General features: G+C 40.7%; 4 protein-coding genes across 4 annotated transcripts; 3 read left to right on the forward strand and 1 right to left on the reverse strand.

Moving 5' to 3' along the window:
• Positions 1–4,857: 4,857 nt before the first annotated feature.
• On the forward strand, positions 4,858–16,977 carry zmynd8 (zinc finger, MYND-type containing 8). Its single transcript, XM_018680026.2, is given in 21 exon segments — positions 4,858–6,878; positions 7,127–7,278; positions 9,822–10,043; positions 10,241–10,354; positions 11,081–11,173; positions 11,270–11,357; positions 11,687–11,742; positions 11,906–11,983; positions 12,097–12,212; positions 12,308–12,807; positions 12,892–12,938; positions 12,940–13,027; positions 13,191–13,346; positions 13,571–13,941; positions 13,943–14,105; positions 14,239–14,769; positions 14,962–15,158; positions 15,455–15,535; positions 15,644–15,722; positions 15,828–16,067; positions 16,255–16,977. Coding segments are annotated over 21 exon segments (3,657 nt in total). The 5' UTR covers positions 4,858–6,769; the 3' UTR covers positions 16,431–16,977.
• Positions 16,978–17,625: 648 nt separating this feature from the next.
• dido1 (death inducer-obliterator 1) lies at positions 17,626–37,902 on the forward strand. The gene is given in 19 exon segments (XM_018680027.2): positions 17,626–17,774; positions 19,374–19,467; positions 20,502–20,620; positions 20,910–22,011; positions 22,275–22,683; positions 23,318–23,680; positions 25,796–26,015; positions 28,994–29,546; positions 29,654–29,813; positions 29,959–30,075; positions 30,250–30,408; positions 30,728–30,890; positions 31,013–31,517; positions 31,750–31,772; positions 31,875–31,897; positions 32,030–32,119; positions 32,229–32,424; positions 33,801–36,520; positions 36,522–37,902. Coding segments are annotated over 17 exon segments (7,683 nt in total). The 5' UTR covers positions 17,626–17,774; positions 19,374–19,467; positions 20,502–20,538; the 3' UTR covers positions 37,320–37,902.
• Positions 37,903–38,195: 293 nt separating this feature from the next.
• Positions 38,196–41,270, reverse strand: LOC108885613 (opioid growth factor receptor-like). Its single transcript, XM_018680028.2, is given in 9 exon segments — positions 38,196–39,279; positions 39,281–39,377; positions 39,484–39,632; positions 39,719–39,785; positions 39,865–39,943; positions 40,131–40,185; positions 40,261–40,302; positions 40,398–40,460; positions 40,759–41,270. Coding segments are annotated over 9 exon segments (1,290 nt in total). The 5' UTR covers positions 41,236–41,270; the 3' UTR covers positions 38,196–39,018.
• A 4,669-nt stretch (positions 41,271–45,939) lies between these two features.
• On the forward strand, positions 45,940–49,176 carry LOC108885677 (potassium channel subfamily K member 15-like). The gene is made up of 2 exons (XM_018680119.1): positions 45,940–46,222; positions 48,227–49,176. Exons 1-2 carry the CDS (start codon positions 45,940–45,942, stop codon positions 49,174–49,176), a joined length of 1,233 nt encoding a protein of 410 aa, XP_018535635.1.
• The last annotated feature ends 22,913 nt before the right edge of the window (positions 49,177–72,089 follow it).

Below are 72,089 nucleotides of genomic sequence, written 5' to 3' on the forward strand. Positions count from 1 at the left end.
AGTTGGAACACCCTCACAGTAATGCCCAATAACCACACATTTTGTCAGTTAATCTTTTGTTAAAGCCTTGTTTCAAAATGTAGTTTTAAGACATTGATTATGTTTTGTTGACATTGCACTAACATTGGTTACAATACTGATTTCATGTGGTATTGAAGCATAGGATTACTGATTTTGCAAGTATGATTAAGATGCACTTTACTACATATTGATTCTCTATTATTTATTTATACTCACTAAGTTTGAGAACCTTTGGGCTGATGTGCAGCATGCTGTTATGAAGTTTTCCCACAAGATGGTCGCTGCTGTCTTTCTTCCTGTTGATGGAGAGGCCAACTGAACAGTGCAGACACATGCTTTTAAGCAGCCAAGTCTAAATTACAAAAAGCTGAATGCTATTAGTATAGTGGTAGCTTACTGGCAGGTTAACAAAAAGTGTACATGTGTGTTTAAAATGTTTAGTAAGTTCAGTAAAAACTAATTGATTGTCTTATCAATTGCTAGTGTGATTTAAATTATTTTTAATATAATGCTTCCTTGCATTGTATATAAAAACAATTACTAGCTTAGTGGTCAGAGAATGGTCAGACTAGTTAGAGCCAACAGTAAGGCTGTTGTATTTCATATAACCACTCTTTACAACTGTGGTGAGCAGAAAAGTATCTCAGAAGGGACAAAACATCAAACCTTAAGGCAGATTGGCTACAGCAGAAGATCATGTCAGGTGTCACTACTGTTAGCTAAGAACAGAAATCTGCAGCGCACATAGGCTCACTAAAACTGGATGGTTGAAGACTGGAAAAACGTTGCCTGGTTTTATGAATCTTGAATTCTGCTGAGGCACACAGATCGTAGGGTCAGAATTTGGCGTCAACAGCATTAATCTATGGACCCAACCTGCTTTGTGTCGGCAGTCTCGGCTGGTGGTTGTGATGTAATGGTGTGGGGAGTGTTTTCTTGGCACTCTTGGGCCCCTTGATACAGCTAGATAGCCTATCTGACAATTGTTGCAGGCCATGTTCTTCCCTCTATGGCCACAATTTAACTAATGGCTACTGCCAGAATGATAATGCAGCATGTCACAGAACCAAAGTCATCTCAAACTGATTTCATGAACATGACAATGGCTTCAGTGTACTTCAGTGGCCTCCCCAATCACCAGATCTGAATCCACTTGAACACCTTTGGAATGTGGTAGAACAGGAGATTGGCAGCATGAATGTTTCAAAATGGACCAGAGTCTCAAAGGAATGTTTCCAACACCTTGTGGTGTCCATGCCATGAAGAACTAAGGTTGTTGTGAAAACTAAGGAAGGTCCTACAGGGTATTACTACTTGGTGAGTGTATGTGCATATGCGAAGTTAGTAACTAAAGCCACAAATCTATTTATGATACTTTAAAATTTGTCAGAAAAAAAAACTTGTTGGTCCAAATAAGACATAATTTTTCTTTAATAGCTCATTTTTAACAAAATGCTGCAAGTAAATAAAAATGAAATTAGGCGAAAACATAACAGTAAATGCAGGCAATGTGAGATATAAGACATTTTCATGTAAATAATTAAATATTGTGAAAATGTTGGATCTTGCCCCATGATGAAATGATGCAACAGAAACAAAAAGTCATTGTTTCTTTAACGTGTAATCGTGGCCTATCTGGATCCACATTGTTAACATGTGATCACACCAGTTCAAAGGCCAGAGTCAGGTAACTCACATGACTGTAATTTAGTCTGCTTATTTAGCATTGTTGTTAAACCTTTAGAGGTAAAAGAAACAGTGTATTTCATTTAGTGGCTGATAACTCACTCCTTCTCTTTAGATAGCAGTTTTTAAAAAAAAATCTTTCTCACAACAGTTAGTTTGACTTCAGGGTGGAAACAAGTGAGACAAATTCCTCCTTGAGCATACCACCTCATGTCTGTTCTTAATGTGCATGTCTGCTGACTACCCTTCACAGCTACACCAAAGTCCTCCTCCATAGCACATTTGTGAAACAAAAACAGCTTTATGCAGTATTTTTGGTAGCTGATAGGTGTGCAGTGGCTGATTATTTTGATCTGGGCCTAGCTCTTCTTGCTCTGAGTACTGCGTTTCAGCTTGCCTGTGCTAAACAAAAGACAAGCAGCCAGGAAATGCACTAGCCAATCAGCGGCTGCCTTACATTCTGTCAGCGCGCATGGCCAGTCAAAGTATGCCTTATATCAGAGCAGTGAGTCGGACAGCTTGGAGAGCCGTGGCTATGCTCTGAGCAGGGTGAGGGCTGACAGGGCTGTCCTCCATGTTTTAATAAGCATTGACATATCACACAGAGTTTTTAGCCATGCATCCACAGAGGTAAGCCTTATTTTCATTCTTTCACATATTCTGCTCTGTTGATAAGGCACCAGCCACTGTGTGTAATCCGTGCCTGAGTAATAATACATGTTTGTCTGACAGACTGGGGGAGGGGGAAGAGTATTTGTCACCCCACAGCATAGAAGTGGAGCCTGGGAAGAGAGCATAGCATGATACAGTACAACAGGCTGCCTCTGCTAACTGGGTGGCTGTCTGGACACGTACAGCAGGGGGCCATAGGTCAAGTGTAAGGTCAGTGTATATTCATGGAACACTGACTTAGAAAACATGCTTTCTTTTGTCAAGATTAAAAGAGAAGTGAGTTTTTGTGGCTTCCCCTGGCCTGTGCTGTCAAGATGGCAGGCCTGGTGAAGGATCTAGGCGAGATGGAAGAGACAGGGAGCAGTGCAGAGGGGAGTCCCCACAGGAATTAACAGATGGTAAACTGACAGCACAGCAAGTTTAATTTAGGCCTCAAACTGGCATGAGAGCAAGGCAGCAGGGCACTGTTGGTAATTGTTTGCCCGACTAACACGGCAATGAAGAACAGGCTATAAACTGTCCAGTTGCCTGATTTTTATACACTTCACACAAAAACTAGTTCACCACACCAAATGCCCCTTTTACTTGGTGAATTAAAAAAACAACAACATGCTTTTTACTGGCCTAATCCTGTAAGCTGCTCTCCAGTTTTCTAAAATACCAATTATCTACAGACCAAATATGCTGGAGCAGCTTATTTATCACAGGGTTGGAGGAATTGCCTGAGCCTAATGGTGTGCACTGCCTCCCAGTGTTGTTCTCTGCTGCCGAGTGTCAGCCATTTTAGAGAGCTTCCCCTTTCTGTCCCTCTGCTCCAAGCACACTGGGTATTTGTATGTGAGAGAGAAGGAAAGAAGAAGGGAAGGACTTCCTCTGAAAAGGCTCTGCATAGAAACCTCATCTCATCAGAGAGGCTTGAAAACCTGTTTGAAGTCGATAAGGTTTGACTGAATTCTGTTTATATATAATGATGTTGGTGCTGGTTCTCTGTATGCATGAATCAGATAAAAATCATTCAATTTAGTTTGATTGTATCTATTTCTGATAATTTATCAATATTGTTATTTTACTCTTGAACATTTGATATAGTTCATGTGGAATATGTGGTTCGTGTTTTGTCATTATTAGTGGATAATGTCTGTCAAAGGCTTTTTAAAAATATATCCAGGGGAACTATGGCCTGGATATAATGGCACACGTAATGTTGCTTGACCAGGGTTCAGGAGCTGTCTGCACTGACTGAAACAGCAAATCCCCCCCTCAGTGTTTTGTGAATGGTGCTTGGTAATGCGTTTAATCCCCTCATTCCACTATGGTGTGAGGAGTGGTGTAGGCACACTTAAATCTGCATTACACCAACACACAGCCCATTTAGTGTGGTGTCTGCCTTTAAAATATCCACCAGCTGAACTTCTTGGACTTGTCCAGATAATGTAGTCGGCCTTGACATTTTGGCCTGGATTTGTTGTTAAGGAGTGGTTTATACTTGAGCGGTACTGTATCTGCACCAGTGTATATAATTGTGTGCATTGTTTGTATTCACGCTTTAAAGTTTTGTATTGATGAAATAAAATGCATATAGTTGGTCAAACAGAAATTACATCAGAAAGGTGGAAAAATGTGTAGATTTGCTCTTAGCTGTTTATTATTCTTTTTTTCCCCCAGCTTGCTGTTGCTCACACTCAAATCTCTAGGCACATATTGATTATGAGGCAGGTTATGCATGAAGAAGAATTGGAGAGAGAGAGAGGGAGAGGGTTATGTCTCCCACACTGTCTGGGAGGCCTGTGACATTTTCAGTCCTGTTTTTGTGTCCAGTATTAGGGCCCATACTGCATATCAACATGCTGGGGCACATAATAAGCTGCATGTGGTTCTCTGCAGCAGATTTGACTGGTGCTGTGTGTATGTGTTGTGTGTACGGTGCACACAGTGGTCAGAGAGAGAGAGAGAGAGAGAGAGAGAGAGAGAGAGAGAGTCTTCAAAATGGATGCCATACACATACACTGGCAGAGAGCACAGCGAGGGAGGGAATCTGATCCTCTCGCTGTCAAGCCTGTACAGCTGCATCTTACATGTCTGACAAAAGGCACACAGCCAGTATATGTCTGCATGGGGTTTTAAGGAAGTGAGGGACTTGGTTTTCAGGAGGTTTTTAGCAACAGTGAGGAGCAGTCCTCTCTGCATTGCAGCACTGTGGCTGAGGAGAGCGGGGAGAAGAGAGCCTGTGTGGCACACTGAGGCTGAGCACCCAATCAGACACCTCCGTGTGGTGCTTGAGCCAATCGGCAGTCTGCAGCCGAGGTTAAAGATTGACAATTGCAGGAGAGAGCAGCAGGGAGAGAAGGCCTTCTGGGAAACCTGGACCCATCTTTTACCTCATCCCCCAACGCCCTCAATAATTGAAAAAGATTAAAGAATAGGCTGAAGAATCTGTATGTGAGTAAGGAAAAAGGTATGCTGTTGATTTCCTACATTGAAGCATGGCTGTAATAGCAATGGTGGGTGTGGAAGGGGATGTTTTAGTAGGTTACAATAGGCTGTATTGTGTGCTCTGTGGTCTTTGATTTGAAAATGTTTTTGTCAGGATGGGCAGCATTGATTTTTCCTCCTCGTCCCTGTCTTTCTCTTTGCTGTATTTCCTGGCCAGGACAGGACAGGATGTTGCTGGGGTAGATTGTCTGAGGCTGTCCAGACAGGTTAGATGAGGAGGCCAGTAAAGCCATTTCACTGCACTACTGCCTGTGTCTGCAGATTTGCTATGTTTCTGGCTGTCATTTCATCCTTATTTAGTGAAGGAGGAGGAGGGATGTGGGGGTTGGTGATGAAAACCACTGAAATGGAAGCAGTATTTTTGTTTTCAGTGAATGGCTGTCTTTTTTTTCCTCCATACAATTCAGCTGATGCTTTGCTCAGGAGTAAGTCAGATTAAAATTGACAAATTGAAGCCACCTGAACAGTCAGGCCGGTGCATCTGCTGTGGCGTCAGAGAAAATGGCAACAGTAATAGGAACGACAGCAGGGTGCCTGCAAACCAAGGTGAATCATGTTGAACTGATACTGAGAAAAACCTGTTGGGCAGATTTTAAATAAAGGATGGTTAGCTTGCATTTTCTCAGCAGAACTGAGGCTGTGCACGACATGTTGTCTATTATTAGGTCACTTCATCAATGAATATTACTTGAGTGTTTTAAAACAGCAGGATAGTGTCTATGTACTTGCTTTTCACTTGTTGGATGTCAGGAGGTTCAGACACTGTAGATTGTACTGTTCTGTGTTTTTGTGTTTACTATTTATAGACCTGTGGCCAGTGGAGAAAGGTGCTTGTTATTTATAATTGGACAGCACTACATATTAAGCTGACATTGCTCCAGTATTGCTTAACTTTTACTTTAATTGAATATAGATATTTTTTTCATTTAGAAGCTGTGCATGTGTTGTCTGTTGATATATGGTCTGTGTGATGTAATTGCTCCATTATCAGTGTGTTCAGTCATGACCTGTCTCAAAAGTTGCAAGACAATACATTTTGTTAAAAAGTCTACACTGTACCTGAATCTTAAACAATGGCTGTTCGTTTTCATAGAGCATAGTCCTACATTCATTTATTTTGTATTAATTCTTTTGATGTGCTCATTGAAATCATACATTTCAACACAGTGGCAAACAGATGTTTCTGTCAACTGCACACTGTTGGAATCAGAATTTACAAATACATTCAGTTTTTCACCATCCTAGACAGGAGGAAATATTTCATGGAATGAATGGTTGGGGAAAAACAAAACAACCATGCACAGACACAATTAAGCAATATGTGACTGGTGATAATTTCCTGTCTTAATCATTCATCACATTCTTAGCCTTTAAGACTGTTGTTAGCACAGCGCTTCGGTAGAAATGGGAATTTGAAGATGTGTTTTAATACAATTTTTTTTACAGAAGAGTTATTATGTTTGTGTTCCCAGCTGGGCACCAATCAGAATTCTATTAGTGACAAGAGAGAGCCTGTTTGCAAAACTGGCCTGTCTTGTGTAGAACAACATCATTGTAGTAGGATTAGGGGAATGTGTTAAGAGGTAGGTGAGACTGTTTAATATCAAACTTCTGCAGGAGTATATCACAAACAAATCATTGAAATACTCACTGTTGCATAGACTGTGTATAGTGCATGTCTTTTTGTGGGTGGCTGTTTTCTGCCTTCATCAGACAGAGTAGCATAGAGAGCATAGTACAAACGAGGGGCCAACATTTTAAACCCTTTGGCCACACAGTTGTCCCAACTGTTGTACTTCTAAAGAACATGTTGTTCTAAGAAACAATTTCAAATGACTTAAAAACTAAATGATAATAGCATAAATGATAGATATGAGGAGATCTTCATCTGTAGGGTATGTCTGACTGGAAAACTTTTGAGGATGATCTTTTCTGCATCAGTGTGGCAGAAGAAGAGGGAAAAGAGACTGCAGCAGAAGGAATGGAGATCTCGACACGATCCAAAGGTAACATGCTGTACAAGTTTGTTTTAAGATAGGTTGCCAAAGCACTATTTATATGCTTATGAAATAGCAGTGATTTGTTAAGTGGTTTTGTTCTGGTTATTTTAGTTCTATATTATGTAGTATGCCACCATGCTTACCCAGCTTTGTGAATACTGGAAAACATTTGTGTTTCTGGTATTTGTTTCTGCTTTGAGGAGGCTAGGAGTGTGCTCTCTGTGGTTTGTGTAATTTCTGACTTTTGTCTACAGTTTCAGACACAGGGTCAGCAGAGCGTACGGCCCAAAAACGAAAGATGCCGAGTCCCACTCACTCATCCAATGGTCATTCCTCTGCTGAAACCTCCCCCTGCCCAGTGAAAAAGAAGAAGAAACCAGGTGCTGTTAGCAGCAGCAAAGACCAGGTAACAATCAAGGCAGAACCCATGATCCAGATGTAAACAGAAGGGTTGCAACACTATCAAACTCCCAAACCAACTGATATTCAGACTTACACCAGACTAAGTTTATAATATTTTTGAAACTAAAACTTCTGAGATGTTTTTTTTTTTATCATCCAGCAGTGGAAGTCTTTAATGAAAGATGTAAATAAACCTTAATACGCTTTTTAAAAATACAGATAGGGCCTTTAAACTAATTAAATGGTGTGTTTGTGCCCAAATCACTAAAAACATATTTAGCCTTTTCCCTCTTGTGGCACTGGCAATATGGATATTTTTGGTTTAACTTGTCAAACAGATTACTTTGGTGAGAACCTTTCTAGTTAATGCAACCGAATTAATTGTAATTACCATTAAATAATAGATTATTGATTGGCTTTAAGCTAACTCTGGTGCAGTACAACAAACAGTAACATTTCTGCTTAATGTACATTTTCACAATTAAAAATGTGACAAATCTGACAAAAAAACAATACAAACAATACACATTTGTGTGAAAATCTTGCAGAATATGACATGCAGCAAGTGTATAACTGTATAATTTGCAGCTAGTTTTAATTTTCTTTGAAACATTAACACTTTCTGAGTTGTTGTTGTCAGATGTCAGAGGACTTTGTTCATTGTAAACTATAGTGAACACTGTAGGATACAGTAGAATTGCAGGTGCACTGATATGATCTGTAGCATAGGTGTAGGTGTCGGTAGAGCTCACGTACAGCAATTGCAAACCAATACGTTTGATGATTCAATCAGAATGAACATCTTTTGCTGTGTGGAAGAAGGCATGTATTTACTCAGGATAGATGTATGAATACCATTTTTGTACAAACACCCTGCTCCACATCAACGCTCACTACACATAGTTAGTTGCCCAGTACAACCAACTGTTGGCCACTGAGCAGCTCCACTGGAGCATATAGGGGGTGAAGTTCTTTTAATTAAATGAATTGGTTTTACCGTAAAAAGTGAAGTGTATATCCTTCATAAATGACCCCCTTCTGCCCTTTACTTTCACCAGCACTCTACACTTTTGACTGATATTGTGTCCTGCTAAAAAACTGGGAACAGTAGCACCATATGTTCTCTTGTGATACTGAAGCAGAGATATTTCTTTCCTCGTTGCAGACGTTTAGCTCTTAAACGCTGTATTCTTGGTAGTTCAGAGCTTTTTGTTATGGGTGTTTGGGATTTGAATAATGTCCTGAAAATCTCAGAATCACACTGTTTAATTCCGGCTGTGTGTTATAAATTTAATTCCTCATTGCATCAAAGGCTAAATATCTTCATAGTATTGCAGTTAACCACAAGTTGCCTTCTAGTCTGCTTCATTTAGATCTAATTGTTGATGTTTTTGAGACACAGTATGTTGTGAATGGTAAAATGGTTTACCTCTGATTCACTCATTTTGCACTATAGCCTATTAATGTGTTATGTTTGTACAATTTTACAGTGTTATAATCAGGATTGTCTGCCATATGAATGTGCATTGTTGATGTGCACTTTTATATAATTATTCAGTATTACTGGACACTCCTGATTACCAAAGTTTAATATTCAGCTTGTCACTTAGCATTGGTATTGTCAGTCCTTTAAACCTTGAATACTTAAGATTAAGCTCAGAGGAAATGCTATCTGTGCATCTCTAATTATACAATGCTTTTTTAGTTGTCTCTATTTTAGTAAAATTCTCAGCAATCTGAGAAAAATCTGTGGTTAGTTGTGCCTTATCTTTTATCTTGTTTTTTTTACATGCATGCTTTTTTTCTGGCTTTGTGCTTAAAGCAGCTCACAAATTCACAATAGGCAAATGATTGCTAGTATCGTACACTTGGCACGGTGGGTTGACCTTTGTAAATGAGCCACTGTAACTATCTGAACTTTTGCCAGTTTAATCAAGGCTGCTCCCACTGTTTACCCTCCTGCACATTGGTGATGGTTGTGTCCTAAAACACAGACTGAAATCACAGAACTGAGCAAGTCACTTTATTTGCACATATGTTTTCATCTACCTCACTGGTTATCACCGTATCACTGTTTCCTATATTACAAACTGCACCTTTATGTTTATTACAGAGTTTTTAATGCTGATTGCTGCACTTTAATTTTTTTTTTACCCTTCTGTGCCTTTTTTAAATTATATTATATTTTTCTTTTTTCTTTTTGTCACTCTTGTTTCTTGTTGCTGTAACATGTAAATTTCCCACAAGTGGGATAAATAAAGTCTATCTTATCTTAAGTCACATGACGTTGAATAAATTCTAGACCTATTGTCTTTGAAGTCATTTCCATTACAATTTTGTAAAGGTTTCCCAGAAGGTATGGAGCACTCGTGAACCAGCAGTTAGTTTGTAACACTTGCACTTATCAGGGCTCACAGCAGTCTGTGTTATGGACTTTTTGAATGTACTGTTCCTTTTGTTGATGTTGTGCATGTCTGCTTGGCTTTTCTAATCTCTGGCCTGATTTTGACCTTCCCCAACTTTGTGTTTCTTTTGCCTGCATTCCAGTCAGAACTAAGACATGGTCCCTTTTACTATGTGAAGCAGCCAGCACTCACCACAGACCCTGTTGATGTTGTACCGCAGGACGGCAGGAATGACTTCTACTGCTGGCTGTGCCACCGCGAGGGCCAGGTGCTCTGCTGTGAGCTCTGCCCCAGGGTGTACCATGCCAAGTGCCTCAAACTACCAGCCGAGCCCGAGGGCGACTGGTTCTGTCCGGAGTGTGAGGTACTCACCCAGGAATGTGCATAGTATGTGGGTGTTGGAAACCTATCTCAAAGCTTGTAGTCAAAATCCTGTTTGTTTAATCACAGAGGACTTCTCAGTAAGCTTGGTCCTAAGTTACAAAACATGCTACATATATTCTTTGTAACTGTGGGATATAAACAAAGTGTTCAACTCCTTTCCTCTCAATGTCTTTTTAGAAAATAACAGTTGCCGAGTGCATAGAGACTCAGAGCAAAGCCATGATGATGCTAACTATAGACCAGCTGTCTTACCTACTAAAGTTTGCTCTTCAGAAGATGAAACAACCAGGTGTAAGTATTCTGGGCCCTCTGTCTCTATAGGAAATTCATGCTGCCAAAATGATTATATGGTATTGGGGCAGGTAGCTTTATCACAGATGGGTTACTCTGTGTACTCTCATTTCAATTTCTGCCTTTCTTGTAAATTCACTTGGATATTGGCATGTTACCTTTCTGGCCAGTCTGTATTTTTAGATTGCTTATCCAACCAAAAAAAAACCACTTCTTTTCTAATCATCGCATTGCCATCAGTTGTGCTAGATGTTAAGATCTGCACCCTGATGTGTAACCTGTCCACATATCTGTCCAGCATGATGTATTACTGGTTTGCATGTGCAAATGATATCTAATAACAGAACTAACACTCACAGACACTGTGCTATTATGGGCCTGTCATGGCTGGAAACCATGAAGGTAAACATGCTAGCTGGTGGTGAGGATACAGCTGCCCCTCTCACTCTCTTTCAGGATCATCCCCGCTTGTCATCTCGCTCCCCCCATGCAGCTTCCACGCAGAGAAAGACTTTTAATTGGGTAATCAATTACACCACTAACAAGACCCCGTCATGATTTTCTCCTCCACTGGTTTTCCTCCTTTTGTTTGAAGCGGCTTTTAGAGATTAAAGTAGTAGCATAGTGGTAGCATGTTGATGTGCGGTAGAGGGGAAGGTTATATTGTTAGTTTGGCCTGAGAGTTTGTTTACCTTCAGTCTTTTTTCTGTCTACTCAATTTTATAGACTGAACCCTTCCAGAAACCTGTCTCTCTTGAACAGCATCCAGATTATGCAGAGTACATTTTTCATCCTATGGATCTTTGCACTCTTGAGAAGGTAAAACAAAAACTGTCACGCATTTATTTTAAATGATAACTGTAGAAGAGTTGAACATGTGACAGATGAGCACTATCTTTTCTTTTTGCACTGCAGAATATCAAAAAGAAAATGTATGGCTGCACAGAAGCCTTCTTGGCAGATGCAAAATGGATTTTGCACAACTGTATTATATACAATGGAGGTGTGTTGTAAATTCTGGGCACATGAAAATAATCTTATAAGGATGGATGTTCTGAATGAATATCATAATAATAATAAGAATATTGGTCTAATATTGATATATATAATGATATGTCAAATATGATTTATTAAAAATCATATAAGATGGTTAAAAGCAATGCTAATAACTTTTTTTAATTATACGTTTCTCTGATTGATTAATTTGGATAATACGTTGTGATCATCACAATACAATTCCACTGAAAGACAATGAACAATAATGTTTAATTAACACCCTGTCTAGTCTATATATAAATATGTCTAAAACACAAATATATGTCCTTGTTTCAGGCAATCACAAACTCACAGCTACAGCTAAAGTGATAGTAAAAATCTGTGAACATGAGGTGAGTATGTAGTTTGTGTCAGACAAAAAGGAGCTTCATATTTAAACCATTTTTTTTAATTTGTTGATCCATTTAAGACATAAAGATTAAGATATAAAAGCTGAAACTTATTTCATATTACTTTTTGAATATTTTCTTGATTCTCTGTTTTTTTTCCCCACAGATGAACGAGATTGAAGTTTGTCCCGAGTGTTATCTGTCTGCTTGCCAAAAGAGAGACAACTGGTTTTGTGAGCCTTGTGTAAGCAAGTAGAGTAACCTGAAGTTTCTGTTGATGATTCCACCAGATTGCATTCAAATATAGATCACTGGAATACATCCACTTAGTTCCAGTGTTTTACTGTATGTCTGCAGAGTAACCCACACCCTCTAGTGTGGGCCAAACTGAAAGGATTTCCATTCTGGCCTGCTAAAGCTCTGCGCGACAAAGACGGACAGGTGGACGCTCGTTTTTTTGGTCAGCATGACAGGTATTAGCCCTTTGTGCTTCACTTACTTGGGCTCAGAGGCACATTTCAAAATTTATTGTAACACAGAATTATGATGTGATTTTTTTTTCCCCCAGGGCATGGGTTCCTTTAAACAACTGCTACCTCATGTCCAAAGAGATTCCATTCTCTGTAAAGAAGACCAAAAGCATCTTCAACAGTGCCATGCAAGAGATGGAGGTCTATGTGGAAAACATGAGGAAGAAGTTTGGAGTGTTTAACTATGCCCCCTTCAGGACACCTTACACTCCTGACAACAACTTCCAGATGCTGCTAGATCCCTCCAACCCTTCGTCCACGCCAGTCAAATCTGAGAAGCAGGAGAAGATCAAGCTCAGCTTTGATATGACGGCATCCCCCAAGATCCCTTTGGCCAGGACCATGTTGTCTGGGGCTGGGGTGGGAGGGGGCACAGTTGGGCGGCGCCTCCCTCTCACTGACATGCCGCGCTCCCCCATGAGCACCAACTCCTCAGCCCACACTGGTTCAGATGGGGAGCAGGAGACAGCGGACAAGTCACAGGCAAAAGCTGCAAATAGCCAGTACAGTGCAGGAGAGGAGTCCATGGACTGTACAGGTAATCAAAGACACACATCTTAGTGTATCAAAAAGTATGTTGTGTCTAGTCAGACTTCATGTAACAGTAAATATCTCTGAACAGCATCACCTGCACATCCTCGACCCGGTCCTGCAGGCAGTTCATTGGACTAGTCCTAAACCATTCCACTCTCAAGCTCCTGGTGTCTCCAAGCAGGAGAAGACACCACAGACAGGAAGCATTCTGAACCTCAATCTAGGTGACTCTTTTATGTGTGTAATGTGTGTGAAAGTGCTTAATAATGTTCATTCTCAGTTAGCAAATACAGCTCACTGCTGGACATGATTCTCCCAGAAATTATAAATATAATAAATCTTTCTCACCTGCAGATTTTGCCATTATTTTTTGTTGTATTCTTCCAGATCGGAGCAAAGCAGAAATGGACCTAAAAGAGCTTAGTGAAACAGTTCAGCAAAAGCAAGGAACCACACCAGTCCTCACATCTCCAAAAAGACAGATTAAGAGCCGCTTCCAGCTGAACCTGGACAAAACCATTGAGAGCTGCAAGGCACAGCTGGGTCAGTACAGAAGAAATAGATGAAATATCTGATGTATTTTTAACTTAGTTGTTGATATTCAGCAGTAGCAGTGTCTTTATTGAGAGATAGCCTAATGAAACATATTTTGGTGTTTGTAAATATGATGTATTGTCTAATATATCACGTTGAGCCTAACTCTAATTCAATGATCTTCAATCATTTTGTATTGCAGTTAGTATCCTTTCTCTTCCTGTGCTCTGCAGGTATCGATGAGATCTCTGTGGATGTGTATAAAGGTGTGGAACACAGTGACTCAGAAGACTCTGATAAATCTGACTCAAGTGACAGTGAGTATGGTAGTGACGACGAGCAAAAGACCAAGGATGGCCAGGATGCAGCACCCAATGATGAAGCCCAGAAGGACCCTACCAAAAGTAAAGTCAAAGACCAGTCTTCCCCGAGCCAAGATAAGGAGGGCAAAGCTGATACACTTGTGGCTTCCGAGTCTGCAGCAGGCGACGCCACTGCAACAGCATCAGATTCTCCAACTAAAGAGAAAATAAGCTCAGATTCAGAAAAAGAGAGCCCAGAGAAGCCCAAAGCACCCCCAGCATCACCGGGTCCCAGAGATAAGCCTCAGTTGAAAAGAGGAGACAAAGCAGCCCGTGCCAGTGGAGGACTCTGACTCAGAGAGGGAGCTGGTTATTGACCTTGGAGAGGAACAGGGAGGCAAAGACAGGAAGAGGAGCAGGAAGGACCCCACCACAGCTAAAGAGTCACCTGCTGGTAAACCTGAAGGTGAGAGTTGTAATTTTCTCTGCTTATCTCATGTGAAATAACAATGTAATGTCAAGGGGTTTTTTATTTGTAATGTAAAGACATTAGCAACTTTGACAGAAGTGGTAAATAATCTAGGTACTTTTTCTCATAGGTAAAGCCCTGACCCCATCAACTGTTCCGTCTCAAAACAGTGCAGCTCTTTCCACACCCTCCAGTGTTTCCACACAGTCCCCAATGGCCATTCCTGTCACCATGGTCTCCTTCACTACCCCCTCCCCTGCAACCATAAGCCTTGCAACCGTGTCCAGTGCCACAGCAACACCACCTTCTTCCTCCTCTTCCTCCTCCTCCTCCTCCTCAGCCTCCACCACTCCAGCTTTGAAGAAACAGCGCCCTCTGCTGCCCAGAGAGACAGTGCCAGTGGTGCAGAGAGCTGTGGTGTGGAATCCCACTGCCAAGTTTCAAACCTCTTCGCAGAAGTGGCACATGCAGAAGGTGCAGCGTCAGCAACAGAACCAGCAAACTGTGGCAACCACCCAAATTCAGGCGTCGTCACCCAGGCAAGGCCAGGCTCAAGTACTGACCCAGACACAGGCTGGGAACATTTCGACAACAGTATCCTCATCTTCAGTGCAGCAGTCTTCACAAAGCACACGCTATCAGACAAGACAGGCTGTCAAAGGTAGATCACATGGTTTTAGTCACAAGTTTGACAGAATCCAAGTATGATTTTGCATAGAGTGTGGGCCAGAAATGTGGTGGGTGTACATATGTTTGAGATCCATTGTGTATACAGTATACATGTTGGAGTATTATTGTGCATGTGAGATGTCTCATCAGTTCATCCATAATGAACATTTTTCTTGTATTCTAGCTGTTCAACAAAAAGACACTCCACTCAGCACATCCACCTCCGCTGTCACCCTGGTATCCAGTAGTCCAGCTAATGTTGCCATTATGGCAGCATCAAGTCTAGGCACAGCTGCGTCATCTTCACCAGTGGCAACAGACCTCTATATTCCCACTGCGTCAGCAGATGTGGCTGCAGACATTGCCAAGTACACAAATAAAGTTAGTATATGTTTGGGTACCATCTCCAATGGTCACTTATCAGATTATATTGCCTTTTTTTGTAAATGAAGGACTTACTGGTCATTTTGGGAGTGTATTAAATGAAATACATTCAGAAATACTGTGCTGTGTAAAATGTACAGTTCACATTAATGTTAAATTAGAAGCCATTTCTTTATATCTTTCAAACTACTCATTTTTTTAACTGCCACATTGAATGAATTTATGTAATAGAAGGTAAAATTCATACATGGATCTTGTCCATTCATATAATATTATGATCTTATCTTTTTCAGATAATGGATGCAATCAAAGGTACAATGACTGAAATTTACAATGACCTTTCTAAGAGTACTTCAGGGAATACAATAGCAGAGGTAGGAGTTTACCCTTGGCCTCTGAGACACTGAACGATTTGGATCACAGCAGTGACTTTGCATGTAACCCTGTAATTACCCTAACATGCCCATGTGTTTTTCCTACAGATAAGACGACTGAGAATTGAAATAGAAAAATTACAGTGGCTGCATCAGCAAGAGTTGTCAGAAATGAAGCACAATCTTGGTGAGACTTGGGGAATCTGAAAATAATTTGCATGTAGACTTTGTTTCCCAAAACAATGTAATGAATTCTACTTGTGTTTGATCATGTTTGTGTATTTCACTGTAGAGCTGACGATGGCCGAGATGAGGCAAAGTCTGGAGCAGGAGAGAGAGAGGTTGGTGACTGAAGTGAAGAAACAGATGGAGCTGGAGAAGCAGCAAGCAGTGGATGAGACAAAGAAGAAACAGTGGTGTGCCAACTGCAGGAAAGAGGCCATCTTCTATTGTTGCTGGAACACCAGCTACTGTGATTACCCCTGCCAGCAAGCCCACTGGCCAGAGCACATGAAGTCCTGCACTCAGTCAGGTAACAGCACATGCCAACCTCAGCATGCTGTTGATGACATTCACACAGGACTATTGTTTTTTCCTATGGCAGTTGGTGTTTCTGACTGGATGTCTCCATTCCTTTGCTTGCCCGCATAATCACCAGCCACATTAATACTGACATTTTCATAGATGTAATGCATTTTTCACTTTTGTTCTATTTGTAGCCACAGCCCCACAGCAAGAACCTGAGGCTGAGTCGACAGCAGACCTCCCAAACAAAGGGTTAGGACAGACTAGCAGTGGCCCTAACTCTCTCAGAGACACGCCAGTCTCTGCACCATCAGACAAAGACTGTGACATGGAGAAGAGTGGTGACAGTGTTGCTGTCACTTTGTCATAACCCAACTTACCATACTTGAAAATGTAAATGTATAGATTCTTTTTTCACTACAAGGATGTGTACATGTAAATTGTTCTGTTCAAGCAGTTGTTAAGGGAGCAATCCAAATTATTTTTATTTATATATTTTTGTTTGCCTTTCAGGGCTCACACACTGCCCCCAGCACACAGTGGTCTTTGAAACATTATAAATGTAGAAGACTGGCAGCAGATAGTTAGTAACCACTAGAGGGGGCAGTTTAAAAAAATGTATACTGCATATTCATGCACTTTGTTGCAGTCTGTAGAGAGCTGTCAGTATAAAGATCTTAAGAGCATGCCTGAGTGTCAAAAAACATACACATAGTGTAAAGGACAACAGTATAACAGTTTCAACAACTGCAAAAATGTAACCCATGTTAATGAACCACCTCAGTTTTAGATTAGAAGACTGTTGACAGAAATGTCTGTAAATTACTTATTTTGTATTCTATGTTAATTTATTTGTTATTCTAATGTTGCCTGCTGTATACTGCAAAGCAAATAACAAATACAAACATTTTAAATGAGCTGTTTCTATGGATATACTGTGGTCTAAATTAGTTTTGAAGCGCTCTGCAATCTGTTAGCATAGGTCTGACTGTAGGTTGAGTAGGTAAGTAGGGTTTAAACTGAGAACTTAATATCTGAAACTCACCATCAAATAATACAATCTTGAGAAACTGATGGTCACAGACAGTGCCATCTTAAGTTTTACAGTTGCCTCAGAGGAACTTGTCTATGTGTTTGATTAGTTTTGGTATATGTAAATATGTAAAGACTACAGTTTGTCAGCTTGATGCTGACTGTACTTTTAACTGTAATAGACAGCTGCAGCACATTTTAATATTAAATAACTTTTTATGTATGAAATCTGAAGAAGAGGCTAAATACAGACTTATGACAGGATAAAATTCAGCACTTTTATGTCTAATACCAGATGAATATTCACAGATTAAAGTCAAGATTTCCCATTTAGCTCAAGGGTGTTTTCAATACAATATAAAATGTCACCAAACACCCAGTTAGTAAATATTCATATAATTTTATTTTTTAGGATATTTAAAGCGTATCTGTTGCTTGATATTGAACTAAAAATGCCAAATATTTCACTTATATATCTATGCCTGTGAGGCAAACAAACCCAGCATTGTTGCCTGTGCCCGCTCAGTTTTCCTCCTGGCCAGTGGGGGCGCTGTACACGCGCCGAGCGTACTCTGTAAACCGTCAGCCATCTGCCGCAGTTAGTTAGCTCCAGCGGGAATGGAAAATGGAGGATTGACCGAAGAAAGAGCGAGGGCATATCATCGGTATTTCTAGCGTGTAGGTGGGTAGAATGTAACGCTTTAATTTTGTAGAAGTGTCGCGGTGAATTTGTTGTGGGTTTCGTTCGTGTGTCAGTTTTTTGTCCTACAGCTGAGGCTGTCTTGCTCCAGGTATCCGAGGCGAGGTTGAACATGATGCGCCTGACGTTAGCTTTACCGTTAGCTCAAACTTGTGTACTGTAAAACTTCGCTATTCCATTTGACTCTGGCCAGCCCGTTAGATATGGCTCTTGTAACAGATTACATGTTTACAATTGTTCTGTTTCGAGTAGTTACATGTTTTACTTATTAACATTATCTGTACAGCTAATGGCTACGAGTATTCCCTACTGTTAGCATGTCCATGCTGGTGGTTGCTAATAGCACGAGCCAGGTTTGCTAGCTACAAGTGCACGTTTTGCAACGCTTGGTTTCTCGTTATGAAAGGAAACGATAAACGGCGAAAACGAAGAGCCGAAACATGCAAAGCCGTGCTCAACGTTATACCAAGGTTTTACAAATGTGCCCCGCCCAATAATTTAGCATAATTTGTGCGTATGGTTTACGTTAGCTATCGGTAAATAAGCTAGTTGTTTGGAGGTTTAGTAGAGCGAAGGCTGCGCGGCCATCATTGGTAGTGGTGGATGTGAAGGATATGTAGTCCGTTGTCGTAGTTTGTTGTTTAATCTTTCAAATATATTCGTGCTTGATTTGTACATGTGCACAGATCACTTTTGACAAGCTACTTGTGATATCTACGCATGGTTGTGATAGGAAATTAAGAGCTTATTTTTGCGCACCATGGCCGTGTGCCGTTTGCCTCTTTGGGTATCGAGCAGCAACCATTACTTCTCAATCCGTATGTTAGAAACGCAACAACATCGTCAACATATATTGCTGAATCTGCACATGTCAGAAAGTTGATTTCATCGCCTTGTTTGAATGTGAAAATGTGTGTATTTTAATATAAGATTTGATATTCGTTCCGGGCCCCTCCCACCTTTCTTGGCATCAGTTTTCTCTCATTCACGTGGCACGGTGTCGTGACCACTGGCACACTATTGGAGGAATCCTGTTTAATCACCCTCAGGATTTTGTGTTTTTTTTTTCCCCCAGTGGTGGCGGTGCAGCGTGCAAGGCTTATCAATGCATCAATTTAAAGGATAATGAAAGCAGATATTATGGACATAGCTGTTTACACATGCATAAGTGTTAAATGAGTCACATGAGATTTCTTACTTAACCTTGAATTGTCAACAAATTTAGTTCCATTGTGTATTTTTCACATCAAGCTGCTGTCCCACTCATTTGGTTCTTTCATTCATTTATAGTTACGTTGAATAACACTGCAAAATCATCACTGCAACACACATGATTAGGTCAAAATTTATGTTTTATTGGTGTATTTTTTGTTGATTATATAAACTTCACAATTTAATTTAGCATGTAGGGAATTAGTAAATATCCCAGTAAGTAAGCATTTTTAATTTATGTAAACTTAACCTAAGATGTCTGTTACAATCTTCATTATCTTAACTGAATCCATACTGGTGCTGCATCTTAGTCTTTTTGTGAAGCGTGGTGTACTTTGATCCTAACTTGTGTTTTCCTCTTTCTGGCAGATCTGTTAACCTTTACCAAGACTGATGATTACTGCTTCAAAGACTTTGTTTAATCTGAAGAAGCTCTCTGCTACCCATCACTGCTGAACAGCAGGTACAGATATGAGCTATTTTTTAAACTGAGGAAGAGCATGTTTTGCTTAGGCGAATCTTAAATGAAGTACATCTTCTTATTTTTATTTGCAGTAAGACTTTATTGAAAGATTCACCAGTCATTATTAACACAAACAATTTCTGCATTGTGTCATGCCATAATAGTTTTGGTTTTAGACTTGTGAATGCCTGGCATTGTGTGACTGTTTATCATGGTATTATGGTTTTTGACCCATAAATGAATTAACAACAAACATAAAACATCTGTATTTTTAAGTTGGAAATTCTGTTTATTTTTATGTTTTGCCACTTTGCTTTTTTTTCACTGTTACTGTTACTGTACAACTCCAGATTGTAGCATTAGACTACAGAGGGTATGCATGTGATGTGACTATACACAAAAGTTGCTACAGTCACTCCCTCTGAGTGAGACATGCTACAGTTAGTATCTGCCATCATGCTTTTGCATGGGAAAGATTTCTATAATAATAACATAATAATTGTTGTGATTTTGATATATACATTATGCTTTTAGTCTCATTGTTAATCCTTGTTCTTGACCCAGTATCAGGAAATTCAATATCTGGCCACATTTCAATGCCCACACAGCTCTGACTGTGGAGGACTTTGTGTACGCATTGTTGTTGATACTCATAGCATTATAGGTTTTCCAAGATATTTGTTCATGTTCCTCTTGGTATTGTGTCTCTCCCCATTCATAGCAGCACTAACATAGTTGTTAGGCTACTCTTGGTGGTGGTATAATGTGAAAAAGTGACATCGTTGCATACCCTCACTAGAGCTGCTACAAAAAGACTTTTTTGAACTTGTGGTCTAAACATTTTTAATGTTATATTTATGTACTGTTTTGGAGCGAGACTGTAAAGAAACAACTATATCTACATTTTCTTATATATTTTTTTATTCTGCCACTGGTTAGTGAATAAAAAGCTGGCAGCTCTCAGTATTTGTCATATTATGAACTGAATGAGAGTGATTTATAGCTGGTCTCTTTTGTTCTTCTCTTAACTGTAGACACTCAGTTTGAAAGTAGTGCTTGACTCCATCATCTATGGAGGAGAATGTGAGCCCTGAGCTCTCTCTAGCTCCTGAGCAAGAGCAGAGCCAGGACTGCATGGATAGCTGCTCTCAAGGTACCTTTGATGAGCTTCTTTTCCTTCACGAGTAAGGGGTGGGAGTGTTGAAGTAATACTGGGCACAATTGTGGTGTCAGGCTCTGTGATCCTTGAGTGATTTTAAATTTGGTGAAAAATGTAGGGTAAGTAAGGATCAAATCCAAGTCAAACAATCATTTTCAAACTTATTTTGATTTATGTGTATGCTTGATCACAAAACAATCAGTAGCTTCTTGGCAGTGTTGTTATGGTGCACTCTGGTGATTGCATGCTGTGATTGTTTGCTCACAGCCGTCTTTGTCTGCAGGTGTTGGAGAAGGGGATAGCGAGCAAAAGGAACCGTTTCAATCTGAAAACGAGAATGTGGCCAAAGAGACATTAGAGGAGCCAGATAAATCTTCCAAGGCCAACAGTGAAGTAAAGAAGACTTGGGGTTTCCGTCGGTCCACTGTCGCAAAGAGAGAAATGCCAGTGGAGACAGCAACCAACAGCTCTGAAAACCGCTGTCCTGTACGCCGCAGTGGTAGGCAGTCAAAGCGTACAGACAAACTAGAGGAATTCCTCTTGACTGCCAAAAGAGGGTCACGAAAGAGTGCTCCTCCCAGTCTGGAAAGTGGAGATCCTCCTTCTCAAACCCCAACTGATGCAGAGACTGCCTCAGAGGCCAGCTTTGATGGTAATGCTGACACCAAGGCTGCAGAGGACAAGGTAGAGTCCCCAGAAAGGAGGACGAGAAGTGGTGCAAGGAAGCAGACTCAAAGGAAAACCAGAGGTGGCAGGCAGACCAGAGGAGGTGGTGGAGCGACAGCCAACGATGAGGGCAGCTCTGAGAATGAAGAGGACAGCAGAGATTCTGCCAAAAAAGACCAGTTACAGGATAACAATGAGGAGAAGAAAGATGAAAAGAGTGAGCCCAGTCCTGAAGATGAGGAGAATACCAATACAGCACAGGCTCAGCCAGAGCAGGACTCTGAGAAGAAAGAAGCTGCTGAGGAGAAAGACGAACATGGAGATAATAAAAATTACAAAGCAGAGTCAGAGACTGATGGGGACAGTGCAGACAAGCCTGCAGGAATGGTGGTGAAACGTGGACCAATAAGAACATATGTCAATAAAAAGAAGGTGGTCAATAAGAACGCTTCTCCTGTCAAAGCTCTTGTTCCTGCCAATAAGACTGCCACTCCTGTCAAGAGGGAGACTAAGCCTAAAGTGAACCAAACTGCTGGAAAGACTCGCAAGCCTCAGACACAAGAGGAGGAGGAGGATGATGATGATGAGGAGGAGGAGGAGGATGAGGATGAGGATGAGGATGACTCTTCAACATCATCATCTTCATCATCCGCAGAGTCTGATGGAGGATATGACCCTAATGCACTTTACTGCATCTGTCGCCAGAAACACAACAAAAGGTATTTTTTTTAATGTGCTACCTTATTAGCTGATTTTATTTATTATGTAGAGTATGGTACTGTAATGTAGATGTCTATGAGCAAGCATAATTAAGTAAGTATAAGTTCTCATTTTTATCATCTAGTAGCTACAGTCACTGTTTTGCTTCAGTTTTGTTTCGTCATTTTCATTCTTAAGCCTGAAATTATGAGAAAAGCCAATATCTTTGTGTTGAACATTGTACTTAGGAAAAGTAGCACAACAGGTGTCTTATGCTTACTAGGTTCATGATTTGCTGTGACCGCTGTGAGGAATGGTTCCACGGAGACTGTGTGGGCATCACTGAGGCCCGCGGGCGCCTGATGGAGAGAAACGGGGAGGACTACATCTGCCCCAACTGCACTGCTAAGAAAAATCAGGTGGTCAGGCCTGCCACATCCATCCTCTCTGCAAGTACAGAGGCCAGCAAGACCAAAGCTCCAAGTTCCGCTGAGGCCTCTTCTGCAACTGCTGAGAGAGCTAACTCTAGTGGAGCAGACTCCAGTTGGACAGCTGCTCAGGCTGCGGCAGCACCTCCATCCTCCACATCTACTGGAACTGAAGAGAAGGGAGCAGAGGACGTGGGCATCAAAGGCAGGATAGAGAAAGCTACTAATCCAACTGGGAAAAAGAAGATAAAGATCTTTCAGCCGGTAGGTCCCTGCAACTGATCTCAAACGCTTTAAATAACAGCTTCTTTGAGTCCAACCATTAAATCATGTCTGAGTTGATTCTTCATACAGTACTACTGCATGTCATCATGTTATCCTGATAATCTAAAATGTAAAATTACTATGATGCCATGGTGAATGATTGAATTCCATATTTTATGCTCGAAACAGTTCATACTTTAACTTTAAATTGAATTCCATTTCACCACAGTAACTGTCAAAGGGTCTAAATGTGTGGGAGAAATATGATTTTTGTTTATCGTCCAGTCTGATTAGAATACATTGCCCCATTACCCTGTTACTGTGTTTTGAGCCTGCATGAGTGTTTTTTGAGAATGCAGATTAGGTCCTAAAGAACAGAGGCCAGCGGGTCCTCTGTTGTTACCTCATAAATGGACAAACAAATGGTTAAAGGCCTAGTGCTATTATAAAGCAGCTTAACATTACTTGAAACTGAAAACATCTTTAACAAAAATGGTGCACACATTTTCACAAATTACTGATGCTATTAATGAAATGAATAAAAAATTCAGAATTCTGGTATTGTGCTAACACTTTGCAAAATGGCATTATCCGTCATTAGCTGTTTATTTTATTGTGTACTGAACTGGAGCAGGCAATACATCAGACAGCTGAACCAAAAGCAGACCAGAAGGCGGCGGAGAAGAGGGCAGCACTCACAGCAGAGCAGAAAGCACTAACAGACACAGAGCAGAAAGTGGCGTCAAATGTGGAGGTGAAAACAACACCAGCAGTGGACGCGCCAGAGGAGAAGACTGGGCAGAGGGCAGATGAGGAGTCTTCCCTTCCCAAATGTATCGGGCCTGGGTGTGAAAATAACGCCCAGCCAGACTCTGTTTACTGTGGAAATGACTGTATCTTGAGACATGCAGCTGCTGCCATGAAGTCCATCACTGATGTCAAAGAGCCCAAGCAGAAGGACAAGGCCAAGGCTCCGAAAACCAGGTCTACATCAAAGGTAACTTGGACCAACTGAAATGATGGCCTTTACCTGTCCTTAAAGTTGGAATATTCATGCCTTTCGCCTAATGATAAAAGTTGTGCAGGGTAGCTGATGTAACATCCCTGAAAGTTATAATGTCAGTGACTGCAGTGGAGAACAGTTTCAGTTGTAACTGCCAAACAGTCTGTGTCATACTCATATCAATATTAGATTTTTGATCTTCGTGTCTTGACCACAATTAACTTCCTGAAGTGCCTTTTATATTGTTTGCTGAAAGTTTTGGTTTGTTATTAGCTTGGTTTAGCACTAGTCACATTAATTACCTGGAGTGTGGTGTGAATGTTGAAGGCAAGTACTTTGCCATCCTGTCACTGAATAACTTGAATCATAACAGTAATTAGTATACATTCTTAAATGTTCTTGGCAGTGTTCAGTTTCTCTGCTGTGGCTGTGAGAAGTAATAAGAACTCATGAGAAGTTCAATTGTGACCAGATTAAAGTGGCTCAGAGTAAAATGCTGTTACCCTTAAAAAAAAAAAAGGCCATACTTGGAAGCAGAATAATAAACAAATAGGTGCTGTTTCTGGTGTTGGAATATATTGATATTGAAATGTCAAGCTAATTTAGTGTGTTAGCAATGTAAATTGGGCTAGTTTTGTGCGACTAGACTGGCTCTGATTTAAGGCATGCTCCACTATTGACCAGCTTGGGAGGCTATTAATTTCAGATTTCAGGGGTTTGAATTAAAATAAGTAAAGTTTTAGATGTTGACCAGCTCACTGGAACAATGGAGTCCTCATTCCCACTGGGTCATAATGCAGATAAAAGCACTGCACACACATTTAACTGACATAATATTTGAAGAGTGGAGTGATGTGTTAAAACACACATAATTACCAAGCTTCAGCAAGAGCAGCATGCAGGGTATTCTTTTCTCAAGACTGAAGTTACAGTCTCCAGAGCACCTGCATTTGTGACCGTTAGTTGTGCGAATATCTCCCTTAAAAATGATCAGTGATTAAAACAGTCTATTTAGCCCAGTAAAGCTAATGATTGTGAATATGTGGTGACTTTATTAAGGGAAAATTGTTTCATTGATGCAGTACCATGGGTTGTGTAAATGAATCCCTTTCCCAGTGCACCTTAAGGATTTCAGTAAACCTTGTAGTAAGCCTGTTTTCTTTAACAGTGGCAACATCTAAATGAATGTGGCTTTAATAGTTCATCTACACAACTGTTTGGTTACAATCTGTCAGTATAAGTTTTTTACTTTTTTTTTTATACAGTCACACTATCTGCATTGCCAATGTCTTGTATCATGTTTACAGTTATTAGACAATATAGTGTAGAAAAACACTTACCTATAGGCTTAAAGATATCAGCAGTACATTGCATCCTTGCTTTTACAGTTGTTACTATTTTGCGTAGTTACTGTTTGCATTCCTGTTCTGTATGTCTTGTTTTGCCTAATTTTAACCAAATTTTGCCTCTACAACAATGAAGATTCCCCACAGGAGTCTATTCTTCATATATTGCTTTTAGAAGTTCATGGTTATTTGTTGTTTGTTTCTTGAGATTTTATCCTAAATAAGTTAAAATCTTTGATCATTTCAAGTGATGCAAATGTTCAGGGTCGATATAGGGTCAAACTTAAAGAACTTAACAAAGGCTGACAATGTTGACGTTGCTTTATTATGCACTGTCAGGCAGTGTCTAAAATGAAATTTTTGGCCCACTAGCCCAGACCAGTAAAATGTACCTGCTAAGAATGATTTATTACACAGTGTACATTTGTCAAAGAAATACGCCCAGGTTTACAGAAGTTGAGATGCTACATGCAGAGCAATGTAAGAAGCTGCCAGTCTGGGGCCTGAAGTATGCAGAAATGCCTTTAATTTACTTACCATTAGTTGTACTATGCACACTGTGCATAGAGATTCAAAGGGTCTGCACAGAGAGCAGGCATACCAAAGACCGAAAGAGTTAATGATTTTATCAACAAAATACTGGCATATGACAGTTCTTAATAGAGGTAACTTACTCTTAGAAGCTGATAGATCTCAAAACAAAACCTGCTCACTGAGTGCTGATACTAAAAGGCCTGAATGTGTGCTTCTTCTGTCCACCCAGAGGAGTGCAGCTGGTGGGAAGAAGACGCAGAAGAAGACCCAGGAGGAGTCGGACAGTGAGGAAGACCACAGTCCTGATCCAGATGAGGACGACGAAGATGAGCATGCTGAGGAACACCCACCCCCGCCGGCCACTGCGTCCTGGTCCAGCGACCATAATTACATTGCAGTAACACCAGAAAAGACTACACCCATATCTCCAACAGTGTTAAACAAAAAGTGTATGTATCTCTTTGAATGTCTTGGGCTGTTGTTGAAACCACATTGTTGTTTTTCCATTATAAATGTGGTTCCTGTCATGCTAACATTATTTAGAAATGATCCATACATTTGGGGAAGAATATGAACTCATCTGTACACTAGACCTCTGATTACTCTGCAAGGTTTTGTGAGTTTAATTAATGTAAAGTTTTTGTGAAATGTTGGCAGCTGTGGAAAAGGTAAGTGTCATTTGTGGCTGTTGGTAAGTATTCAATTATCCAAAACACATTGATTTTGAAAACTGGCACAACTCAAAACTGTTTTATTAGTAGTACTACTCAGCCTGTGAAAACAGTGGTACAGTGTATTCTGTGGCTCTGTGGGAGCTTTATAAAGTCTGAAAACTAACCCCGATGATGTCATCAGGGTTATCTCAGCTTTGGCTTAGAGACTTTAAATCCTTAAGAGAAAGCCTGTGTTACAGACTAGAGACAGTGGTTTGAAAGATGTAGGCATTTACCTGGCATAGAGGGTCTTAACAAATGACACTGGCATGTATTATGGGAATTGCAGGATCCAGCCTCTGCTGCATTGGAATGACACCTGTGAGTCCCTCAACTTTTTGGAAGTGCAATACTAAATTCCTGGACTACCCCTTTTGAATACCTCAGTTAAAATGCAGGACTGTAGCTGAAAACCTAAAAGGGAACATGAGGTAGAGATAATAGGAAGGCAGTGATCTCAAACCCAGAGCTCTCAGCAGACAGATGCTTTATAAGGAGGCGTATGGCTGTGATGAATGGGTGGTGCTTGTGTGAGTTTGGAGCGTGAACTCAAATTACCTGCTTTATTTGCCTGTACAAGTCTCCACCTCCTGGGTTCACCACCTGAGCTGTTGGTCCAAAAAAGGTCCCTTCCTCTCTTTCTTCGTCAGGTAGGTGTTTCAGAATTCCCCCATGTTAATGTGGACCAATGAAGCTAACGTAGCTCATATTGAGCTGTTAATATCAGCACAGTCGTGTGGTTTTCCCCCCCCCACCCTTAATTTTGTGGGTAACAAACTGATTTTTTTCAAAGTTTTTTATTCATATTGAATATGATGCATCCCTTCTCGTGAGAAACTGGCTTTTAAAATAAAAGGTGATATAACAGATTTTCGGATGCCTCAATTGATTATGTGAGCAGTGTTGGCTTGCTGTAGGATATCCTGACCAGTTCAGCTCAAACAAGCATATACATCTGATTAATCTATGCACACTATGGAGACGTGGCCCTCAAGAGCCCCCAGATGGTGAACAGCCGAAAAACAAAGAAGTCTCTGCCAGACCACTCTGTCCACGGTGCAGTGAGAGACCAGACCACCAGGAGTTAATGCAGTGGAGTTCAGGAAGGCCACAGCAGAAGATGGAAGTTGAAGACCAGGGCTGGGCACACAGACTCAGAAGAGGGAAACCCATCTTCAAAGTTTTTCACACACATTTTGCACCTGATGAGATTTGATATATATTGATGGGAACATTTATTGCAATGAAATGTGGACATTTTCAGTTTCTTTCAGCTCTCTTTATAAGGGGTTATTGAAGGCAGTATTAGGAAATTGATAGGATATGCATGTTATGTAATCTAACTGCATTCTGTCAGGTCAGGAGATCACCATGACCACTGATGATTGTTGTGGAAATTATGGTTAATTGATTTGCTCATTCATAGCCAATATTTTGCTGAGTGATATTTTGATTGGTGTGACAACCCATGATCCTCAGAAAATGGTTGACTTTGGTTGCTTTGGTTCTCAGGACTTCCTCTCAACAAAATTTATCACGTTTTATACATTTTAGTGTGGGTTAGGTTTTTGTGTGTTTAAGTGGGGTAATGCTTAAACTTGCAGCTTTAGCCTGCAACTTGGACATGGCATATGAAGCACTGTGAAGCCATGTGCAGATGACAGTTTGAAGAGGTTTAATTTCCATTATTAGTCTTGGTTCAAATTGCTTGATATAATACTTCATTATATGTTCTATATGGGTGTTTATGGTTAAACGGATTATTCATGTATACTTGGATAATTTATTGAATCATTAACAAGACTTGGGTTTAGTTGCTTCCAGGATCAGAGGTCATCCCTTTTATCAGCTGGCAATAGAGTTTGTGGCTGAGCTTGTGATATGAATTTAAGTTTTATAGTTTTAGGCTGCTGAGTAGTCCAATCATCAACTTAACCATTCCCAAGTTATTTTTAGATTTTTATTTTGACTCATTCTGTGCAAGCAATGTTATATACAACATCTGCTCTCATAGACAGTGACGCAAGAGGGTAAACTACATTTCAGCAAACTGGTTAATGTTGCTTGTCTCTCACATTCAAGTGAGAGAACCTTGTAGTTGTAGTCAGTAACTGCTGATAATGAGTTTACAGTAAGAGTTCACACTAGGCTCTTGTGCACTAGTTTCCTCTCTCCTGTATGGAACCATGGGTACTGAGAATAAAGGTGGCTTATGGCTAGGTATCTCAATTACACTTCTTGAGGTTCAAGTTGTGAGTAATTGTAGGGAAGATAGAAGAATACTGTTGTCCTCAAATGGACCTTCATAAAAAGCACAGTGTATCTGCTGCCACTGCTACAAATAAAGGGGGACTATTTATCTGCCTAGATGTCAACTTTGTGTTTATTTCAGAATATTATTGATTGCAGTGTGTGCAAAAGCAAGTAACTATGTGAATGGCAGTTATTTTTGGATCAACTGAGAGGGTTTCATCATAAATTTTCTATTCTCTTTCAAATTTTTTTGTTTTGAATGTTTTATAAGCTGTGAAATTGTCACTTTGTCACTTCAAAATAATACAGAGCTTTGTCAGTCATAGTATTGTAGTCTTTGAATAATACATGAAAAGTGATAATCTACGGTGTTAGTAAACTACTGGTGTGCTACATTGCATCTGCTCATGTTGTACATGATGGCATATTTTAAAATATTGGATCTTTTTCTTGATTTTCAGCCCCTCCCAAAGAAGAGAAGCAGACTGAGAAGGAACAGAAAGAGAAAGAAGCAGCCCCAGCTCCTGAGAAACCTTCCCCAGCGCCTACAACACCAGTCAAAGGAAACAAGAAATCCCTGACCACTAAAGCCGCCAAGGTTTCCCCAAAGGGCAAGAAGTCTTCCCTTCAAGCCAACAGCTTAAAGAAATCCAAGAAACCTGCGACGCCACCAAATAAAACCCCATCAAAGTCCAAGAAATCAGGCCCACTGCCCGCCCATGCCCCACCTCCCTTTCCTCCAGGCCCAATCCACGTCACAGGAGCGCTTAGAGTCACCAAGTCTAACTTCACCATTCCGAAGAAGCAGCCACAACAAAAGGACGCTACATCCCACAGTCATTCCTCCTCATCCTCTAGAGTCCCATCATCTCCAGTTTCTTCATCTCCCTCCAGCCACTCATCATCCTCCAGATCCTCACATTCAGCTGCTCCTGCACCCCCTATGCCTCCACCACCCAACAACCAGATGAGACAGAACATCCGCCGCTCGCTCACAGACATCCTGTATAAGAGGTGAGTGTTCCACCACTGCACAGGACACTTTTAGTATTTCTAAAATTAACTTAACCAGAAATCCTTGCGTACCAAGCACCAATTTTTGTTGTATCCTTTACCACCAGGGTTAGCGACAGTGATGATCTGAAAATGACTGAGAGTGAGGTGGGAAGACTGGCAGTTGCCATTGAGAAGGAAATGTTCAACCTCTGCCTTAGCACTGACAGCAAGTACAAGAACAAATACAGATCCCTCATGTTCAACCTGAAAGATCCTAAAAACAAAGTGAGTCAACATGAATGTGCATTCAGCGTATATATTTACAGTGAAAAATTCACAGGTTTTTGTTTGTGTATGTTTGTAGCTTTTCTGGTTACTTGATTTCCCACAGATTGAGATATTAAATATTTGTTTGCTGTGTTTGTCTCAGGGCTTATTTTACAGAGTTGTGGGTGGCGAGGTTAGTCCCTTCAGGCTGGTCAGACTAAGCGCTGAAGAGTTGCTCTCTAAAGAAATATCTGAGTGGAGGAAGCCTGATGCTCCTGAGGTATGTATGATGTTTCTCCCTTTAACTAAATACCAAACGCAAGTCAGAAATGTGGAGTTAGGAGTTTTAAAGGCCTCCATGTTGGGCTTTTGGGACAAAAAAGTCTTTGTTTTATTTAAGTAAACTGTTCAACAGAACAAAAAATGCAACACATTGTATGGTTATCTCCTGTAGGCCCAGTCTCCCAGTACAAGAGCCCATTCAGGACAGTCCAGACTGGGCAACAGGCATGACTCTAGCTCTCATAGCATGGATATGGAGGACGCTCCACCAACATCTGATGCAGATGTATGTATCTCTGCCACCACTTCATCTCGCATGGCTTCTGCTGCAGTAAGTGGTGGCATGCTGTTCTTCTAGCTTTCACTTTTCTTTTACTCTTTGCATGGGGATCTGAAATCTGGCTTAGTAAATGCAGTAGCCAGGATATCACAGGCTCAGGTTATCTCTCCAACTGTCCTGTTCTTCAGTGCAATTACTTTATTTCTGACCTTTATCTTTCATAATCACTGGCTAGCACTTCTTGCATCTAAGTTCCACAAAACGCAGTGGTTCTCATCACAGTAATCAAGAATTATGGATGTTATGTGAGTGATTATTATGTGCTCTAGTTCTAATGTTTGACTTGAGATTATCTTTTCTGTGTCCTTAGGACCAAGATGAGTCTTGCTCCACTCCTTCAGCTGCAGCTCAGACCTCTGCTGTTGAGGGGGGCAGTGGCAGCAGCATGCCAGACATTTTCAGTAGCATGCTCAAAGACACCACTTCAGAACACAGGACTCATTTGTTTGATCTCAACTGTAAAATATGCACAGGTAAATGAGAGGCTTGCTCAAAGCGACAGAGTACCTTTCAGCCACTGAATCAAGCATCATTTGTTATAGAACAGTTGGCTTTATTAGTGTTTTTTTTTTTTTTTTTAAATCTTGCCATCTAGGTCAGAAGATGGATGATGAGTCAGCAGCTAAGAAAGCCAAGCTGAACAAGAAGCCGGAAACTAAACCACCTAGACAAGAGCTGCATTCGGCCAGGTCAGGAGATGTCTCTCCTGTGGTCCAACCACAGGTCCCTGCAGCCTTCCAGCACCAAGAACCCATAGTTTACCAACACCCAGGCCCTCCAGCGTACAACATGGATGTCCCTGAATCACAGCAGCAGCCTTACCAGGAGGACCTCAACATGCTGGTACCCCCACCTCAGGCCCCTGCACCTGTCGCCCCCACTGTTTCCTCTGTCAGCATCACCCGCAGAGACCCACGCATGGCCAGGCACAGCTCCGGTGTGACTGTCACCTACACGGCTCCAGAAAAGCCTACCAACCACTCAGCAGAACCACTCCCAGCTCCTGTTAGTGCTCCATTGGAGGTTGGACCCAAGGTACCACTGCCGATGCCCCCAGCATCGCCATCTTCAGTGGCTGTCTCCAAATCAGCTAAAACAAGGTACTTAATGCTTGTATATTGGTGATATATTTTGTAAACTGTGTAGTAAAATGCACAAATACATATGTAAAAACACACTTTTAAGCACAATTAGTGTTATTACAGTAGAAAATGATGGAACGGCGTCATTGTTCTCGTCTTTAACATAAACCATGTATATGATATACGGTGTACAGGCAGAGATTTGGCTTTTGACTTTTGACTAAAAGGAACATGGTTTTTGGTTTTATAGTACATCTGAGCCGCCTCTGGAAGGTGAGACCGCAATCTTCCTCCATGGTCAAGAGAAGATCTGGAAAGGATTTATCAACATGCAGTCTGTGGCTAAGTTTGTGACCAAGGCATACCTCGTTTCAGGATCCTTCGAACACCTGAAGGAGGTTAGTTGTTTTCGCGAATTATAGAAGAACAAGCTCAAATTTAAGACTCATTCGTCACATCAAACATCATTCACTAGTGAATGAGCTTTTGTATGCAAAAGCATCAATCAAAGTTTTGTCAATCTTGTGCAGGATTTGCCAGACACCATTCATATTGGAGGACGAATTTCTCCAAACACAGTGTGGGACTATGTTGGGAAGCTGAAAACCTCGCTCTCCAAGGTTTGTTTGTGCAAAGATTAGCTTGTAGAAAAGTGGTGAACATTTTCATTTTAAAGGCCTTGCATTACTTACATACTGTTTTTGCTCTCCTTTAAACCTGTGCTCACAGGAGCTGTGTCTGATCCGTTTCCATCCAGCCACAGAGGAAGAGGAGGTAGCATATGTCTCTCTCTTCTCTTACTTTAGCAGCAGGAAACGATTTGGTGTGGTGGCTAACAACAACCGCCGCATCAAAGACCTCTATCTCATCCCACTGGGCTCAAAGGACCCTTTACCCTCCAAACTATTACCGTTTGATGGGCCAGGTAAGCATTTACAGGGATACGTAAATATACCTCTGTATGTAATTGTATTCCTTTTCATGTTTTTCTCTTCATTTGTGTTGTTTCTTTGTCTTTGTACATTTGGTGAGTATATTTAGTGTCATCTTTGTTTTTGACTCCAGTTGAAATGAGAGCTTGTTTGATTCATAGGTTTGTACTGTAGGGGGCACTCACACTCCTTGTTAAGTCTCCCCTGGAAAACACCTCTGTGCATGTTACAGCTGCTGTGCTCTCTGCTGTGTATCTGACTTTGTATCACATATTTCTAATAAAGGAAGTTTGCATCGCAGGTTGGTGCCATTTGAGTCCAGTCTCAGCCTGTTGTTTCTTAAGACTTGGCTCGATATAAAGAAAATTGAATACATGTGTAGTCAATTGCTGTGAGGTAAATGTCAATTACTTTATACCATGCTGGTGTCTATATAGTAACATGCTGCACCACTGGAATAAACTAATGTTTTTAAACCTGTCCTCCTAAATGAAGAATCAGTATTTGATCTGAATTTTGCAGCCAGATAGTACATAGGACTCTCATCAGTACCACATGGCCATTGCAGCTGTGGTAAGTAAAAGGTTGTCCATCTTAGACATCAGTAGACCTACTACTGCATAGTGTGCCTCAGAAAAGAATAACAGATGGTGAGGTTTTTTTCTTTACTGATTGAGTGACTTCAGAGAAATGGAATTACACATCTTGGATTTGCTATTTGCTATTTGTTTCTATGAACAGGCTGGTTATGATCCCAAATCAAATTTCAATAGGAATTAATTTATGCACCTACTTCTGAATCATCAGAACAATATAAGTTTACCATCTGCTCCAATTTTTATTGCAGTCTTGTTTTGCCAGTTTGTGTGCAGTCTGTAAATGATTTATAGTGATTTTATTTGATTTTATTTGTATCTTCATTACATCTGGCAGAACATCTATAGTTCACTTCAATAACCAACACAGGCCTGCTGTTAAGAAATGTTTCTCTGCAGCTGATGCTCATTTACTAATGTCAGCATGCTTAGTCTAATAGAAGACAAACTATTTCACAAACAGGTCCATCAACTATTGAGTCATTGCTAAAATGTAGACAGGCTTACTATCATTATCACCTCCTGTAAGTAAGTGAAAGTATGTTCTTTGGTGTTGAAAGAACTTTGGTTTTATATTTACTAGAACCTTATGCGCTGCGTGTTCTTTTTATATCTATTGTGGAAAATTTTAGAAGCTCTCATTTCACCTGGTTTCTTTGTGTCTTTGTGTCTACAAAATACCTCAACCAAACCCTTAGCAGTTTTTGTGAGATTGTATCTGTGAGTTGACATGCAAGTATTCTCTAACATTCTTCTTTTTTTCCATCTTGCAGGGCTTGAACCAGCTCGTCCCAATCTCCTCTTGGGGCTGTTGATCTGCCAGAAGGACAGAAAGCGTGCTGGTGCTCCACTGGAAACCGAAGAGAAACGGTCCAAGACTCAAACCAAAGATGCTGATGACACTGTCCTAAAGCCATCTTCCTCCGTCAGAGCAGAAAGAAGCACACGGCAGAGTCTAGAAATCCCTTTCAGCACAACTCCTCCAGGATCACCTCCATCCAGCTCCTCTGAAAATTCAAATAGTACCACAACAGCATCCTCAGTCTTTTCCCTCTTGTCCTCTGTCAAAGCTCCAGCCACTTCCACTACCACTGGCAAGGACTCCCCATCCTCATCTAGTTCTGTTGCTTCCTCAGCAGCAGCTGCGACTCCTCTTCAGACCATCCTTAAAACTCTTTTTGGGAAGAAAAAGCATGACTCAGAAGCTTCTAACTCTCCATCTGATCAGGGTGGAGAACTCTCTGTCCCACCATCCACAATGCTAGACCCCATTGTGCAGCAGTTTGCACAGATTTCTAAAGAGAAACAGGTGGAAGAGGATGAAGATGACCGCCCATATGATCCAGAAGAAGAGTATGACCCCAGTAGGGGCTATAGTGTGCCTAAGAAGCCTGTTGAGATAGTAAGCAAACCTGAAGTCTCCATGCAGCCAGAAGTGGTTGCGAATGAAGCTGATGATGTGGCATATGACCCAGAAGATGACTCCATTTTTGAAGAGGTCAAAACTTTAGTCCCAGATCAAGCTAAGGCTACACCTGAATGTAAAACTGATCCACAAAAGATCCTGGAGAGCCTTAAACAGATCGGGGATCAGACATTCCAGAAACAGGGAGATCAGCAAATGTCATCCACAGTGACAACTGGTGCCTCACTGACACTGCCAGACACGACCTTAACTCAGCCTACCAAATCCCTATTGGCCAATAGTCAGCTATTGCAGCTTGGCAAAAAGGTTGAGGAACTAGTGAAGTCTACTCCTTTGATCAACCAGAGAAGAGATCCCCGACAGAGCAGGGATCCTCGCCAGGCTTCGGCCGGCAGGAAATCAACTGATGAACCCGAGGACAAAGAGGAGACATCTGCTCTGTTGGCAGATTCTACTCTTACTTCAGGGGCACAGCCGCCTAATGTTCCTGAACTCCCAGACTCCTCACAAGGTGTAGAGACATCAGTGCCTGAAGAAGAGGTGAAAGACGAGACGCTACCTTTCATGGAGTCAGATAGGGCAGAGGTGTCAATTCCTTTATTAGGAGAGGATGTGGAACCTGATATGGAGGTCAACTACATGGACGAGAAAGACGTGGAAACTGAGGAAGGTGAGCCAGTCAAGACAGAAACAGAGATGGACAAGTACAGTATTTGGCCAAATGCAGCCAGTATTTTAAAAGCTGGTGAAGACTCAGAGTATGAGGAGAATAGCCAAGATACACCAACTACAAGCTATTATAAAGAGCATGACAACACTTCAACCATCCCAGTACTCACTCAGAGCACAACAATGGTTGAGACTCAGTCCCATCACATGTCGCATCACATGTCAGCGCCAGGCTTTGACAGCGAATACAGGCCTCCAGCTGATATTCCTCCATTATCCAACTTCCCCCCACCCCATCAGATGCAAGGACAAAATCTTATAATGAGGCCACCGCCAATGTCTATGCCACCACCCATGCAAAGTCTTCCTCCAATATCGGGGCCCCCTCCCATGCAGGGACTCCCTCCGCCCATCCATGTTCCTCCCCCTGTACGTGCCCCTCCTCCAATACAAGGTGACAGTCAGCAATATGTCCCACCTCCAGCCACATACCCTCCCTATCAGAGCCAGTGGCCAGGCACCCAGTCGCCGCAGCAGCAGTCTCTTCCTGGACCACCTCCTCAGAATATCATGCCACCCAGAGGACCACCACCACCATTCCCTCCAATGGCCCAGAGAGGCCCCCCTCCTCAAATGTTTGATCCCTCCATTCCTCCTCAACACATTGGACAGCAAGGCCCCCCTCCGAGCCTCCCTCCACCCCCTACGTTTGATGGACAGAACAGTTTACCTCCAAGATTCACAGGTCCACCACCACCTTTCAGTTTCCCTGCAAATAGAGGTCCCCCTCCACCTTTCACAGGTCCACCTCCTAGTCACTTCGATAACAGGCTTCCTCCTCCGTCCCACTTCTCAGGGCCTAGGGGCCCTCCTCCATCTCAGTATGACCTTGGGGCTCAACCCCCAATTATAGACCAACCACAAGGCCCTGCAGAGCAGTATAACAAAGACACCGCTAACTCTTTCAAACTAAATGTGGATCAGAACTCAAACTCACTCCATATTTTTAAAGACAACCAGGGCCCCCCAGCTGGTCCACTGTACCGGGGACTTCCACCTAACCAGTATGAGGATAGAAGAGGCCCACCTCCCAGTGGGGAAATAAGCGGGCAACACTTCAGTCCACATAACCAGTATGGGAGCTCCAGACCGCACTCCTCACCACCACATCGAGGATCATTTGACGATCTTAGAGTTCCTTTGCCTCAGGAAAATAGACCTCATCCTTCTCAGCCTTTTGGAGGATCAGAGCGGTACCGCTTCGATAGGCACTCAGATGAGGCTAGACCTGTTCGCCACAGCGGGCCACTACTGCCAACTCCTCCAGACGTTCCCATAGGTCCTCCAAGTCGTATAGGAGCCCACAGTCCAGACCTGCACAGGGACGACCACTGGCGTCCGTCACTCTCCTGAAATGAGGAGGAGGAGCACCACCCAGGAGGACCCAGAACCTCGCAGTGGAGAACGCTTCAGCCGCTTTGAAGGAGGGCATAGAGAACCTGCCCCTGGTCCCTTGCAACCCTCTGAAGAGAGACCAAGGGAGCTGTCCGAGGATCGCAGGAGGGAAAGAGAGCGTGAAGTCCTCCACACTGGCAGGCCATCATGGGACAGGGGTCAGGGAAAGAGGTGGAGCCGGGAGCGAGAATGGGACAGAGGCAGAGAAAGGGACCGGGATCGCGAGCGTAGCCGAGAAAGAGACCGCAGCAGAGGGAGAGAGGGTGAGAGGCACAGGGAGACGGAGGGAGAGCGACACAGGGATCAAGAGACAGACAAGAGGAGAGACAGGGAGAGAGACAGGGAAAGGGACAGGGCCAGGGAAAGAGATTCTGACAGGAGGGACCACGACCGCGACAGAGCAAGAAACCGTGACCGAGACCGTGATCGTGACAGAGAGCGGGACCGTGACCGTGATCGAGAACGAGAACGAGACAGGAGGCGGGATAGATCCAGAAGCAGAGAGCGAGACAGAGACAGAGACAGAGACCGTGACCGAGACCGTGGCAAAGACCGAGGCAGAGACAGAGATAGAGACCAGGAAAGGGAGCGGGACAGAGACCGGGACAAAGACCGGGACAAAGACAGAGATCGGCGGGACAGGAGCAGAAGCCGAGAAAAGAGAGAAGAGAGAAAGGACAGTAAACACGAGCCACCCAAGGAGAGTGATAAAACTGCAGAAAATGACAAAAACACATCCTAATCTCTGTTTCATGGACACTACTTTACAGTTCTTAGAGACTCTTAAATCTTTCACCAGTTGAAATCATCACTGTATATGCAGTATTTCGTTAAATTTCCAGACTGTGTTCCTACTATAGAAAAATGTTCAACAACGTTTGTATTCTTTGTCACGTAAGGTTTCTAAGTTTGTTTTATCACATTTGAAAACAAAAAACTGAAGGCCATCTAAGTTGCTCAAGTACAAGATGTATTAAGTAGGTCACATAGTCCTATTGCGTGTACCTTCCTCCTGTTCAAATTTTTTTTAAACAAAACAATAATGCAACTGATTAACACACCGTTTGCAATATGTAAATATGAATATATTTGTGTATATACTGATGTTTTTAATCATACTTTTCTAAGTAGAGAAAGTAAAAGCCATATATCTGAGATGGATAATGTGAGAGTAAAGGCAACACTGTTGAAACACAAATGTATGTTTAAATGTTGAGCAGCATTGAACTAAAAGGCTTCAACTATCTACAGTATACACCCCATCGATGGTTGTTAATGAAATGTCCTGAGTTTCTTTCAGCTCAACCAATTAAACCAGTTTGACACATTTGTCTTTTTGAATTTTTTTTTTTTTTTTTTTTTTTGTTAAATATTATGAATTAAAACTCAGTTCCAAGTTCTTTACTTCCAAAATATTTAACTGCTTTGTGGCATTATAAGTCATGGTTATTTTGCAATTTATATCCACATTTATGGAAAAACAGGTGTGGTATCAGCACAAATCAAATTATTACATGTAATGTCATTAACAAAGGCTTAAATGTAATCCTAGATGTATGTAGTCTTACATCTTGCAGGAGCTACCAAAAAGAATAAGTAAAGACACGATAAGCAGAAATATTTGGAGAATCTAGTTCTTTATTTTTAATTTCTAGGAATGATCAAAATCTTATCTGCATGTTAAAAATGCTCTACTAGAAACACATCAGAGCCTTTTAGAATGCTTGAACAAAATGATTAATAAATGATTAACAACTTTGAAAAATACAGCAGCTCCCTACTTAAGGATTAAGGTTAAGGCAATGCCACAACTCTCACAGAACCTTCAGTAGCATCTTCCTCCTTTTTTTTCAGGAATGATCAGGCCTTAAATGCAGCACTACTAGTGCAGAGCTATTATTTGACATTTTTGGCCATAATCTGTGCTAAAATCTGCAAATCTAATCAGATTAATATATACACTGTTACTTAATTAAGATTAAATGCAAAAGTGTGACATAAGGCAACATGTGACTCTGAATAAGAAAAACTGAATAAAGATAATACAAGTGACTTAAAATTCTTAATGTGTCCCACCTATCCAAACACACAAACACTCACCCTGCAGTTGAACTTCTTCATCAACTTCAGACTGCACAAGTGAAAAAGTATAAAACAACAACAAATATGAATAAAATTCCAGAAATCACACTCAAGTGAACAAACACATTTGCATCGATATCCTGTGCTATTTGAATCTTAATTAAGAGAAAATTAAAAATGTAAAGATAGCATGCATGTGGATCACAGCATGTATCATAACTAGCCTGTCTTTTCCTGCTTTGACCCTGACAAATCTATTGTAACTTGCTCTACTTATGCAGTCATTCTGGTTTTCAGAGTCTTAGAACAGGTTGTCAACACTGTTACCAAATCTAAGACACAGTTTCTACTTTGACAGCTTAATCTTCATCATCACTGTATGAACACACAGGACTTGGTGCAACCTTACAACCACCTTTTTTACAATTGGAAGCTAACAACCCTGACCACCTCATCTGTATTTTCCTTGGGCACCACACAAACTCATCTTTAGGCTCATAATTCAAATAGGCAAACTTGATGAGATTCCTGCGTTGCTTCTTATCAAGGACAGCAAACACAAAGTAGCTGAGGACACTGTCTTTGATATTAGGAAGTTCTCCCTGTATGAGAGTCTCCTTGCAGGAAGAAGCGGACCAGAGGGGCTTGGTAGTGGGGATACCCCAGGGTTCCCAGGCACTTCAGGATGCGGGTGATGCGCAGGTTGTTATGGGTGTGACTGTTGGTGACAAACAGCAAAAAGCCAAATAAAAGGTTACTCAGAGAGTTTCGTTACTTTCAGAGAATTACTGCATATGTTTTATAAAAAGTCAGAGGCAGTTCACTTGTTCAGGTTGTTGAATCTTTGTCTCCAGTTTGAGGCTCTCTTGACTTCTCCTGTTTTCTTATCACACAATGTGATCCCATAGAAGTCCAACATGAGCTCATATGACTTTAGCAGATTTTCCTTTGCAATGCTGCTATTACGAAAATCCTGCCGGAAGGGTAGAGCTTCTGTCAGAATACCTGAAGCACTTTGTTTAGATATTTTATCTTGGTATCTTGGTTTTATTAATTTACCTGTATTTCTTCTTTTGTCAGTGTTCTGGCCTCATTGTTCATCCCTGGTTCTTGCAGTGGGAACAACCTTTGAGATTTTTTTTAAATTATTATAAATTGTATAAACAGGAACTGAACATAACACCTGGGGTTGCAGAGTAACTTACCACTGAATATAGGTGTGTACATACTCCAGTGTGTCATAATCTCCTTTCCACTGACTGTGGAAATGGTGTATGTAGATACCTGATAAATAGAAATGCAGAAATGTCAACCAAGTACATTCAATTGAAATTTAAATATACGGTATATCAAGTGAGTTACACAGATGCTAATACTTGACCAAAACAAAATCCTTTCTTGATGCAGCTTTACAAATCACAATGTATAATGTACAACCAACAGACCCATGGACTAGCATCTGTAGACCTACCGTCAGGTGAAGATGGCCTCCTTCCGAGGTAGAATTCCAAATTAGGCTTGTCATCCTGCTCAACAAAGAAGATTACTATTACTGGGTCATAACTGAGTCAAGGGGCTAAGCATGTGTGAGGTGTACTTACAGAAGGCATATGCTGGTGCCACTGTTGCAGCCTGAACTGGGACTGTGGGGGGGGGAAATGTGGGCATTATTTGGTTAAAAGTGTGGCAGTGTGTGTGTGTGTGTGTGTGTGTGTGTGTGTACATGCTTGCAACTTACAGGGTAGTCATGTCTGTAGTTCTGCATGTCTCTGGCAGCCTTTTCAAATCTGCTAAACTTGTACTGGTACAACGAAAATAACTGAAGATGAGTTTACATTCAAGACATTTTTTTTATCATAGTAGCTCTAATAATAAACACAACTGCATACATTTTGCTAAGACACCACTGAAAATCAAAATGTAGACAATGTAACAACTGACTGATAATGATCAATCCCCCCCAACTTCCTTGAATGAGATTGTAATGCAATAAGGTCACTCTCAAAAAACAAAACAAAACAAAACAAAAAAACAGGAAATGATTCCAGTGCACAGGCCTCCATGTATCCTCCTCTTACAGTGCTGTAAAGTATACTCACAGATCTGGACGCTGCTGGACGCCTGCTGCTCCTGAATGTGTTCCCCTGATTCTCCTCGATCTCCCAGGTTGAATCGTAGCCACAGTACAACTCATCTGTGGTCTCAACTCGGTACTCATCGCTGTCAAACTCATCAACTGTATGCTCGGTTTCTTCAGACCTTCTGTTTGAGACTGCGGCTGCGTACTGACCCTCACTGTGAGACTCCTGAACCCTCTGCTGGGAAACTGACGTTTCTAGTCTGTTTTCGTCGGTAATTTCAGGCTCACCTCGATTTACGCAATCCTCTCGCCAGACTATCGCATAACGTCCCACAAATCTAACTATTGGAGTAAATACTCTTGTAAGACAAGAAAAGAAACCCCGGCTGCTGCGCCACAGCAACTCAATAATATACCTAACTCGGCTGAGGTCGATCCAGGCCATCATAAGCACGACTCGTCTACGGAGGCGACACAGCAATGATTGCAAATACATCTCTGAGTAACGTCCTGTATAGGAAGCGTCTCTTTCACTTTCATTTATCTGGGAGTTCTTTTCTCAGTAAAAAGAAACTTTGACGACACGTTAACGCCCATGAATAAAGAAGCAGATTTAGTAGCAGAAGTAGTTTTTGTTTTCACATGACAGTGGAACAAACATAAGATAAGATAAGATAAGATAAGATAAGATAAGATAAGATAAGATAAGATAGACTTGTTGGAAATTTATGTTTATGTTTTATGTTACAGCACCGAGAAACAAGACTGACAAAATTAGAAAAATAAAAAAATAAAATATAAGAAAGGCACAGAAGGGTAAAAAAGTTCAAGTGCAGCAATCAGCATTAAAAAATCTCTGTGCTAAACAGAAATGTGCAGTTGTGAAATGTGCGGTCGTAGTATAGGAAAAACGGTGATAATCATTGAGGTAGATGAAATTATGTGCAAATAAAGTGACCAGAAAGTGGAGTCCAGAGTTTCAGGTTTATTGTTGGGTCAGTCTGGTGTTGTACAGCCTGATGGCTGTTGGAATAAATGACCTGCGGTAAGCGCTCCTTCTTCCACTGCGGATGCGAAGGAGCTACTCGTGTCTCCCAAAGTCTCATGCAGGGGGTGGGAGGGATTGTCCATGATGGATGTCAGCTTGGCCAACATCCTCCTCTCACCCACCTCCTCAGTGGAGTCCAGAGAGCAGTCCAGGACAGAGCTGGCACATCTGACCAGCTTATTCAGTCTGAGCATCCACTGCTCCATCAGACCACTGCATAAAAGATAGCAGAGGCCACCACAGAGTCATAAAATGTCTTTAGCAGTGACCTGCACACTCCGAAGGACCTCAGTCTTCTCAGCAGGTGGAGACGCCTCCGGCCCTTCTTGTACAAGGCGTTGGTGTTATGAGACCAGTCCAGTTTATTATTGATGTAAACACCCTGGTATTTGTACTCCTCCATGATCTGAGATCCAGAGTTTGATAGAGTTTGGGGCAGCTAAGACTTTATCTTTCTGTCCTTATGAAATGTACCTTACAACTCCATTTATTTACACCTAAACCCACTGCACACCTACACCCAACTGTAATTTCACTGTAGTAAACGTATTTTAAGGAGACTTACTGTGATAATTCATGGATTGCCATATATTATGGTATTTTAATTAATTTCCCACATTATTTAAGGCTTTGATCAAAAACCTTCCCTTGATTGAAACCTGAAAAGTAATTCATTTTTGAATTAAGATTCAGGGACAGGGTTTTAACCCCTTAAATTGTGCAGGCAAAACATTTAAAATACCTTAATATATTACAGTCCTTTTATTCATACATTAACCCCAAATCTGGGATGAAGTCTTGAATGTGCACTAAGATATTACAGTCCATTAATTTATCCATCAAATCATATCATACTGTATATGGATTGAACCTATTAAATATCTTTATACTCAAAACATAGACTTATTTACATATTTACAACCATACCACCTGTTACATTATCCATCCATCCATTCAAGATTTCAAGTCAGATAGAAACTCATTACTGATGTTATCAAAATAATAAATCTAAAGCATAATATCATATCATTACTGGTGAATATCTCATTTTTTTCTATCAAATTCATTTGGTACCTAAAATGTGGTCAACACAGACAGAGGTCTAGTAACCAGGATATTCACAGGATGAAATTACCCTGCTGCCAAAACACAGACTGATTTTTATTTTCACTCTGTGATCTTGCACCGAAAATAACACAATGACTGTCATTTCAAAACACAAAGACTGCAGTCAGCTACACTTTACTGTCATTTGAGAAAACACTGATCTAGATGATATATATATATATATATATAAAAAAAAAAAAACAGTACACCATCTGTCATCACAGTCATGCTCACACCAGAAGCTCTCTCTGAAGGCGATGTAGAGGAATTAAGGACCATGTCCCTGCCCTTTTGACTAATAAGGCTCAGGGGACTGTTCACATTAGCTGCAAAGTTCAAGCCTGTTTTCGTCCATAACACCAAAGAGACGTTTTCCTGGACGTAAAGTTTTTGTATTTTTTAAACATGCTATAAAAAGAGATGCCTTTTTTAATGTCAGAAAAAAAACATTATGTGTCTGTACTATAGTACCATCATAAGGACTGTCTTTATCTATGTCACCTGCTGTTATCAGTGTAAAGATAGCATCATGTTTGCAGTATATTTCCCCGCCTCATTTTCTATGGGGATGGCACTTGGACAGATGAGAGTCTCGACTCCAGTCAGTGGACATCCTGCTCTTAATGTCTTCCTGTGGAAGATAAAGGGAATGTATGAACCATCCTGAAGAGCAGGGAGAAATGAGATGAGTACATCAGATAATACAGCATCATTACTTCATGGATAGAGAGAGTTGTTAAACCACAGGGCCCTTATTAAAAAAAGTCACTTGTCCTCCTCAGTGATTACACAGTATACTGCTGAATTGAAGTTTCTATTTATAGCTATAACATTCTTTTGTTCAGTATTTTGTTTCCTACACACAATGTGAAATTTCCATAAGGAATTGATCTTGAATAATACTGATGTAAGCACTGTATTCTGCCATTGAGTGGACTCTGGCGAGGCTATTATCTCTCAGGGGCTCCTTTCAAAAGGAGATAATTGCTCTCACTGCCAATGGAGAAAATCAAGACTTGTCTGCATGCTACACTGTTAACATCTGCTCAGCAATAGATTCATTTATGCTTACTAAAGCGGGATAAGGTCCTGTACTGTCTCTACAAGATAAAAACAGTGTAGAGATAGCCATATGTTCTGTAGGGAGTGGAGGCAATAAATGTGGATTTTAATGACAGATCTCAGGCTCTTTATGGCCTGGTTTAGTGCATGAATAGGCCCCACAAATTGGAAATAGATGGGAACTTCATGGAGGATATGAAAGTAAAATAACTTGCAGCATGGTGCTACAGCAGTCAGCCTATTTTCTGGTTGCTCTGTTGTGAACCCAATTAGCATGACACTGAGCAAAAAACCCAGCAGATGTCCCCGAAAACCTCAGTGAAGCTCCACGAACCAGGCTCCTGTGTAGTTGAACTGATACATACCCACAAATCATCTCCACTGTCTCCCTCACTCGGTCTCTGTGTTGGACTTAGTTAATGACGACGGCTCGGTGGATCGCTCAGCGACTAAGTGTGCTTGATAAAGGTCAGCGCTGCCACCAGCTAATGCTTCATCGCTCAGAGCAATACTTTAGCCGAGCGTATTGTGAATACTCCACACATGAACGCTTCACAGGGCAAAATAATCAAGGGAGTAGAGTCTGGAAAGGCCAGCTGTTTCTGCTGTGCTTCTCTGTGGCAGCCACAGACACAACACATAGACACTCTGACACTTGTGTATCCCAAACCTCTCCAAACACAGGCTCAGTGATTAACAGCTCAAAAAGTCAGTCTGAGAAAGTTTTCAGCATAAATACTGGGATAATGTTTAAAACAAGAGGGAGAGAAAGTGATGATCACCGAGAACTAACTTTTTTTTTTTTATTGCTTTGGCTGCCTTGTAAATTTACAGACAAGCCAAGTTCTAGGTTTTTTGGCGTTCTTTACTGCAATTCATTATCCACATTTTTCTACATCACTTGTTTTTATAAAGATAATCCTCTTAGTTCAATACCAAGGCAGAATATTGAACTTGAAGATCCTCACTTATTTGCTTATGTTGCGTACACATACACGCAGACAGGTGACAAATTAAAGGAAAAAACAACACAAAGTGTCTCAGTGAGGTGTTGGACCACCATGTGCTGCCAGAACAGCTTCAACACATCTTAGCTTTGATTCTACAGGTGTCTGGAACTCTACTGGAGGGACGAAACACCACACTTCCTGGGATTTTCCCTCATTTTGTGTTTTGATGCTGGTGATGGAGAGCTCTGTCAAACATGTGGATCCAAAATCTCTGATGGGTGTTCATGGATGATGGATTGAGATCTGGTGACTGTGAAGGCTATAGCAATGGCATTGGGCGAGAGGCTGGGTACACCCTGGACAGAAATAATAATAATAATAATAATAAAAATATGTGAATAAGCAAATCATTTAAAATGTTTGAACAAAAATGTCAGACACTAGATGATTGAAGGTGAGCTGAGAGAAAGTTCCCTCCTTCAACAGATGAATGTGCCTTTTAGTATCAACCCCTGCACAAACATCACTCTGCACAGTCAAGGTCAAATATCCAAGTTAAGTAACAAGAAACACACTTTGAATGGAGGGGGACTTAAACAAACTGTCTTCTGCAGACAGAGGAGAGTGCACATATGAGTGAGTGCACCCGTAAAAAAAAACAAAAACAAAAAAAACTTTACAGATATTTTTAAGGGACAGTAAATGAGGCCATGTGAGCACCTTTAAGTAGGGTAAACTAACATCCTGTGGAAAGTCAAGGTGCTGCCTACTGCTGAGCTCAGGTAACCCTTGCAGACACGCGAGGTTTGGAGCCATTTCACCTAATCACGCGCTAATAGAACAGGCTACAATTTCAACACGCAACCTATTTACTTTGGTAATACTAGCAGGCCAAAAGGGCCTCAACACATCAACTCGTTGAAGATGAATAGAGGCCACGGAGGATGCTCCTGTGTCCTCTGTGCATCTGTGCCTCAGAGCAGCAGCACCCTCCCCTCTGCCTCCGCTCCGCGTGCGCTCTCCGGAGTTGAGGATGAAGACGCAGAACATCAGGACCCTCTCTCTCATCCTCTCCATTATTTTCTACCTGCTCATAGGAGCCGCCGTCTTCGACGCGCTGGAGTCGGAAAGTGAGAGTTCAAGAAAAAAGACGCTGGAGCAGAGGCTGAACGAGCTGAAGAAAAAGTACGGCTTCACCGAGGATGACTACAGGGAGATTGAGAAAGTGGTCCTCCTGTCGGAGCCGCACCGACCCGGGAGGCAGTGGAAGTTCGCCGGCTCTTTTTATTTCGCCATCACTGTTATTACCACAATTGGCAAGTACAGCAGTAGCTGCAGTATGTTTTACTATGCGTGCTTGTTATCTTAGAACACAGGACGAGCAGCATGTCTGCGTCTCTGAATGTGTGTGTGTGTGTGCTGAGGCGCTCTTTGGGAGTCTTGTCAAAGTGGCCCCAAGTTAGAGGGGCCACTTTGAAGAGGAACAGGCACACAGGGTGTTGTGAGTACACAATGTTGCGCATGTGTTTGCAAGATGGAGACTGAAGAGTGTTTATCATGATTTGCCACTGAAAACCAACTTGTGGACAATGACTAATGAACAATCTTTATTGTGACATGTAAAATTACTGAAATGGGTACTCTGGATACCTCTGTAGAATTGAAAGGTGGCTGTAAAAAGTTTCGCAATGTTCCCCTTCACAGAAAACAAAGCTTATGGTCACTGTGGATTCACGCAGGTTAAACTTGATTCCAACAGTTACATGTTTTTACACGGTAAAAACAGAAAAAAAGAAACAAACCTTCCCATAATCTTTATTATCCAGACCAATGCACTTATTTTCTCTACAGTCATACCAATAAGCATGTCATTTTAATTCCAAACAGTAATATTGATGCAGTCATCATAATCCTCATGCACAACTTAGTCAAACTCGAAGCACTTGTCACATTACTGGTATATAACTTTCTAGGGAGCTTGACAGAACCATGTGAGAATTAGAACTGAAAGGTGCAGGAAAAATTTCTATGATCTTTTAGATATTTTTCCCACTGTGAAAACCAGTCACTAATGTGATCCATTGTTAAGTGTAATTCAAGATGACCACATTTCCTGTCCTCCACAGATGATTAAACCACAAGCTCTCCTTTCAACTGTATGGGATGGGCTGGGTGGGTGACACTCAAACATGGATTTTGAGTAGAATATCTGTTTAAAATGTTCATATTTATCTACCTGTAGATGTCACCTTGATTAGCAGAAAATAGCAGCATGATGGTACAACAGCAGCTGAATTACCTGATAAAAACACTCAACATTGCACTGTCAACAGCAGATCAAAACTGTTGTCAGATCTCAACTACCCAAATACATGTGCAGTCATGTTTTTTAAAGACTGGTTACCTACTACAGGTTATTTTTGATAATGTTTGAATGGGTATTTACTGAGAGCTTAAAGAGTAGAGGATCACTTAACCAATGAATGAAAACAAAGTAAAATTGGAAGCTTGAAAGTGAATGTTTTGTTTTTTCCTCCCTCAGAAGTTCATGGTCAGTTATTAACCACTTGTTTGTAATGTGACCTTAGTTGATCACCTTCATTTTTTTATCATCCATACAATTTGGTGACCTCAGTCCTTCTTCAACCTGAACAGAGGACTACTTAATATGTGAATAATGAGTGAAAACACCTGTGCGAATGTGTAGAGCATGCAACATTAAGAAGCTGAACTGTCATTATATTTTCCAACAGCTAAGTAGCGCAATGTACATGTTTATGTAGAGACCTGTGCATTCTGCCTGTAGGTTAAGTTGCCTTAATGAATTTTTGGCCAGTAGAAGGCAGAGAAATGTTAAACAAGCAGACAAATATTTGACTTTCTTCACCCGCTGGTTGCTATCTTTAGCCAGATAGCGTACTGCTGTTTTATTGCAGCCTTCTTCTGGAAATGTCCGCCTTTGGGTGTTGACGAGAGCAATTCAAACAGTGAGATAAAAAGCTGTGTAGAACTGCAGAGTTTGGTGATAATTCTCTGTGATTTTGTCACAACGAGCAGTTTGACATTTAACCAGCATGAATCACAATATTGATTCATTTATGTTTAATCTTACAAACAGATAAATTGCCCGTCATAAAGTCAGCTGGCTGTAAAGCTCATGATTTAAGTAGTGTTTGAGATAGAATTTTAAGAGAGATTTGACGGTGACCTCCACTAGATTTCAAGTGAGCAGTAGTATATCTTGATGACTGTGAGTGTTAATGGACATTAAACAGCAGTACTTGATATTATGTGACTTGCAATATACTGTGACTTTGTAGGTTATGGCCACGTTGCTCCTGGAACTGATGCTGGCAAGGCCTTCTGTATGTTTTACGCAGTCTTGGGCATTCCTCTGACACTGGTCATGTTCCAGAGCCTGGGCGAGAGGATCAACACTTTTGTCCGCTTCCTCTTGCGAAGAGCCAAGCAGGGCCTGGGCTTGCAGAAGACGGATGTGTCCATGGGGAACATGGTCCTGGTGGGTCTGCTGTCTTGCATGAGCACTCTGTGTATCGGAGCCGCCGCCTTCTCCCATTTCGAGGACTGGACCTTCTTCAACGCCTACTACTACTGCTTCGTCACACTCACCACCATCGGCTTTGGGGATTTTGTAGCACTGCAGAAAAAAGACACTCTCCAGAAGCGACCCCCCTACGTGGCCTTCTGCTTTATGTACATTTTGGTTGGGCTGACAGTGATTGGAGCCTTTCTTAACCTGGTGGTCCTGAGGTTCCTCACTGTGAGCTCAGATGAGCCTGATGTGAGGCTTGAGGCAGAGGGAGGGGAGCGGGGGCCACATCCTAAAGACACACAAGGGGATAGGGAGTTGTCGGAAGCTGAGGCAGATAGGGACAGAGAAGATGGACACAGCAGCCAGTGCAACCTGAGCCTGCCAATGGAAGGGGGCACCAGCTGCATGAATCTACTCCCTTCTCCCGTAGAGGATCGCAGGCTTATAATATCTGAACAGAGGGTGCTCCCTGAACCCAGCAGACTCAGAGCCTTGTTCTCTTGTGTCTGCTGCGGACTGGACAGTTACGAAAGCCCCCCTCCAGCTCATCGTGACCATGAGTGCGGCCACAGCAACCCCGTCTTTTACAACTCCATCTCCTACAGAGTGGACCGAGCCTCATGCAGCTCCTGCACTGTGTCGTTGCAGACTTCCCCCAGCAGCGCTGTGCTCTACCTGAGCAAGAACGATCCTCACACTAGAAGGAAGTCATTATAACTCTGTGAACTCTTGAGTTTAATCTAAGAGTCCTTTGTTTTGGAGTTTTTGATTTCAACACAGAACAGATAGAACCCTCTGATTCCCACCGTCACAGTCATGAATGTAGCATTACCTGTTAAAATGTAACATATTATAAAAATCATATAGTTTATAATGTATTTTTCTAAATGAAAGGTTACCGCTGAAATAAAAATGTGTAAAAAAAAAATACAAAACAAAACAAATTAAAGTATGTGATATATATTTAAATCCATGTTTTCATTATTACTGCCCAGTGTATGTTATATAAAGTTATTTATAAGAAGTGTATGATCAGCTGCCAGAAAATATGTGAATATTTTAGGTGTCAGACTTTTTGCTGCACCGTTACCTGTGACCTTCAGTTATTTCCACTCAGTAATCATAGCTGTCTTCTAATAGGAATGTACACTCTGTCGCTCTGGCTGGTTCCCTAGGTAACATCTGAATCCCCATTGATAAGTGCAGTGGAAAAGTGGAGATGGACACGTACATACAGTACAGTGAAGGCAACATCCAGTTAAAACTGCTATTTCCAGACCACATCCTCTGTGATGAATGAGTGTGTCAACAAAGAATGGAATATGAGCAGTTGCACTGAAATGGTGGCAAATTAGAAATGTCTCCAAATGAGAGTTTAATTGCCTTCCTGGATATGTGGTTGACTCACGCATTTCTATTATTCAAATTAGATTTTTAATACAAACCACTGAGACAGGAAAAATAACTTTAACCTCACATTTTAAATATTTAAAATAAAAAAGTTACTATAGAGCATATACAATTTATTTTGAAAAATAACTTAAAGGGGTAGTCCACCAAATGTTAAAAATAAAAAATGTTAAAAATGTTTAAAAAAATAAAGGCCAGTACTACTCAGCCTGTGAAAACAGTTGTATAATATCACCTGTGGTCATGGAGGAGCTTTCTAAAATCTGACAAAATAACCCTATTGATATCATCAGGTGATAATGCCATGAGGTTTATCTTGGCTTGGAGGGTCAAAAACTTGCTGTTAAGCTATTGGCTGCATTGGGATCCAGTAATTTTGAAGTTTGAATCATGAAAGGGACTAAAACTTGTTGCAGTTATGACAGTTCTTCTTTTAATCTGTCTCTAGTGAGCCCCAAACATTATGGAGATGTAATAATAAATTGTTTGGGTGTAGATATACCCGGTACTTACTTACACTATTTTAACAGGTTGTACAGTCACTTTCATGTGCAGCCTCATGTGTATCTTTTCGTCCTCTGTTTCACTTTTATTCAGCAGGATGACACAGAGTTGAGACTTTTGAAACTTATAACCACAATTAAAAGAACCCAGCTATCATTGTTCTAGTATTCAAATCAGGAACAATTTGTGCCTTACATTTGATGGCATACTTGAAAAAGTGGAGGAGCAGGGGTGCAGAGATATTGCCTGCCCTGCTGAACACCACTGAGAAAAGACACTCCAAAACTCGAGGAGTGCTGCTCTGTGGCTGATTTTTGAATCAGAATGAAATCAGCCACTGCCAGCTTCCTAGGACGACTTCATTTGTAATTACAATTTTTTTTAATCTCCTCTCATTAATGTTTCAGTAATCTGTAGCTGAACTGTACTGTGACCTCCCTGTGGAGAGTCAACTTGAGGATCACTCAAGTTTTGCATTACAGTATTTCATTAACAGACACCTCTCATGTTAACCAGCACCAACTTGCATTTAATTTCCCCTTGTTAACATTTCTCACACCAGGGGGCAGCATTGGTCTTTGTAAAACAGGCTGATGTGCAGATTCGCAAGACAGGTGGTCATATTTGCAAAAATCTTTTCATGGTAAAGTTATGTTTATCAGTTTCTTGAACCTGAAGAATGACACTAATGTAAAGATGGCTTACATACTCGTGCTCTCTGTGTCTGCTTGAGTTTTTTAAACCATTCACAGCACAGAAAAACAGCACTTTATCCTTTAAGAGCTTTGCTCCTGTGTGCCATCAGTGTTATACGTGGAATTAAAGCATGACAGTAGGAATTAGTTTCCCTCTGACAGCATGAACTATGACACAGATTACCTCTGTGGGAATAAATGTTCAGAGACTTGATAAGCGAGTACAAGCTTTTCAGCCAAGCATACAGACATATATCAGCCTCCAGCATTATCAGCTCTGATTTGGAAAGATATTTGTGAACCAGCAGAAAGGAGACATCTTAACAATGAGCTTCATGTCTGCATGGCATAAAGATTACTATTTTGTGAGTGATGAAAGCTGGTATCTAATTTGCATAATTACCCCATTAATATTGCTGATGGTGCTTCACTTTTTTCTGTTATGATGCTTCAGATGCCTCTGCACATCTATGACTGTCACTGCTGAGCCTGAGCTTGAAAGCACTGAAAACTATCTACACAGACCACTGATCAAATGCCACGACACAGAAGAGACAAATGGTGGCATAAACTGAATTAGACATGCAGAATGAGTAGCTTAACTCTTTCACAGGGACCTTTGTATGATGATTTTCTGCTGCTAAGTTACCTCATGCGTGACTGGCAAAGTAGGCACCCACATTTTTTGTGCGGCTCAGTGAGTGGCAATACATTGAGCTGTTTAATATGAAGATAGTGAGAAAGGTAATGCAGTATTTATGTGCGTTCTCTATAAAGTATGTTATTACAGGGAGTGAACTGCAGGTGGTGGTAGTGATCTTTTGTAAACTTTCATTCTGAATGCAGAATACTTCAGGTGAGTCCAGTTCCCACGCCCAAACTCAAACATGCTCACTCATATTCATATCTATATATCTATTTATGGAAATGCAGTCCACTGGGAAGTCCACTCATTCTCGGATTAAGGTTGTTTTTTTTATTATGAATACTCACCAAGGTTCCTCAATATCCTCTGCTGAGTTTACTGAACATCATGCTCGGCTCTGACAGAGCGAAACTGACTGCAGATCTATAAACTTATGATTCACAGTGTTAATATCCACACAACAGGGCTTTAGTTCATTAAAAAACAACAGTTACCTTCCATTTACCTCACTGCTCATTGATTACAGTGTTGAATTCCATTATCAAAGCAATGCAGAAATGCTTATCCTCTGCTGTATTATAGTTATTCAGAGCTGGGTGAATAATTGATTACATTGTTGGATATTTCTCTTTGTGAACACACCCTGTTAAGTCATTACTGTGTCATGTTGAAGGGTCTTTCATGTGCAGTCGCATGCTAGGGGATACAATATTAAATCAGAAACAAGCTGCTGGTTCAAGCAGAGTGCAGCTCGACTTTTTCTAAAGGGTAAATAGCTTTAATATGGCAGAAATATGGGTGGGAAATTCATAATAGAAGTTCCATGCAAATAAAGTATTTATGAATGTACAAATAAACTGAACCAATAGTGGTTGCCATGTTTTGATTATGGAGAAATATGTTTGTCTGTGTACACTGTATTTACAGTCTTTCAGGAGGAGCTTGGAGATTATGAGTCGTTTTCTTGGATGCACATCAGAATGCAAAAGCGCATTCTCTGCGGCTCACAGCGAACACAATGAAAGATTAAGGAACTAAAAACAAGTGTCATATTTATTCAGATTGATTAAATAAGTAGAAATTAGGATTCAGTTGGAGAACACTGAGAAAACACACATTAATAGAAGTTCATTGGTGGGGTAATTGCTCATTAGTTTTAATTTCCAGCCAATTTGCTGCTTGTGTTGAACAGTGTGAAAAGAGTGTTTTTACTCTGCGGTTGTCTTCTCCAATCAGACTCTGTGTTTGACACACTGTGTCTCTTTGACATTTTGTGTCAAAGGGATCAGCCTATTTGATTAATTGCAGTTTAGATTAAGTCTTAAAACAAAATTTGAATCACCCCATAATCAACATGCCAACAAATCTGAAATAATGACACCCAAATTTTATGACAGAAGTCACAAAATGGCAATCAAGTAAAGTGAATAATACCATTCTCTGTGTCTGTGTTTCTGTGTACCATTCTCTGAAAGCGTCACCTCAGAGTTAGTACATCTCAGCATTCAAGTGTGCCTTGTAAGACAGTTTTAACATTCCCTCTCTTCATTTTAAAATGAAAACAATTTTCCACTGAATTTACCTGCTGCAGAAGAAGCTACAGTGTTTTCTCAGATATGTTTGTCAAGTTATTATGAGTTAAAGGTGCTATATGGAAGTGTTTGCTATAGCTTTATAGCCAATGTTAGCATTAAGTTTTTTTTGTTTTTTTTTAAACTGTTTAGGAGACAGTATGAGTTCAGCATCAAACTGTATTGCTTTACTCACCAAGAGCTGTCTCCAGTGGTGGAAAGCAATGCCACTGTTAACTCTTATTTTGCTTCTATTTCTATCACTTCTTTTCCTTTTACGGAAGTTTGCGTGCTAACTGGCTAGTCCCCTCATATCTCATAATACCACTTTTTGATAGTCACTGTAGCAACCAGTCTGTTTTCAGACCAACATGAGAGAATGAAGTAGTGCTGCCCAGAGGGTGTATTCTAAAGCAGGGTACACACCAAAAGATAATCAGGCCGATTATCGGCCCAAATCCCCCCTCCTGATCAAAGTCAGCAAAGGCCAGATTATCACTTGGTTCTAAAGATTATCTTGCCGGATTCTCCTGCTGTCGCGGCATGTTAAGAGTGATCTTACTCTCCCCAATCTGCTCTGAAGAGAATCAGGACCACCCCGATAAATATTACTCGCTCAATATTTACGACCAAAAATCCTGATGTGTTGGGAGTAAACCAAAGAGAGCCAAGCATGCACTCTGTGGATTATCACGTGGAACAGGGCAATAGCCAGTCAGGAAGCAAGTTGATTGAGGACGGAAGACTAAAAAATCTTTTAGTGTGTGCCGGGCTTAACTTACATAGAGCACCTTTAAATGTACACTTTTTAGCCATGCTAGTTACAGAGATGGCAATGTCTGTTGACTAGTTGGTCCACCACCTTGGTTCAAAGTAAAATTCTGTATCTCACCAGCTATTGGATGCATTGCTATAATTTTTGCTACAGATATTCAAGGTTCATAGAGGATATATTCTACTGATCCCTAACTTTTCAGGAAGTGCCATCCAGTGCCTTAGTTTATGACCAAAATGCCTGCAGAACTAATGACAGTTCCATCAGTTTTATCTGCACTTTGTGTTTAGTGCTAAGTATGTTACATGCTATCAGACTAACATGATGAACATAGTAAATTTATACCCGCTTAACACAAGCATGTTAGCGTTGTCACTGTAAGACATGCCAGCATACTGGTGTTCACTTTAGCTCATAACTTTGGTGTAAGCCTCACACAGATGCTAGCCTGACTGTAGACTCTTGTTTCTCACATAGTGGAGAGATTGAGGTCAGTGTAAAACCTACATAAGACATGGCAACACTAACTAATAAAGCAGCATAAAAGCAGAGGCCTTTGAAGCAAATCATTCCATAGTAGTTCAGTCTGTTGTCTGAGGCAAAGGATGTAAAATGATCAAGGTTGGCTGTTATCCATTTCCTCCTCAGATGTACCATTTAACAAGACAACAGCTTCTCTGAGCACACAGCCTCCTGTCTAAACAGTGACTTGGAGATGGAAGAGATGGGGGGTGGGGGTGGGGGGTATCTGTGGTGAAGTGAAGTTCTTATTCTCTCCTTGAACAATATATCTCTGGCCATGAAGCAAGGCTGTGGCCAGTGGCAGATTAATGTCTGTGTGAAAGCATCTTTATTGGGTCTAAGGGCTTCTTGGATGGAGGACAGGTTGTAAAGACTGAATTGTAAGAATTTAAGCTTATGAAAGTAATGGCACACAAACGTCTCAACAATGTAGAACAAAACAGGAGATGATCATCCTGAGATGAGGATGTTTGTCTGTTCTACGAATTGTGGTTGCTATTCTCTCTGTGTCGTACAGGTCACACTTATCTCCTGTCCAGTGGCGCCATATTCTTCTCATTATGTGCAGCTCCACATAGAACTTGAACAAATGTGTTTCCTCCTGAAAGTAAGAATGATTCAGAAGTTGCTGTCGGGGCAGAATTTGAATGAGTGAGATAAGGCCACAGAGAAAAATGCAACACAATGGCCACTGGATAACAAATGCATCCTTTTTTATTTTTAGATGAACTGCACAGAGAGAAGAAAAGAGGACCCTCATAAAGAATAGTTCCCATTGGAGATATGAAACCCGATTTATTCATAGTCCTTCAGCTCTGAATTATAAAAGATTGACAACAGAGTGATTTGCCACATCTGTTAATCTTCCAAAATGAGCAAGTAGTCAGATCTTTGCTGCAGCCCCTGGACTAAATAATTCAGTACACTGCACTTCAGTTTTATTCCATTTTAATCTTTTTTCTCCCTGTCAACTGTCAGGGGCCCAGATCGTTGCTTCTGTATCAACAGGCATGCTATATATATATATATATATATATATATATATATATATATATATATATTCTTTCTTTCTCTGTTCTTAATGCCATGCTCATTAAGAACAGGCTTTTGGGGATAGGTGATAACAACAAAAATAAGCTGATAGCTCTCCCAGTATGTGCATATGTTCCTCTATTATGAGCTTATTGAGTCTCACAGCCAATTAAAGTAATCATCTTTTTCTGTGGAACATTTCATTGTTCATCATAAATAGAGACATTTTATCTGCATTGGGAATATCAGTGATGACCACAGCAGCATCTGTGGATTTCCAGCCCGGTGAAATGGTTTCTTCTGAACAATCACAGCTGTTTATCGCAGCACCATTTCCCGCCTCTGGTGCTCTCATTTTTTTCATTCTCAGATATAATGATTTTAATATTCCATTGACTGTGTCTTTGCTGGTCTGCTGAGCAGGAAGCAGACGTTTCCATCAGCGGAGCTGCGCCTGGCATTCATCATCAAAGGTCTGCCCAGGAAACAGACAGCTTTACACTCATCTGCATCTGCTTGGTATGCCAACTGGGTGAACATCCACATCATCCTACCCACACTGTTATTTCTGATTAGCATATAATGCATCAATTACTTCACTTTCACTAAACAGAAAAGCTACCACAAGTTTTGTTTCCAAGGCAACTATGAAGAGTGCTGGCGGCAGGAGTAAATTAGTTTGGCAGGGAAAGTTGGATTGCAATGGCAAGAGCCAAATAAGGGGCAACAATTGTTGTCCCTTACAGTCGATCCAAACATATGGAATGTGATTGGGGAGCGTACCAAGGCTCGAGAGTTTAACTAAACAAAAAGGTGGAGACACACACACACACACACACACACATTCACAAACATAGAGGCATTTTTCTACCTTGGAGGACAATTCACTTACTGGTTATTCCCTATACCTGTAACTATCAGCTATGCAAAATGTCCTCAGTAAAGGTCTAAAACTCAAACAGACACGCACAGTAACACATATAATTATGTCAGGTACCATCTTGATATACCCACATCTCAAAATGTCACAGCACATTTCATATATTGCATATAATGCCATACAAATCATCCATCCTGCTTTGACATCAGACAGATGTGACTTGCAGGTTGTTTTCAGTTCTTACTCCATGCAGCCATATGCATGTAGGAACATACTGTATATAATTAATCTGTACAATTATGACCTATGTAGTTAATTGCGTCAGTTATAGGCATAGGCTTATCTAAATATTATAATATTTTTAGTATGAGGAGTTTTGTTGTTTCCACGAACTCTCCCTTCATTCATAATCAACTGCAGTATGCTATATATCACAAGTTATGTTTATCAGTTATTTGGTTGTCTTTTTTACCGCATACATGCATTTTAATTATAAATCCATATGGATATTTCTATAAACATATCACAGCTTGATATTCAGGCTATATCCAGTTCATGATTGCCCTTATCTTTGACTGATCAGTAGTAACACTGGTTTACTTTAAACAAAAGAGAAGAACTGGGTAGTTATTGTAATCACAACTGTGGAACAAAGAAAAAAGCAGCTAAAAAGAATCTTAAACTTTATCAAAATGGAGGCAACAGGTGCTGCCTGGTACTGTGACCAGTAACCTAAGTACAAAAACACCACTTCATGGTGTCCTCAGAAGTCAATTAGAAGGTAGACAATTCCTTTTTGAAAGTGCACTTGGAAAAAAAATAGAATTTAAATAGTGTGTATGAGAGAAATGTGAATAGATGTGATTCCCAGATCTGACACTGGCAGAAATCAGTTTAGGCAAATGATAAGACACATCCTTTTGTTCTGATGTGTGTTTCTTATGTGCTTCCTTTGCCTTTGATTCCTTGAGGTGTGCTGTCTCCGGAGGAACACAGAGAACTGCTGCACATAAAATTAATTCAAGCACCTGAAGTCTCCATTTATACTACTTATTACAACTTTCTTACCTCTATTCTCTGAGGGGTGCTATTTGGGAGGGGGAGCAGGATCCTGGATGAGGGCCACACTTCAGCCACAAGACCTGAACACATGACACCAGGACACCTTGTTGGTAAGTGTCCACAAACTTTCTGTGAGGAAGACTCGGCAAAGAGCCCAAGATGTTGACCTGGCCTCCAGAATCCCCAGATGACCCAGCATCTGTGGGATGATCCAGAACAGGTCAGTGAGATCCATGGGGGCCCCATCCTGTAACGCACAGGACCCAAAGGATCTGCTGCCAGTGTCCCAGTGCCAGACACTACAGGAGATCTTCAGAGATCCCATGTCCAAGCCCCAACAGGTCAGAGCTGTTTTGCCAGTATGAAGGGGGCCTATGCAATATTAGGCAGGTCCCATGGGTACTGAATCAGATTGAGATCAGGGGAGTTTGGAGCCCAGGTCAACAGTTTTGGCTCAACACATTTCTGAGAAGTTTTTTTGGTGTGGTGGGAATATTATCCTGCTGGGGGATGCCTCTAACAATGGGGAGTGTTGTTGCCATTGGAGGGGTGTGTGCTTAGTTTGTGACAATATTTAGGTGGGTGGTACATGGACAAAGTCATGTCCAAATGAATGTCAGGACCAAAGGTTCCTCAGCAGAACATTGTGTCACGACAAGATGATTGATGTTATTCACTTCATCCACCAGTGGTCATAATGTTATGGCTAATTGGTGTATGTAGAACACCCAGACTGTTAATGGCAGGCTAACATCTGTGTTTTACTGTTGGGGTCCCTACGAATGAATCCCTTCATATCAATATTTCTTAGGTTATAGCACTCATTGCATTTGTCTTTGCTGCCTCGACACTGTTTTAAATATGGTGGTTATGCTTCATTAGGAGTTGTTTTAGCAGCTTTAGCTGCTCTCGGTCAGGTGTACATGACATGTAGAAAACGAATATGTACCCATATGTACACACCATTAATGAAATGCAAAATAAATGGTGGAAGTTGTCAGGCCATGGACAGTCTATAAATCTATTATAAATGAGCTGTTTGGATTTTGATTTGGACACAGATGCATAGATCTGCTTTGAACTTTGCCTTTGAACAAAAAGTTATCTTTGACATCCCTCAAACATATGCTAAAATGTCAACAGTATTGCTCAACATGCTGTGCCAGAATTACTAATTAAAAAACATGAATTTAATAGTTCAACAGCAGAGGTTACTAATTTATGAGATCAAGAACACCAGTTATTAGTTTCTTTCTTCCCATGACATTAACCAGGCTTTGTATAACAGTTGGTATATTGTTCATTTTGTCCAACACTTTCATTTTCTGGTGTGTAATTTGCAACCTCTACTGGGTGATAGTGGAGCTTTAGGTTTTTAGTCTTGTCTAATTATATTTGAGTGTGCACCACTAAGGCACATTATAAATGAAATGATAAAGGCCTTAAGGGGGATGCTGTATTACTACCTTATCTGGAGGCCCTGATTTGTAGATAGGACCATTAAAACAATAGTTTTAAGACATGTTTAAGTTTTGCTTGTATGGCCTATATCTCTATATCATTTTGTATTCAGTCGAATTGCCACAAACAAACTAAAACACAGCAAACCCATAATATTGCAGCAGGAGAGAACTGAGGAGTTTCTGGGGATCCAAATCAAACTGCCATGAGTTTGAGAGTAGTTAATTTGATGGGTCCTTGAGGGGGGATCCACCAGGGCACACAGCTCATTTTTGCCCCCAGGGCCCACTAGTGGGTTTATCTGGCTATGTTTTATTCTATATTAAAGGTGTCCTTCACACAAATCCTCAAATATTAATTTCAGCTGCATTTCCTGTTAATATCTGAGCAATAATTCAGTACAGCAAAACACATCAAAAGACAACATCTGATGTGATTTATGAATAAACCAACAAAACCAGACAGTTCGGTCGATAGATATAGCAAGACGTATGAACTGCAAATCCACCGCTTGTTTTGTTGCATGATGCCACAGCTGTGTGACTCACACAGGCTGTGCACGCCCCCCACTTGAGCATCAATCTTGTATCTTAAGTCTCTTGTTTTCTCCGCACCACAGAAGCATGAGACGTCTGAATTAAAGATGGGCTTAAGACACACCATCGCTCATCGTCCCCAAACAGCTTCGCCACCTGCAGAGTCTCTAACTCACTCACTCTCTCTAACAAGAATACTGACGAACACACAAGACACAAGGAGGGAAGAAGGAGTTTTAGTAGTTCAGCCTGAGAATGCTGACTTTGTGTTTTTTATATGTGTGAGAAAGTGATAGATTTTTTTTTTTTTTATGTTGTGCATAATGGGACTAGACACTGAGGTCAGTGCCTGGCTATTATAAAGTGTGAGTGAATGTGTGAAAGTGTCAGGGGAAAACAATAGAGGAACCTTGATTGTAATGGGAAAATCCCTATTTTATAATAGCTCCTCTGATTCTGCATAATTGCTATTCATAACACTTGCAAAGGTGTCCACCAGGTACAAGTGAAAAGACATTTCACACTAATAAAATTCAACCAGACCTTGGTGTTGGCTTTGTTTCTTTGTTTAGAAGCCCTCTTCTTTGCATAAAAGAGCAATTAACACCATCTGAGTTAAGGCCACTGCTAATTTATCTTCTGAAATTTTGGGATAAAACCAAAATATGGAAGCATTAATGAACATTAGTGAATACTAATGGCCAGATTGTTATGTGTACCAATAGAGGACTGTCTCTGGTTGTAGTACTCTTACATTTCTTGTGGGAAATATTTGACATGATAGCCTACACCTATTCAGCAATAAATTCTCAGTAAATTGTATTGAATTGAGTTACTTTATACCAAAATGGATGCATATGGATTTTTACAGCTTACATAGTTGCATGAATGTCTCATGAAATACTGACACGGCACATTCAATCCCTATGGTTAATCTGTCACGATTTCACACAGATGATCAGATTAAGTTGACACACATATTGAGCTGGGCTGCTTGTAGTTGTTACATGTTTGTTTCGGCAGTTTAGTTACAGACAATCATAGAACAGCTGAAGCAATGTGTGTCTTCCCCAGTCAGTGTGTTTAAAGCACAAACAAAGAAAAAAGTTGAAATAGGAAGAGTTGCCAACAGTCCCTTCATTTACCACAACCACAGTCAGCCAACTCACATGGAGTGCATTATTATGTGAATGTAGAATACATTGTTGATTTTGTGTCTAGGCTTCATCACCCCCCGCGAGGAAACACCAAGTGCATCACAGCAGGGAGCGGGGAGCAGAGAGCGGGGAACAAACAGTCAGAGCCTACAGGTGGATGCTGGGATGGAGGTGGGGCTTTTGAAACGCAATATGAACAGCAGCAGCAGTGACAGGCGCAAATGACAATATATGTAGCTGCTAGCGGTGAGCAGCGTGGCAGGAGGCATGGCAACAAAAGAGTGGGGCGGACAACTTCCGTATGCTGCCTTGATGAAAATGTTGCATTGGATATACAGCATATTGAAAACACTAGACCATTTGAGTGTAGCACTGGACTCAAGCTGACTGCCTAAACTACCTTGAAGCTTTGCTTCACTTACTTTCACCATTGTGTCACTTGGTGTCATTATATGTCAGTGCAGCAGTCTGACAGCAACTGAACAGGAGACATTAATATACAACATAATGTACCTTGTTTTACAATTAATCCTGTTTATAGCTTCAACATCCTCAGTGCATAAGTAAACAATCAGCCACTGTGGTTGAAATTATGCAAAAGAGGACTATAGAGGGAATTATGAGTATTGTATTCATGATTTTTCTTGACATCCAGCAGTGACATGAGAATCAATGTGACATCAGCAGATGTCTGGCACATCCTACAGTAACCTGAAATAGACAGAGAAGTGACACATTTTCACAACAGCAACAAGATACAGAGATCCAAGAGAAACTGGATCATGATGGAAAACATTTACAGTAAAACCTGAGACCTACACATTTGCTAATAGCAAAACAGGTAATAACAAATGTGTAAATCAGAGATAAAAAGGTTACTAAAGTTGCATGGTGTGTATGTGTCTTTGTGTGTGTGTGTGTGTGTGTGTGTGTGTGTGTTTGTGTGTATGTGTGTGTGAATGTGCCTGCAGCTAAACCGGCTCAGTGAAGCTGTGTATCCCTTGGAGAGGTGATTAAACAAAGAGTTGAGAACCAGAGGTCTCTCTCTGTTGGAGTCCAGCAGAATACGTATGTCACTGTTCTGCTTAATATCAGCTACACGTCCTACATACTGGCTCCTGGTCTACACTTAAAACATCATGTTTATTACCAGCAGCACAGAAAGATTACAGGACATTTGCTTCTGTTTTGACCACCTGAGATATATCACTGAGGTTATTATTCCTCCAGCTGAGAAGAAGACGATCACTCATGCTTATAGTTCATCCTCCTTAGGCTATATTTCTGTTTACTTTACTCAGCATAACAGAGATCCCACACATTGATATTCTTACACTGGCTCCCCATTCAATTCAAAAATCAGTATAACAGTGCTGTATCTTACCAGAGGGTCACTTAGGTCATCTGACCAGGGCTTTTTATGGATCACACTCAAGACTTAAAGACAATCAAAGGCAATCAGCTCTTTTTAGGGCGTAACTCCCAGACTCTGGAACAGACTCCCACTGGACTGAACACACTTTTAAAAAACACAACCTACCAGTTTAGACTTGCTTTTGTTCAGGTTTATTGTTTGTTTAAGTATGTAGTTTGTGGTTGTTTTCAATCTCATTGCCCTACCACTTTACATCACTTTGTGACATCTATGCTCGAAAGGTGCTATTTAACTAATCTTTACTCTCTTCCTTTGGTCTGATTTTGCAAAGAGGTGTTGACAGTGATTAAAGTAATTAGTTCTTAGTCACCAATCTGTTTTTCTTATAATCGCACTACTCAATAGTCTCGTCTTTTCTCAGTTATTCTTCCATTTGTGGTTTGAAAGGCACAGTCAGATCAGACAGCTGTCAGATGGTGGCACTTCTAAGTAACTGAACTTTAGGCTTGATGCAATCAAATGTGGAGCTGCTGTAAAGTGAAATGCAATAAGAAATAAATCTATCTTAAGTGTGTTAGAAAAGTTTTAGCTGCAGGTCTACAATATGCAGTTTGTCAGTCACAAAGAATGTTAAAACATGTAACTGCTGATTACTCATATTTGTGCAAGCATTTGTAAGGAGCATTTTCCCAGAGTAAAGGAGAAAAAAGTAAATGACCTTGGCTGGAGCAATATAATAGTGTCTCTGCCGACAAGAATCACTGCCAAGCAAAACTTGTGGTGTTATGGTCAGAATTCACACTACATCTATAGCAAGGAAAATTGCAGAGCACATTCATTTTGGGATATGGTAAGAATCAAAGTATTCAAAGTATTGTATATTTTAGCCAGAATTAATCCACACTCTGAAAATTAGACAGGCCTCATAAATTTAGGCTAAGCTGTAAAACTGTTTTAACAGGCAGGTTCTGATGGCATTTCTCCACTCTGGCTAGATTTTCATCAGACAGATATAGTTTTTACTGCACATCTGATAAAAGGAAACAGTTTCCTTATAGAGTTTAATGAAAGCGTAGTGCTGAACACCGCTTATGCCCTCTGATCAAATGCATCGTGCTCACCAGTGCCAGCTGAGGGAACAGAGAGCTGTGTGCTAACAATGTTCAGTGGCAGAGCTGCAGCACTTTAAAGAAATTCTCATTGGCTTTTATGTTACAGATCTACACCTGGTGCTGAATATATAAATATAATCAACAGTCAGGTTGTGCACCTGGGTACGGTATGTACATATAGTAGTATGAAAAACAAGTTGCTGAGTGTTGCTTGAGATATTTAGACAATTCACTGCTGACACATCATGGTTGATTTATTAAGGTAAAGTACATTATTATGTATAGTGTTACAGAAAAACCATACATACATACCTATCTGTCTATCTGTCTGTCTGTCTGTCTATATGTCTGTTTGTTTGTGTGTGTGTATGTGTATGTGTGTGTGTGTGTGTGTGTGTGTGTGTGTGTATGTGTGTGTATAAGGAAAACACATGCCCAAAACACATCCAAGATGGTCTTACAAGTCAGTCACTGAGGTTCATTCCCACACAAGGCACAGGGGATGAGTCAGAAATTAATTACAATTTAACCTTAAAGCATCATGATTAACTGTGTCTAATGACTCAAGGCACTGAGCTGAAGGCACCATAATCAAGCTTGGATAAGACTGTGCCAGCAACTTGTCTTATTCTTGTAACAAACAAAAAGCATTATACTGAAATAAAACAGCACCTGCAATCAACCCCCCCTTTTTAAAAAAAACAAGATTATTTGCCAGTGATTCAGAACAGACGTAATAATAAATGAAATACCAGTCATTTTAAACAGGAAATTACCTTGGTCTGGGTTGTTTACCACCCTTGGGAATAACAGCACCTTAGTTTTGTTGGCAGGGAACAATTTAAATGATAATGTTTAAATGTATGTATGTGTGAACAGAACCAACTTGTTTTTTTTTGTTTTAACTTGGTTAATAATTTGGGTTTATAAACACCTTTAGACCCAGTGCTGGTATGGCCAAATGCATCTTTGTGAAATGTGTGGTTCTAGAAGTGGTGGTGATGTGGTGACTACTTGAAGAGCTGATGATAGCAAACTACTGATGCTGGCAAGCTAAGCCACTAATGTTCAAGCCAGATAGCTTGCTGACTGTCAGCTAGAAAGCTATTTACTCAGTCACTAACAGGACAATAACACATTTAATTCAAGTGCAATATTTGACCATTGACTCCTGTCTCATAACAGTCTGTAAACCATTTCTCTTTTCTGGCAACAATAAGCTACAATAGCCTCTCCTATCCTGGACTCTCCGGCTGTTTCCACAAAGGTCATAGCAGTTCCACTGAAATGAAATTTCAGTGCTGGTGTGGCCAATCCTGAACTCTTTTGTACTATTACAAAAGAGTGGTGGATGTTCCTTTTCACTACTTTGAAACTGCAGTACATTCAAAGGGCAGCGCAGTTTTATTTAGCTTTTTGCCAGTCTCTCATGGCCAACAACTGCTCTCTATATACCAACAAAGCTGCAGTGCCATGTACACTATACAGCAAGTAGGGACTCCAGTGAGTACGGCAGCTGCGCTTTGGAAGGATTTCAAGTTAAGCCCATTAAATACAGAGAAAATAAGGTTGTGGAAAAGAAAAGTCACTTGAAAATGTTTTTGGAAATCAGAATTTAGATGTGCCTGAAAAATGCTGAGGTCAGCTTTGCCCTTTTACACTGTTGGTAATGCATTCCAATACTAGCTGATCCAAAGTCAGCCTTAAATTAACTGCTAATGATATGTCGGCCCTGTATGCAAAGTTTTCTACACACACTAACACAGAGACTGAAGAAAGTGACAGGTGTGGATTTTAGTTGGAGTTTTAGCTGCAGAGTAAGCACAGCCCAAAACTGGAGCACTAAGAAACTGACTGAAACAGTAAACAGCAGGTTTTAATGAGGGAAGCCTTTATCATGCCAGTTTTCTAAGCTGATGTATGATTTTATAGACTTGGACATGCTTCAGCATACAGTATATTCATGTAACTGTGAGACAACAGTAAGTATATTCAAAAACAGGAAACCACTGTTAAAGATGTTTTAGTCCCAGTTTTTGTGTAGATGATGCATTGCTGTTGCACTGTTCTCCACCCTCAGGAGAAATTTGTCTGGCAAGTCTTTTGGTGTTTCGTACAGGATAGATGCAGGGGTGGCGTTACTTTTAAAATAGCTTCTGAAACAGCTACCACTGTGGTTCAGTTGTTTTAGATGTATGTGAAATGTGAATGTGAAGTGCTATCTCAGCGGCCCAGTGCAAAGCGCAGCATTGTGAGGTTGCAGACAGCGATTCTCCCTGTAACCCCATTGTGACTGGCAGACATGGGGACTGCTGCTGCTGCTCCCTGCTGGCAGTGCTGCAGATGATGAATGATGCCACGCTGAACTAGTTTAAGAGGAGCATCACACAATCGCTCATTTCAAAAGGCACTGCTTCACACAACGGCCTGGGGAACGGCATGGAAAGTAATATCCATCAACAGCCAGCCAAGCAGTAGTGCTATCAGCAAACACAATTTAGAGCTCAGGAACATTATTGTTTTTCTCCCCCTCCTCTGTTCATCTCAGTACAACGATGAACTGGCTGAGCAATGCTCATTTGATGAATATGATACTGCTGTCATGATAATATAAACTTGGTCATTATTGGGAGGAATTGAGTTTGGATGAAAAGATGTTCTGTAAAAACGGAAAAATTCCTTTTATCATCTGCTACAGATTGGTGTAAGCCCTAAAAAGCACATTTCATCTGCCTCAAATTTTGGATGAAAGTTGTTGACACAATATTCATAGCCTACATGGCAAGTGCCTTGCAGTTCATGAAACAAATAAAAAGAGTCAAATGAAATTACCAAATGATAACATAAATCAACATTTTACAGTAATTACATAGCAAACTACAAACAAACCACCCAATCACAAAATAAATGATCAATATTAACTAAACAAATTACATTTTATTGAAAAATGTAAAGAACTCATACACAAAGATTTTATAAACTTATAAAAGAATAGGTAGAAATGTTCTGCTGTTGACTGAGGAAGATGTGTAGTAGAAGAGGAGGTGTATATAGGTGAACAGAAATGTTATTTATACATGCATACATGGTGTGCTAATTGACTGCAAAACAATGGTCATTTATCTGAACAGCAATCAGCAGGTTTTATTTTTGGCCCAGTATGCAGAGGCATCTAATTTGTGCTTTTACGTTTTGGCTTCTATGATGCCTCAGATAAGTGCTTCTTTTTCATGTCTGTTCCAGATGAACTGTTTTAAAGCCCGCCACATAGAGCTGAAAAGTTTATCCAATACCTGCAATTTGTGCAGCAAAAAATGAAGAAAACACCTGACTTGTGTAATGGCTGTGGTTTGAACAGACTTTATTGGCACTGTCTGGCAAAAAAAAAAAAAAAAAAAAAAATAGTGGGCTGCTACACTGATTAATGGTATAACATGACAAAAGTTAAAGTTAACCCAGTCTTGCAGCAACAGATCAGCATTTTGGGAAATATATTTTTGCATTTGCTGAGAGTTGGAGATGGAGTTAGAGTTAGATCTCTCATGTCTGTATGGTAGATATGAAGCTACAACTAGCAGCCAGTTAGCTTAATGTAGCACAAAGACTGGCAGCAGAAGAAAACAGCTAGCCTGGCTCTGTCCAAAAGCAACAAAATCTGACAAGAAACAATCTGGTACAATCTGTAAAACCATAATGTATTGTTCTGGGTATGGATTAAACAAACTCATGTTAATTAGCGAGATTTAGAGGTGCTGGTAAGTGTATTTCCAAAAATGTTGAACTATTCCTTTAACATCTAACAAACCTCCACCATGCAGGTGATGTAACCCTATTTTTTCCCCCACTGAGATACAGTAGGTTATAGATTGCAGTTTTAAGTAAGTTGTGAGTCTGGTGATCATTGCAGATAGCTGTCATGATCTGCTATAATATAACTCAGCCATGCTGCTTGTAGAGGAGATTTAGCCTGGAATTAATGTGTAAATGATAAAGATGTTCAATACTTCATATGTATTGGGAAATTAAGACACTTTACTGTTCTATTTCACACCGAGATTCCCCTCTAATGGGGCTCTTTAGGCCTCACTTATCTCATCTCCACTGGAAATTTGCATCTATATGCTCAGTTTAATCAGCTTGAGCCCATTTTGCTCTACATCAGGACCATGTTCTCTCCATCTTTCAGTCGCTTTTTTTCAGTAATCACGGTGTGATGGACAACTAGGGGATATCTCTTGCTCTGATGATGAGATGAAAAAACATGTGGAAGGAAAGTCCCTTCAGTCCTCCAGGCAGATTTTGCATCAGTGTCTCAGAGGACATTAGTTTTTAGCGTCTCATTGAAAGGCATTTTTGCCTGTGTAAAGTAGAAAAAGTACTTTACCATCAACTCTTTGATCGTGTCTTAGGGGCCAACAGTATGAGAGTAACAGCTGTCCTCCAAAGAACAATGAGCAATAAATGAGCAATAAACCCGGAAGCTTGTTCGCAAGAAGAGGCATGGTAGATACTCTCACCATCATACTGAGGAAAGTTTAAAATGTGTGACATGGTCGCAATAGTTGGATTTGTTCTGTTATGTATGTAAAATATTTAAAGTATTTTTTCAATGGGTTTAAAGTGTAAAGCTCAAAGATTTCAGACCTAGTTGATTTAACAAATGTGGTGCTATCGTGGTGTTCTGTCAGGACAAGCTAGGCTAGTCTCTGGAGGCTAGGTTGACATTTCTATCATTTTCATGGGCACGACCGTGTCCTGTTGATAAAGGTAGGGCATAGCCATGCAGAGAGGACAGCAGCACTTTTTGGAAGTTTGTGCATGCGCTATATGCGCCATAACCCTCGGCTCTGACGGATGACTTGGCCTTTTTCCATTGTTCTGTGAGCAACCATGATCTCATTATATGCTGTACACTGCATGAATCCGCAAACAGCAGGACACATTGAAAGGAGCTGGCTACCTTGCTGAGAAGTTGAAGGTGTGCAGCCTGTCGCCTGCAGCTCTTCATCTAACAGCTCACTGTGGCTGCTCCCTCTTGTTCCATAACTTCCTGCAATATTTCAAACTGATCCACTGTCCAAAAATGCTAAAAATGCTGATTGTTTTGTTAATGCATTTTTGATTGAATAATAGTGTTGAGCTTACTGACCAACAGATTGCATTTCCTGTGACTACTTTATAATAAAAGTCAACAAACATATGTGTTCCGTTCATTCAGCGAGAGATATTGACAGACATTTTTTTAATTAAAATTTTTCCTACTAAACTAAAGCTTTTTCAGGTTGGAAACTTGACAGGCCTTGCCAGCTTCAACTCTATATATAGCATCACAAAATGACTGCCTAACTGTTTTAGTTATTGTCACTGTGGCTCTCTCCATGACATTTGTGCTGTAACCTAACTTTTTAGCAAAGGTTTGCGTAAAATAAAACCAAGTGAGGTTGAGTGAATGAAATTCACAATCAGTGTAACGTTATTTTAATACTTGTGCTTGCTTATCCAGGTCAGTGCACTATAATGCTGTAAAATGGGTTGTCAAATGGCCTTTAAGTGGTGCTTATATTGTGTGTTGCTAATATCTTGTAAATGTGTTCATGTATGCAGTAATACAGAGATAAATCAATAGGATGGCTTAATAACAGTATTAAAACTACTAAAATACACATTTTTGGAGGCTGGTTAAAGCAGCAATAACTGAATGTGAGTTGTGGTGCACGTAAAATCTTACTGCAATATTTGGTAAGTTAGCTAATACTGTTAAACTGAACAATAGATTTGTATATCTGGAACCTGTAAGTTATTAACTGTCTCTTCCAGTTTAATATGTGAACCTTTCATGTGTGAATGGCTGACTTGTGAATTTGTTGTATTATTATTGTGGACATAGAAAAGGGAGGTTCACATGAAAGATAAAATGAGATGAACTCTGTTTCATGAAGACAGGCAGCAACTAACATCTCTTGTCTGCATTTTCCTGTATAAACAGGACACATCATCTGTTCGCAGGTAACTCATGCTTGAAGACAAACGCACATATGTGCTTGTTTGCAATCTAATGTCCTGCTATAATAAATCTTGCACAGGGAACCATTATAGCTCGTCGCCTCCACTGATTACCACTTAAGCAGCAGATGTTTCTGCAGCCAAGTGGTCGAGTGTTCTGACATCGCCGCTTCTTTCCCAAACACTGCACCTCACTCCTCAGGTTTGTTAGACGCAGCTCCAGCACCGCGGGCACTTGAGCTGAAGTTTGCTAGGTGTAGTTTAACTCTGAGCCTTTTGATGGAAAGGAGGTCTGACTCCTGCTATTTCCTCTCTTTCACACAGCTTGATTTCACACACGCATCACCCTCTAACGGCGCATATAAGGTGAAACTAAATGACTCCATCGCCTGCTATGACAAGACAGCGTCAACAGGTTGCCACACGCAGATCTGGGCCTTGTTTCCCGATAACAGGCGCTCTGAGAGGTAAAGTGCTTTTAGGGGTATATTCATTATCTGTCTGCATTACTCATAGCAGCAGTTAAAGCGCGGATATGGCCAACATAATTAAGTGTATTTTAATTAATGCTGCTCTCTCTCCCTCTGAAAGGTGCTGAAATGTTGTTCACTTGCTTTCAGAATGGCTGATTTATCTAATTCGTTGTAGAATTTGAGATTTTGTGAATACACAGCACAGTAAAGAATGAAATAAACAATTACATGTGCTCAGAAGCAGGAGCTACAGTCTGTCAAGCTTAAAGTATTATCTCCCAGAACGGTCCAGTCCACATATAGTATATTGATGGGTTCTGCATTAATAACATACTTGCCCTCAAGCAGAAAATATAATAACTTCACATGTACTGTAGGTGTGATGATTCGTATTATTAGCTCTGTGACTAAGAGAGCTGTTAATTTCAGCTACACATAAATCAGGTTTTGCTGTCACAGCAAGGGCACCACTAAGTGACTAAGAGGAGGATGACGAGAGGACGAAGAGATATGAAGCTGCGCAGGAGCTGGATGATGCACAAACTCATGACTGGTTTCACCAGTTTTTCAATGAGTTATTGAAATTGTTTTCAAAAAAGAAAATTCTCCCTCCTGTCTCCTCTCACTATGGCATTAATCACACAATCCACCCACTCCCAGTACCCTCAGCACCTAAAGAGTTGTATAAATATAATTCACCCCCAGCACAGTTCACCCCCAGTTGTGGGCAGAAAACAGCCTGTAAAAACATTTATTAATGCATTTATGTTTTTGTTATTATGTAATTTACATACGTTTTATGTTTTTCATTAATGGGAATAGTTTAAATGTGGCAGCATGTTTTCCTTCAGGATTTTCCAATTAAATTGATGTTTTTTAAAATCCTGCCGCAGAAATATTAACTTGCTTTATTTTTCGCCTACAATATGATAAAACCTAGAGATAATGACTCCAAAATCCCATTAGTCATTATCATAGAATGCATAAAATGCCAGATCTGAGTGTAGTGAGTTAATTTGGCTTGATGTTATATTAAACCTCACAGACAGATGGAGATCAGCAGGATATTATCACCTTTTCTCTGAGCTCATTTGGGGGAAAACGGGAGCAGTCTAATACTTGAAATAGTGAACCACTGCATGTTTACCAACATACAAGAAAGGATTTGTTTATACAGCGTTTATGCATGGTCTCACCAGTATGAATTTGAATTGTTAGGTGTATATCTCAGTGTACGCATCTCAAATCGTCTGTGAATGTTCATATTCATGCTCAACATACCATAAGTTCGACACACAAATCCACACGGGAGTTTTTACATGAATTGTGGGAACTTATTTGTAAACAGTTTTCTCTATCTGTCTCATTTAGATGGTGCAGATGTCTGAAAACATAATTTCACAGCTCATGGGGTTTTATTTGAGTGCTGCTCTTGTGTTACCTCGTTTGTCATGGTTCTCACTGATTTCATTTTTCAAAATGACATCAAAACAGCGTTTTGTGCTCCGTACTAATAATCAGATCTCCAGTTGTTTGTATTGTTTTATCCAGAGAGGGGAATGTGCACATCATGATTGTATGTGATGAAGATATGTCTGTGTGTGTGTGTGTGTGTGTGCAAGCAGAATATTGTTCATCATCAGATCAGGGAAAGAGGCCTTTATGTGTGAAGATTTGTAATGTTATTGGTCTCTGTGTCTGAGTGAGACATTCACATAAAATTTCATGCTTTTGTGTGCTTGTGTTTTAAAAAATGTAGGGATGTGAAGGAGATGGAAAGAGAGCGATAGAGTGGGAGCACGAAAGGGAGGGAGATGGAGTGAGGCGAGAAGAATGGTTGCGTTGTAATCCTTGTCGTCTTGGTGGGGAAGTTCAGTGTTTGAACAGAGAGTGACGAGGCAGGGCACAAACCTCCAGGATGGATCTCTGAGATTAAAGTGCCCCGATCGCTGCTCTCACATCACACCCCCTACCATCAGGGGGGAATTCATTTACTCACACAGAAAGATGGGGCAACTGAGCGTGTGGGGGAGAACTGACAGAAAATGGAAAGCAAAAGCCTGTCTGGAGGCTTTGTAAGAATTGAAAGCAGTTGAACTCTCTGAGGGCCTGTGATTCGGCGTAGAGACGACATACCAAAGGGAGACACACAGCAGCGAATATACTGTATGCATATTGACTTGGATGAATCTGTTTTTTTTCCCCACTTTAGACAAAAAACATCACTATAACTCAAGTACTATTTAGTGGAGAAAATAAAACAAACAAAAGTGGACCTTTATGTAGTATTACTTGTCTGCACAGTCAAAACTTTACATTGCAAATGAAAACAGATATAACTCATACTGCCAGCACATAGCCTGATGCACTCACAGCTGTAATATCTGTTCTAAAACACAAAATAATGGGGTTTTCA

This window comes from Lates calcarifer, linkage group LG12 (assembly GCF_001640805.2).
Source record: "Lates calcarifer isolate ASB-BC8 linkage group LG12, TLL_Latcal_v3, whole genome shotgun sequence".
NCBI lineage: Eukaryota > Metazoa > Chordata > Actinopteri > Centropomidae > Lates > Lates calcarifer.

Coding starts and splice junctions, on each gene's coding strand:
- LOC108885677 (XM_018680119.1), top strand. CDS start 45,940: ATGAAGACGCAGAACATCAGGACCCTCTCTCTCATCCTCTCCATTATT. Junction 46,223..48,226: donor CACTGTTATTACCACAATTG/GCAAGTACAGCA, acceptor GTGACTTTGTAG/GTTATGGCCACGTTGCTCCT.